The sequence below is a fragment of the Lactuca virosa genome, chromosome 9, assembly GCF_052849685.1.
Source record: "Lactuca virosa cultivar CGN04683 chromosome 9, Lactuca_virosa_CGN04683_v6, whole genome shotgun sequence".
In the NCBI taxonomy this organism is placed as follows: Eukaryota; Viridiplantae; Streptophyta; class Magnoliopsida; order Asterales; family Asteraceae; genus Lactuca; species Lactuca virosa.
In genome coordinates this window covers 160,139,111-160,200,861 of record NC_136434.1, presented here as the reverse complement: position 1 = coordinate 160,200,861, position 61,751 = coordinate 160,139,111, and the positions used below count along the sequence as shown (strand labels likewise).

The following is a 61,751-nucleotide window of genomic DNA, read 5'->3' as shown; positions in this document are numbered from 1 at the left end:
TGATGTCGTTGTCGCCAGATTTGAAGTCGTCGCCGGAATCGTCGATATACACAGTCGATGCGGAGAAACGGTTTTTGCCAAAGAGGAATTAGGGGACCAAAGAGGAGGAATCGTTTTTGTCAAAAAGAAGAGGGTGAAATTACAAAAGCATCCCTCTCCGCGGAGGATTAATGGTTCCACGGAGGTCCGCAGAGGGTCCTCCGCGGAACGCATGTCTATATCTGGAATTGTCATTTTTCATGTCTAAATTTTGAAATTACCCCCCATTTTTTGACTACAGATCCGGTAAGAAGTTTTTTTAGTAATAATGTAAGAAGTTTTTTTCTACATATTTTTTTGACGAACAAAATAAATTAATCCCTAGATGAATCAAAAATAACATGACTCGCAAAAAAAATTCTCAAAAAACATCTCGATGATTCATTTATACAATGATTTTGTTGTGATTCACTAAAATTGTAATAAAAGTGAATTTTTTCTTAATTTTACTTAAAAATAAATTATGAAGATGTTTTTTTGAGAATTTTTTATCGTGAATCATCTTACAAATGAATCATCTAATGATTCATTTTGTTTGTTCGCTAAAAAAATATGTAGAAAAAAAAACTTGTTACCATCCTACCAAAATTTTCCTTCTTATTTGATCTTGACTCTCTCTCTCTCTCTCTCTATATATATATATATATATATATATATATATATATATATATATATATAAAGCATTCATAAAAGGTCCATGAGTTTAAGGATGTGGCATGGATCATGAGGCATAGTGAGTGCTCATGTCCATGTCTAAGGTTTAAGGATGTGGCATGGATCATGAGGCATAGTGAGTGCTCATGTCCATGTCCAAGGTTTAAGGATGTGGCATGGATCATGAGGCATAGTGAGTGCTCAGGTTTAAGGATGTGGCATGGATAATGAGGCATAATGAGTGCATGTCCATGTCTAAGGTTTAAGGATATGACATGGATCATGAGGCATAGTGAGTGCTCATGTCCATGTCCAAGGCCTGTTTCATAACTCACTATTTGGCTCCACTAATTCTATAAATTTTACTTGCATTTTCATTTATAACCCTTGAATTTATATTTAAATATGCAATTTACATCTTTTTATTTAGTCCAAATATATGATAAAAATTGGATATTATTTCAAACAAACTATATCATTACAAACAAACTATATCATTAGATAGACTTGATTAATACATATGCTAAAACTAGGTATTTGGATATGCAGAACATTTTTGAAACGTATATTTATACGAAGAACATATTGTTTATCCACCAAATAAATGCTAAACTAAAATGTTGAGTTTCAAATATGTTCATGTTCGAAAGCGTAGTTTTCAAAAATAAACCGAAATAATAAGCTTTATACTGTTAAATATATGATGAAATTGCAAAAGATTTTTTTTGTTTTATTCCATTTTTTTGAACTTTTAAATTTTTTTGAACTTGATTGTCTATATTTGCTTTTTCTAAAAATGAATATATTTTTTATACCTAATAGAAAAGGTTGTTTGATTATCCCGTATTTATATTGAAAAAAATATTATTATTTGACTAATTTTGTCTTCCATATAAAAGAAAAAGTAAACGAAAGCCCAAAACCAAAAGACAGCTATGCTACGTAACGCCACATGGTGTGGTGTTCAAGTTGGAGGGGCATTTTCGGGAGTCCTGAGAATATATGAAAATGGCAACGTGTAAGATACCTATTGTGCTTTATAACACACGTGGCAATAACTTTTTTGACTAGCCTACCCCTTTTGCTGTTGCAACTAGAATACTTTAAACAAACTGCATTTTCATTCCACTCGCAGCGCTGTGACAGTGAATTTACGCGCTTGATCACATAACCTATGTTGATACTTTCATATTAAAAAAACAGATAAAACAATTTTGTAAGTTTTAGTTGCATCAACCATTAGTTAAGTAGTTAATGATAAACGTGCAGTTGCAACACCATCACTTTGGGTTTCAAAATTTTTAGAACCGTGGAAAGTTTATTAATAAAAGGGCCAAGCATCCATTTCACAAATAAACAAATAAATGATCAAGATCTTTTTTCATTGTGGAAGGGGTAAGGGGTTGAATGCATTGTAATTCGCCGAGAAGTTAGGGTGGTCGGCGTACTGATCGGAAAATGCTTCTAAAAGCAATCAACTGATTTCCCCTAAAATTCAAAAAGAACTTGTGCAATGTTTTGCACAAGAAGTACTTTTGAGTATTTGTCAATATGTATTTACTTTATTGGTTGATGAATCTAGTGATGTTCCGAAAAAAGAACAAATGACTATTGTTTTGCTATATGCTGATAGTCTTGGCTTGTGAATGAAAGATTCATTGGAGTTGTGCATTTGAATGATACATCCTCTTTGACACTTAAAAACGCCATAAATGAAATACTTACAAGTAATAAGTTGAATTTTAGTCAGATAATTTATTCTTTATCTTTTTGTTATTTCAATTTAATTTAATTCGCTTTATATATATATATATATATATATATATATATATATATATATATATATATGAGTCAAGATCAAATAAGAAGGAAATTTTTGGTAGGAAGGTAAGAAGTTTTTTTTCTACATATTTTTTTTGCGAACAAACAAAATGAATCATTAGATGATTCATTTGTAAGATGATTCACAAGAAAAAATTCTCAAAAAAACATCTTGATGATTCATTTATACAATGATTTTGTTGTTATTCACTAAAGTTGTCATAAAAATGAATTTTTTCTTAATTTACTTAAAAATGAATCATAAAGATGTTTTTTTGGGAATTTTTTCTTGTGAATCATCTTACAAATGAATCATCTAGTGATTCATTTATTTTGTTCGTCAAAAAAATATGTAGAAAAAAAACTTCTTACCTTCCTACCAAAAAAAAATTATTACCGGATATATATATATATATATATATATATATATATATATATATATAATTATTTTAATAGATAAGAGGACAATGCTACGATTGGGCTAGCAATATACGGGGGGAATTTAATGGTTTGAAAACTTTGATATTACAAGAGAATGACACAGCTTTTTATGTACATTGCTTTGCACACCAACTTCAATTAGTGGTTTGTGGCTGTAGCAAATAAGCAGGGCCGGTTCGAAGATTTTAAGGGCCATGTGCTAAAAAGAAAAATGGGGCCCTAAATAAATTAATTAAAAAGGAACATATGGAATTTTATAAAAAGTTCAAGGGTTAATTATGTAACGTCTGAAAACTGATTTGTTAAACATATTGGAAGGAGGGGTTGATTATGAAATATATAACATAAAGTAATGGCCAAAACTATAACTTGAATTCGAAACATCAAAATGTTGAACCACCTACGCTTGATTCAAAATAAAGGATGCACTTATGCCAATTGGGCTACCTAGACTTTATGCAAAACATTGAATAAATTCATATATATTTAGTTATTAAATATATAATTTAATTAAAACCCGGACCCTATTTTTTTCGAGGCCCTGTGCGGCGGCACCTCTCCCCCCCCCCCTAAAACCGGGTCTGCAAAGAAGCATGATGGTGTTAGTGATTTTTTTGAGCAAATTTCGTTGGTGGGTAATGTTGTTTGTGCCTCGTGTAAAAGAAAAGACTTACTATGGGAACAAGCATGAGAAAATGTGCAAAAAGGCTTGTATAGATGGGGTTCACATTTCAACATACTCACAAGTTTAATGAAGTTGTTTGCAGATGTTCTTGTAGTTTTAGATTTTATGAAAAATGACGGAGGTTCATTGGCAAACTGTCAACAAACGTTCGGAATCTTAGCATATTTTAAATCACTTGAGTTCGTGTTTTACTTACATGTGATGTATGACATTTTACGCCTCACAGGTACATTGTTAAAGCAACTTCAAAGAAAAGATCTAGACATTTTAGAAGCGACTTTGATGGTTAGAGGGACAATAGAGGCATTGCAATCTTTTAGAAACACGGGGTTTGCTAGCATTTTGCCAAAGGTATCATCTTTTTGTCAAACACACAATATTGATACTTTGGATATGGAGGAGTTGTATGTTGGTGCGAGAAACTTTAAGACTACAAAGACTTATAGATTTTATTTTGAAGTTGGCATCTTCAACATAGTGGTGGATATGCAACTTACAGAATATCCAGATCGATTTAGTGAAACAACCACCCAGTTACTAGAATACATCAGTGCTTTGAGCTCTTGTTATTCATTTGCACAATTTGACAAATCAAAGTTGTTGAAGTTGGCTAAGTTGTACAAGTATGACTTTGATGATTCAGATATGATAGACCTTGAAGGACAACTTGAGATATTTTTGTTGGATTAGTGTATAAGCCCATAACTATTTTGGTGTGTACTTGACCCGATTGTGAGCATGGTCCTTTTGGGTTGCCTTCACCAAAGCAACTTGATAGGATGATTTATGGAAAAAGAGAATAATTATGTTTATTTATATATTATATGAATAATATATTAAGAGAGAAATCATATTATTTAATTAATAATAGTCAAGAATTAATCAGAATTAATTTTGTGGCTAAAAGACATTAATTAAATAAAAGGGGCTAGAACTGTCAATTGTGTGATAGTTGGATATTGGGCTAATGGACTCCATAGTGGATGGAGTGGACGAAATCTATGGGGAAACCCATTAGAATTCGTCCAAGGCCTCTAAAGGAGGAGTCCATGGGCTGCTTAGGGCCTAAGCAGTCAGATTAGGGTTTCCTAGTTCAAAACCCTAATAGCCTCACATATTTAAAGACCCATAGGGCACCAAAAACGTGGCGAAGCTTTCCTTAGGGTTCTTGGACGTTTTTTGGTGCCTCCTTCTCTTCTCCTAAGTCATCCTCTTGCTCTTGATGTTTGTGAGCCATTAGAGGTGTGACACTTGTGACACTAAGCTTTCAGAAGCCAATTACAAGAAGGAATAGATTGTTATTACTACATAACAATCAAAGGTAAGATCTAAACCCTATTCTTATGTTAATGTCGATTATCACATGCTAGATTTAGGGTTTATGGCTTTGGATGATTATAGCATGTTCATTAGACAAACTATATCCAAAGCTTTAGGGTTTGCATGTACACCATAGGAATGATGTAGTGCTCAAAACCCTTCAGTGGTATCAGAGTCTAGGCTATTTGTTTGATGTATTTGATGCTTAATTGTTCATTGCCTGCTTAAAAAAATCGATTTTTTGGGTTTATGACTGGCAGACTCGCCGAGTCCATGAATGGACTCGACGAGTCCATGAATGGACTCGACGAGTAGGTCCTACTCGACGAGTTCCATTGTGGACTCGACGAGTCCAGGGCTCTGGTGCCGGGATTTTCGATTTTTCTGCCAGATTTTGTTGAGGATAATTACCAAAACTCGTTTTTCTTGCCATAATCCGAATTTTTAAGTTTGGAAGGGTTATCCTCATCAAAATTGATGGATTTGGTTAAATATGGATAATATAGGATAATTATTAGTCAAATATTTGACCTAGTAAATTTGAAAAGTTTCAATTTACACCCCTTAGGTTTATAGTTTACATTTGAACTTTAAAAGTTTTAGTTTTGAAATTTAAATAGTTAAACCCTAACATTGGAATTTAAATTTTTGATTAAAAGTTTAATTTTGAAATATTTAAATTCTAAATCCTAATGTTTTGAAATGTTTCAAAACTTGCCTTCAAGTTTTGGAATTTAAATTTTTATTAAAAGTTTAATTTTTGAAATTTTAAATTCTAAAACCCTAGTTTTGAAAAGTTCAAATTACATCCTTATGGTTTTATTAAATTAATTAAGTGTATAATTAAAGGAGAATTAATAAATCCATAATGACATGGTTTATGTTTAATTAAATTAAAAGGTATAATTTATTAAATTAACCCACATAGTATTTTAAAAGTATAAAATACACCCTTATACTATATATAAAAAATTAAAAGTCTAATATTATATATGTATAACTTAAATGCTAGTCTTACCGTTAGTAGACCTCATTCACGAAGCCGATCTATAAGGGGGTATAAGGTTATGGCCTATAAAATGGTCGTTTAATGGGTGTCCACTCTCACCCACCGCTTCCTTGATTGGTGGAGGGTCGTTAGCCAAATGGGTAGGATAGGGCAAACCCTCTCCTCATTAAAAGTATAATGAATAAATAACTAAATGTTTTTACAAAATACCCAATCTTAGTTACTTTAGGAAAAGGTGAAATCGATGCAATTCCATGGAATTACACTTTGTACCCTTGTCGAAACAATTAGTGGAGCGTGTGTGGTTAACCGGCACACTAAGTTGGGTTTGGCATTGGTAGCGAAGGGTGACTTGATGTTTGTCATAGATCGATGGAGCGTGTGTGGTTAACCGGCACGTCGATTAGGTGACTGTAACAATGAGGGCACCACGTACATTCGCATGGTTATTCACACCTTATTTGTGATCCTCGGCATCCCAATCACAAATGAAGGGCATAATCGAGATTAAACATGACATTGAAAAGTTCAATGAATCTCAAAAGATCTAGGAGTTTCAATTCATTTAAAACTTAACCTTCTTTTCGTTTTTCATGGTGGAAATTGGTAAATCGTCATTTACCTACCTTCAAATGTTCTGCGGGTTGGATTACTCTCACACCCTAAAACCGGAACGGCGAAAAAGTTCTGGGGTAGAGGACGTCATGTCAAGTATCACAACACATGCAGTATAGTAATCAAAGTACAACAACCATTGCATTAATAATATAAGTTTCTACATAGGTTACATTTAGCAACAACATCAAGAGTAGATATAGAGAATAACATAGGATGCAGCTCGGTACTAGGCTGACTTCGCAAAAGCTCCCGGAGTGTACCTGTCTACTGACGACCTGAGAATACAAGTTATTTTGAAAGAGAGGATCAGCATTTTAATGCTGGTGAGTTCATAAGTATTTTAATGACATTGATATAAATACATGTTTTTCCTCAAAATAATCTCACAAAAGTTTATAGAGTATTTGAATTCCTTCTAGAAAATCCTATATTTTCTATTAAAAGTAGTCTTCTACCAAGACTCGACTGTTTCATGTTTAAAAGAATGAGTTTCTCTACTAAAAGCAGTCTTCTACCAAGACCCGACTGTTTTGTGTTTAAAGAGCATTTTTCCCAAATGTTACTATCATTATCAAAATATAGTTTTACATTATCGTTTTATGTCATAAACGTTCTATGTTTAATGTATTAGGGAAAATATTATAGTACCGTAGTTTTATATGTAGAAACTACCGTGGTACTAATTACCTTAAGTCCATGAATTACAAGGTAAATGTGAAGATACTCGTAACCATACTGATTGACGGACGTAAACACGACGACCTGTTGGCGTCGAAATAAATGTAACATTTGTCACCCCTTGGCTTGGTCGGCCGGGACTGTAGCTAGCAGTCAGGATGTGGGATGGTATGTCCTGTATAGATCTATACACACAATGCCCGCTCTCCCTCCAGGAGACTCTGGTTACCAACTCGATAACGATGAAATCCGCGTCACGAGGATGTATCTCATGGTTTGATTTCTATATACGTTTCTTTTTACTAAAAGTACATGTTTTAGAAATATTGATATAGCTAGTTTCTCCTCATAAAAGTTATGGTTGGTTTCTAAACTATACCTACTATAGTTTACTTGAGAGGTTATCTAGGTACCTTTGCTACCCAAAGGCGCTGAACTGGAGTAAGAGTTTTAATATCTAAACAGATATACATAATATATAACTAGGACTTCAACGACACTCATAAAAGCATTTAAAATCATTTCAAAGGTTGATTAAGGGGTATGAACTCACCTGAAGTGAGTAACTCGAAAGAAAGATTGATACAGGATCGCCGGGTGTCGAATGAAGTCGTGAGCACAAACGGATCCTAGTTTACCATGTAATAACACATATATGAATACACTTAGTGTATATAATCACTAATAGACACATGGACACACCTTAGGGACATGGAGACACTTAGAATTAAGTGTTACAAACACCTATTGAAGTCCCTAAATGAGTGTAGGGCCTTAGATTTGAGTGTAAGGCCACCAAACTCGACTTTTATGTGTGTGCGGCCAGGTGTACGGCCAGGGTGTGCGGCCATGCTTGTGTGCAGTTGTACATGGGAGCGTGCGGCCGTACATAGGAGTGTGCGGTCGTACATGGGAGTGTGCGGCCGTACACTCTTCATTCATGAACAAAATGTCGATTTTCGGGTGTTTCAAAGCCAATACTAAGTCCAACTAGCAAATGAAGGCCAAACTCTTCACCTTGGAGGGTCTTTGAGGTGTGTATGGCCACCTTATGAAGGTGTGCGGCCGTACACCTTCAAGTGATGAAGAACATGAAGAACATGAAGAACATGAAGAGTTTTAAGCTTAGATCAAGGTGTTTTACCAATATAACAAGCTGAAAGATGGAGTACTTCACGTTTTTGAGGCCCTTAGAGTGTTCTTGGATGAAGTTTCTAGAGAGAGAAAGTAGAGTGCAGCCAAAATGGGAAAGGAGTGAATGAAGGGGGTCTCCTCCAATATATAGGGTTTGGTTTGCGGCTGGGAGGGTGTGCGGCTGGCTGTGTGCGGTTGGCTGGCCGCACACTAGGGTGTGCGGCCGCACACACCATGCTGGGTGTGTTTGGCCTGATTTATTGATGCTACACACATTCTAACCCTTTCTAAGACTCATATCTAGGTTGTACCAAGCCTAGAACACTCATATAGACCCACAACTTCATTACAAAATCGCAAAACGAGGCTAACTTTGATAAAAATGAAGGATGTACAAGTTAGAAATTTCGGGTTGTCACATTATCCCCCCGTTAGAGGGAATTTCGTCCTGAAATTAGAATCTTAACGAATACTCCAGGATACGTGCGAAAGATGTGGATACTTCATGCTCTAGCTGATCCGCCCGTTCCTCAGGGGAATCAGGTCCATACTGAGTTTTAGTGAATTTTTGTTACGAGGTATGGCTTCTCCTCCGATCTCTAGGCTACACGGAATAAGGTTTCATCAGTTTCCTTTACCGAGCTAGATTTCTCCTGTTTCCCTTAACGAACGTGGCTCTGGTTTCCATGGATCAAATCGAGAAAATGGTGAGAGTTTTGTCGGGTACTACCGGTTCATTCGCTGAGACGTGGACATGTTAGGGTGGAATTTATGGAATCCCAAAAGCAGTCTGGGTCTGACGGATACTGGACCAATCCTATCAAGAATCTCTGATGGTCCTCAGTTCTTTGGAATATGGAACGTTTCAGTACCCAAAACATAATGTACTTCCATGGTGAGATCATCACTTGGCGTGATCACCATTCTGAGGTTCCAAAAGTTTTCCCTTACTGGAGGTGTAGTCCTCATGATTGGTTCCTAGGAGTCTCAGGTCGTATTCGGAATCGTATTTCCTACTGTTTGGCTTTCGGAGATTTTCTGGATCATTGAAGGTGCTGACTATATGCTGGAATCTATTGGTTGAGTGGCATCTACCTCAGCCCAGTGTAGAAAGGACTTGCACTTTCGACTCATGAGGTGTTTCTAACGGAATATCTCAACGTCAGGATGATAGAGGGTTTTACCAGATGATGCTGAGATAACTCCAATTTTCATCATAGTCTAATAGATGCTTTCACAGCATAATCCCTAATCGGAAGGAATCGTTCTCTCATTCGGTTCGCTGTTTCATGGATAGCAGTCTCTGATCAGGGCTAGCTTCGCCCTTAGAGATTTTATGAAGTGATTGACTATCTTGGGAGGTGGTTCTACTACCTCTTAGAGATAATGTTCCTTGGAACACCTAGTAGTCTAACAAATCTCTAAGACATGCTCCATTAGTTTCTCCATTGTGTCTGTTTCCTCTAGTTTGTAGGAAGCGCGTGATCTTGTATAACCCGTCAACTAACACCTAGACTGGTGTCGAGTCCACAATCTCTTTATGACCTGGGTTATAAAGCTTAACGCAACTTGCTGCCTACTTTACTCAAGTATTCCTGGTCGCGGAGGTAATCATGCGGTTCTTAGCATCCTAGTATTAACTTTGGTGAATGCAGACTATCATCTATAGGGCGACGGTAACTTTCTCACATGACGAGGCACTATCACAACTCTTTGCGACCTAGGCACTTCTCTCCTGTATCTGGATGAACGAAGTGCTTGAGTAGTGCGAGCATCCCTTGCAGCTACTCTTCCAATGTTACCGAGTTTCTCTATCTAGATTAAATCTAGATGGCATAAGACTTTGCCACTCAGAACCTCTAATTTCCCCATCCATTCTTCTCAAAGTTTAACCTGTCACAACTTTCCAGGTTTATTGGCTCACTACTGAGATGCTTAATTTGTGGGATCAGGCGTGAATGGATGGTCGTAGTCAATGTTTTTGACTCTTACGACTTGAGTTACTTTTCCTAACTGAGGGTGTCAGCTACTATGTTGGCCTAACCCGGGATGACAACAAATTTCAAATTTGTAGTCATTTTAGTAGCTCAACCCACAATTGTTTTCTTGACTTCAGCTCCTTTCCTATGGGTATATGATGAAGGGTTTTATTTTAAGGTTCGTGGTAGACCTCATACTCGGCTCAATCACTATTACTCAGTGTATATAAGTTGTATATAATTGAGATTGACAGGATGTTCAGATGTGTGGCCCCACCCCAAACCCACAACCAAACAAGGAACAGTGAGTAGGGAGGAAGCACACATCTTAAATCTTATTAACCTAAATTATATACCACTCTAATGCATATACTCAGTAGTAGTGAGTTAATCCCATGAGTTCCTTCTCTTGATTCACGAACTAGATCGTGCGATGCAAGTGGCCTTTCCGGAGGGTCTATTGAGTAGGCCTCGGGCGGCTATTGTCTTCCGGAATATCTGCAGTGCCTTTTGCTTTTTAATGTCTAATGGGGTTGGTCAACAACGCGCGGTACCCCTCTCCTGGGTACTTCTGAAGGTTGGATGAAAGAGACGACCGATGGTTTGCATTAGGTTTTCTTATTAGGTTCGAAAGAACCTTTATTTGACACTTATGATAAGGTGAAAGTTCTTTTTACACAGCACTAGGAATTCTCGCATGGTCGAACCAAGTCGAACCATGACCGACGGTGGTGCCGAAATTAATAGACATCGACACGATATGGAATGAAGTTTTTTAGGACCATGTGTTGAACATGGCATACAAGTTCTTAGCGTCTCGGGTTTCGTCCATAGTATTACTACCGCGAATACTTGGACCGACATGATTGACGCTGAACGCTAGAGGTCCTGATGTTTTGGAATAATGTACTTTTCATGAACGGATTTCTCACGAGGCCTCTCTATAACCGCCTAGTATACACTAGTCATGTATAATTAAGATTAAAAGGACTGTTGACTGAGCGACTCCGCCCTAAATCCACAACCAAACAAGGAACATGAGATAAGGCCGCATCACTCACTCAAGGTCTATCAATCCTAATTATAAATGGTCTTAACGTATATACTAAGCCATCATAGCTTTACCTGATGGGCTTTTAAGTTTTACAATAGTGCTGCGACTTTTACCTTAACGAGGGAGTAATTACAATTAGAATTGATTATTTAAAGTTTTCGATTAGCTACTTAAGGTTGGGAAGCGTACCAAAATTCTACCGAGTTCCTTGATGTTCCTCTAGGTATTAGAGTTAAACTCCTCCTACGTCTTTGTCATTTCTTTCAGTTGGGCAGTCCCTCTTGAAATGCCCAATTTCACCACACAGGTGGCATATTGGACTGGTCCCAACGTTGGTGGTTGATGTGATGAACTCAACCGGACTCCTGCAGTTGCGAGCGGTATGCCCCTTCATGTTGCACCTAATGCAAAAGGGTTCTCGACAGACTCCATAATGATGGTAGTCACACTTGCTGCAGTGGGGGAAGTTTCCTAGGTATGGTCTTCTTGGTGTCGAGACAGGCGGGTTGACAGGGGTATTGACTACCTCAGCTTGCTGCCCTTCAGAAGGTCCTTGAGTCGAGGTACTCCCCTTCTCGTTCCCAAACTTTCTTTTCAGGGGATTAGGTTGGAGTTCTTGGGTGGCTTTACACACCGGTGCTGGTTGCTGCTGTCCATTGCTATGATCGGGGTTCCCGATAGTGCTCCTGCTAACATTTGCGTTGTTAGCATTCAGGTGAGCCATGACAGCTGCTACGGCTGCTGAAACTGCAGCTTGGAACGTAGCTTCATCGATCTGAAGAGTCGGTGTCTTGCTAGCGGGTTGGTTACGTTTCTTCGGAGGCATGGTTTTTCCTACACGATGAGGAACACAAGTTGATGAGGAACGATGGTTACCCCTAGGCGTATCTTTCTTTACTATAATAGGCATAAATTTTTCCCGCACTTTGAGTTAGGGTTCTCTAAGGGTCGACCTACATCCCTATGATGCAATCCTGGTAACAAGGTAGAAGTAAGTGTATCGGAAAGCCATAAATCGGGTGTCGTTCCAACTGAGTTATCTTTATACTGGAGAGGTTCACTCTCCGGCTTTGGAAAGATTTGAAAGAACTTCGGAACGAAGATTACACAAGCAAAGACTCATGAAAGTTTAGGGCTAAACACTCTCAATCGAGATTTTGTGATCCGATCTATTTATCTTAGTCGCGACAGGAAAGACGATTTGCCTAACACATAGTGTGAGTAGTGTAACCACTAACTCACTAAGTTGTATTAATTTATGGGTTATTAGTGTGACTTTATAGGGGTAGAACACTTCTCGGGTTTCATACATTGACTCCTTCTGTTCTCCGTTTACTCTTGACTGGAATAAACGTTGGTTTTCTTTGGGTACTTATATAGGTTTCTCTTCTCCTGTAGACATATTGAATTTCCGCTCCGCCTTATTCCCGATTCTGACTCTGATCGTCATCACTTCATAATGGATGACTGGAATCTCGGAAGTTCAGGCGAATTTCCCACCGATGTCCCTAAAAGGTATAGGTACATGGTGATTTCAATAGTCTCATCACTGTTCATTTATTTCCTACTTGGAAATCTTCTCAATGAACCTCTTCTGGGTCTTTATCGACTCCTCTTCCGATTACTGAAGTGGATACGGTTTTCTAAAGGGGTTTATGCGAGAATGGGAATGTCTAAATAATCTTAAGAGATTATTAAAACATTTTAATGTGTGATCCATATCGAGTCCCTCTACAATTACCTAGTGTACACAAATCATATATAACTTAGATCTAATAGGCCTTCGAATATGTGATACTACTCTATATCCACATCCAAACAAGGAAAAGGAAGTAGAGCGAAACCACACATTCTTAGCCTATGAGATCCTTACTATATATAACCTTGGGAGCATACACTCTGTAATTATAGACCTATCAATAAGGGTCTTCTTAGTTTTCACGCAAGGTTATTTATGGTTCCTAAAATACTCCTATAGTATTTTAATTACATGTTTGATTCTAGAACTTCTGAACATGCTTTTAGGTTTATTGTTAGTCTTTTAGTATCATAAAATACCCCTATAGTATTTTAAACTGTATGTTCGGCTCTAGCATTCCTATATGGTAAGTTTCAGATTCCTTGCAACACCACCATCACTCACAAACACACGTTGGTCGCATCTCAAATAAATATAGTTGATCATGCTACATTTATTCCAGCTTACGATTACATAACTGCCCAGGTTTGACGGTAATGCTCAACATCCAAAGACTTTTATTCTTGTTCTTCTTGTGATACTTGTTCGGGTTTTTATATTCTGGATGTATACTTCTGTAAAATATGGTTATATTTTAAAGTATAACTCTTGGTCAGAGTGTTTTTATCCCATTGTATTTATAGGTTGTATATCTTTTATGATTTGATATACTGAGTTCACTATAAACAATGCTCTGATACCAATCTGTCACACCCCAAAACCGGAACGGCGGAAACGTTCTGGGGTGGAGGACGTCATGTCAAGTATCACAACACATGCAGTATAGTAATCAAAGTACAACAACCATTGCATTAATAGTATAAGTTTTTACATAGGTTACATTTAGCAACAACATCAAGAGTAGATATAGAGAATAACATAGGATGCAGCTCGGTACTAGGCTGACTTCGCAAAAGCTCCCGGAGTGTATCTGTCTACTGACGACCTGAGAATACAAGTTATTTTGAAAGAGAGGATCATTATTTTAATGCTGGTGAGTTCATAAGTATTTTAATGACATTGATATAAATACATGTTTTTCCTCAAAATAATCTCACAAAAGTTTATAGAGTATTTGAATTCCTTCCAGAAAATCCTATATTTTCTATTAAAAGTAGTCTTCTACCAAGACTCGACTGTTTCATGTTTAAAAGAATGAGTTTCTCTACTAAAAGCAGTCTTCTACCAAGACCCGACTGTTTTGTGTTTAAAGAGCATTTTTCCCAAATGTTACTATCATTATCAAAATATAGTTTTACATTATCGTTTTATGTCAAAAACGTTCTAAGTTTAATGTATTAGGGAAAATATTATAGTACCGTAGTTTTATATGTAGAAACTACCGTGGTACTAATTACCTTAAGGCCATGAATTACAAGGTAAATGTGAAGATACTCGTAACCATACTGATTGACGGACGTAAACACGACGACCTGCTGGCGTCGAAATAAATGTAACATTTGTCACCCCTTGGCTTGGTCGGCCGGGACTGTAGCTAGCAGTCAGGATGTGGGATGGTCTGTCCTGTATAGATCTATACACACAATGCCCGCTCTCCCTCCAGGAGACTCTGGTTACCAACTCGATAACGATGAAATCCGCGTCACGAGGATGTATCTCATGCTTTGATTTCTATATACGTTTCTTTTTACTAAAAGTACATGTTTTAGAAATATTGATATAGCTAGTTTCTCCTCATAAAAGTTATGGTTGGTTTCTAAACTATACCTACTATAGTTTACTTGAGAGGTTATCTAGGTACCTTTGCTACCCAAAGGCGCTGAACTGGAGTAAGAGTTTTAATATCTAAACAGATATACATAATATATAACTAGGACTTCAACGACACTCGGACAAATAACCGGATACTCTAAGTCCACAACCAAACAAGGAACAGAAAATAAAGCGGGCTATCAGTCCTAAGTCCTTCAAACCCTACTTATATAACTATATCTATATAGACATGAATCTAACAAGAATATAAGTTTAAAAGACTTTGATAAAAGTTTAGTAATTTAAAAAGAGATTATATTACTTTAAAAGAGATTTGCAAGTAATATGTGAAAACCTTTAGCTGAATAAAACAGTTTAACATGCAAAAATCTATTTGATTGACAGTTATTAATCATATGTGATTGATATAATAACTTAATAGTTCAACTTGTATTCCCCCCCCCCCCCCATAAAAGCATTTAAAATCATTTCAAAGGTTGATTAAGGGGTATGAACTCACCTGAAGTGAGTAACTCGAAAGAAAGATTGATACAGGATCGTCGGGTGTCGAATGAAGTCGTGAGCACAAATGGATCCTAGTTTACCATGTAATAACTCATATATGAATACACTTAGGGTATATAATCACTAATAGACACATGGACACACCTTAGGGACATGGAAACACTTAGAATTAAGTGTTACAAACACCTATTGAAGTCCCTAAATGAGTGTAGGGCCTTATATTTGAGTGTAAGGCCACCAAACTCGACTTTTATGTATGTGCGGCCAGGTGTACTGTCAGGGTGTGCGGCCAGGCCTGTGTGCGGTCGTACATGGGAGTGTGCGGCCGTACATAGGAGTGTGCGGCCGTACATGGGAGTGTGCGGCCGTACACTCTTCATTCATGAACAAAATGTCGATTTCCGGGTGTTTCAAAGCCAATACTAAGTCCAACTAGCAAATGAAGGCCAAACTCTTCACCTTGGAGGGTCTTTGAGGTGTGTACGGCCACCTTATGAAGGTGTGCGGCCGTACACCTTCAAGTGATAAAGAACATGAAGAACATGAAGAACATGAAGAGTTTTAAGCTTAGATCATGGAGTTTTACCAATATAACAAGCTGAAAGATGGAGTACTTCATGTTTTTGAGGCCCTTAGAGTGTTCTTGGATGAAGTTTCTAGAGAGAGAAAGTAGAGTGCAGCCAAAATGGGAAAGGAGTGAATGAAGGGGGTCTCCTCCAATATATAGGGTTGGGTGTGCGGCTGGGAGGGTGTGCGGCTGGCTGTGTGTGGCTGGCTGGCCGCACACTAGGGTGTGCGGCCGCACACACCATGCTGGGTGTGTTTGGCCCAATTTATTAATGCTACACACATTCTAACCCTTTCTAAGACTCATATCTAGGTTGTACCAAGCCTAGAACACTCATATAGACCCACAACTTCATTACAAAATCGCAAAACGAGGCTAACTTTGATAAAAATGAAGGATGTACACGTTAGAAATTTCGGGTTGTCACAATTACGACATCCCTCTTCCAATTTGTAGGATATTGTGTTGTTTCATAGCCTTAATATCTCATTTGGGTGTTTTATTAAGGACTCAATCAACTAAACTTGAATTTTCTCCCGTTTCATAGATGTCAAAGTCTGACAACTATGGTCTTCCTAAATCCGTTGGAAAAGGTTTTCCACGTGAAGATGATGTTCCACGATTGTATTGTGGAAATGGAAATCATGCTTCATTTCCTCCACCTCCTCCAATAATTCTCCCTGACCCACGTGTTCGAAGACTTGAAAAGTTCAAGGTCAGTTAAGCCCTATTGGCAAAAGACACGAAAATGGAAAGTCTATATGTGCTCATGTCTTGGATAAAAGGTTACATATTGATAGATTGGGATTGTTGGGTGTCGATGTTTAAAGGAAGTTGGTTGTTGACTTGGTTCTTCAGTCACTTCCCGAATCATATGGTAAGTTCGTTAGAGAGTACTATATGATGGACCACGACATGACACTTATTGATTTGACTTATTTGCTTCTTGTTGCTGAATCAGAAATGATTTGGCGCACTGGTCGACAAATTTGTCTGGTAAATCAATATCCCAACCCTCTATGGGAAATGGTAACATTGGAAGTCCAGAAAAGTTTTCTCTACGCAAGAGAAAGGCTGAGTCTGAGATAGTCCCGTGTGCCATTCCGGAGAGTCCATATGTTTCTACTGCCAAAAGAAGGGGCATTGCTTACGAAGCTGCCCTGACTACATGAGAGATCTAAGAGATGGGAGAGTCAAGATGTATGACTCTGCTTCAGGTAAAATCCACTATCTAACTCCATTAAGTTCTTATTTGGAGATCCTTAATACATGATGTGATAAGATTACATTTTGATGTTTTGTAGGATCGAAGAAAAGGAAGGAAGCTTAAAGGAAGGAGGGAGCAGAGTCTGATCGCGAAGAAATGGATTACGATCGCATGGATTCAATGATCGGATTTTTGAGCTGCTGCTTAGAGTTATGATAGATTGCTTAGGAATACGTAATAGCATAGTTTTCGTTTGCATTTTAAGGATATATTTTTTCCGCAATAAAATAAATTTTGATTTTATCTTATTTATATTTCCTTGCAATGGCCATTGTGAAAATTGATGTCTGTGTGTTTCTATTATAAGAAATATTAAGTGGATGTGATTCTTAGTTATGTTATTTATGGTAGCGTCGTGATTTTATAAGTAAGGAAAGATTCCCATCGCCCAAGTTTCAATTGGACAGAAGCTTGGAATCATATGATTTGAATCATGTGATGTATGGAAATCTTGGTACTTCGAAATTTTAAGGCCAATTCCTTGACAAAGAGTCAAGTGAAGGACTAGGAGATCGAGTTCACAATGTTGTGCACTGGTCAAGTCCATCATAAATAACAATAAGATTATTCGTCATGATTTACTAAAAGTCTAGTAAACGTGATTATGCTTACAAGATTAAGTGTAATTCTGAATCATTGAAAAGTTTCAATGAATGGCAGAACGAATAAGAAGAAACAATTAGGCAGAAAGATAAAAGGTTCTCCAATCTAAGAAGAAGGGAGAGTACTTTTGTATCGTGTTTTATGATCGTCTTAAAGATTATAAGAACCATATTACAATTCATCCTCTAAGGACATCTTGGTGTATTAGTATGGCTAAGAAGGGGAATGGGAATTGTTGAAATGGTTAAGTCAATAAGATGAATCGTACTTCATACCAAAATCAATTCTTAGAGTCATACTCCAAGATTGTGAATTGAGTGACATAATCTTAAGTAGGAATGTTCTTACACTAGCACATTTTGGTAATTTGAAACATCCCAAATTTCGAGGTCAAAATTTTCATTTTAAAATTAAGTATTTCACAACTCAGTTTACCAAAATAGTTCCCATGCCATGTCATTGTAAAAAGAAACATAACAAAGTGTCTGAAAATCATATCGTCAAGAGTAAAATAAATCAGAGTGCATTCCCAGAAAAATCTATGCGGAAACCATGTGTGTGTGTGATGCGCTGCTACACCGTCGTCTCCTTCCCCTTGGATGAAGAAGTACCTGAAACCAAAACTGAAACTGTAAGCACAAAGCTTAGTGAGTTCCCCCATCATACCACGTACCATACAAACACATAGCATACAAACTATCGGGCAATTCTGGGGCGCCCGTCCTACCCATGTCAAGCCATTCTGGGGTGCTGACATACCCATGTCAAGCCATTCTGGGGTGCTGACCTACCCATGTCAAGCCATTCTGGGGTGCCGACCTACCCTCCGGTCTATCTCAACCGAACACGGGGACTATTTCACCCCCTACTACTAACACATAATATCATATCATAATCATGCTGTCAGACATATCTGGGGAGTCCGACCTACACATTGGCCCTAGCGACCGGATCGGGGACTAGTCCCCTACTACTGATACTATCTCACATAACGTAGCAACTAGCATACCCACATATCTAGCAATCTAGCATACTCGCATATCCAACAATAATAGACCAGACAGTTATCACAAAGATAATTATCCCAACTAACAATTACTAGTGGGCCGGCCTTAGTGCCTTAGACCCACTTCTACTGGAAGGTAACTCACCTCGATGTCGTGTAGTGTCTGAACTGTCCTCGGCGTGAAGCTCGGCTCTCCTCGACTCCTCAATCCCTACACGACAACCTTCAAGTCATCAAACAGAACATACAACCCAACCAGGGTCAATACCAAAACCAGGCAAAGTCAACATTGGTCAAAGTCAACATCCAGTTGGCCTGACTCGCCGAGTTGGTCTAACAACTCGTCGAGTCCATGCTCCACTAACCCGATCCAACCCCGACACCACTCGTCAAGCCTTGCGAGAACTCGTCGAGTTCTCCTTCATTCAAACCATCAGGACCGTCTTCATCCGACTCGCCGAGTTGTATGAACAACTCGTCGAGTTCACCTTCATCCTATGAACATGTCCAGTTTGCGACTCGCCGAGTTGTATGAACAACTCGCCGAGTCCATCCTCAAGAGTTGGGAGATTGCCTTGGACTCGCCGAGTCTGTTCATACACTCGTCGAGTCCCATGATTCCCAGGTCCCTTAACGAGTCTAAACGGTTACGGGACTTCCTTCCCGAACCACTGGTCCAACCACAGAAGGGATTTAGTGGTCATTACACACCGACTCGCCGAGTTCCAAGAACAACTCGTCGAGTCCCTTCTTGACCCTTACTATGCAGTCGATTTAAATGGGTCTTAACACGTCAAAACCATAGATCTGGCCTCCTGATGTCCATTTTATACGTAAAGTTCCAAACTTGGTGTACATGCATGGGGTTTTTGGCTCAAAAATCCATAAAAGGTGCTCTACAATGTGCATGGGGCTCTCATGGCCATAGAGTTGGCACCTTTATGCCATGAGACCCCTCCAATGACTCAGATCTGAAAGTAGAACCCCATGAATCATTTTCCAAATCCGAAAATGGCTTAGAAAGCCCTAAATGCACCCAAAATCTAAGCCCTAAAGATGAACAACCAAATGGAAGACCAAAACAGGGGCATTTACCTTGATTGAGCTCAAGATGGAATAAGATCCCTGGATCTACAAGCCCCAACTCGAATTCCCAAGCTTCTTCCTTCCTTTCAAGCTTCAAAAACCACCCAAAAGCACCAAAAATGGTCTTAGATCACTCAAAGCGGCTAGGGTTTCGATATGAGGTGTTCTAGGAGCATAAGGGACGGTGGAGGCTGCAATAAGACGTTTAAATAGGGTGCAAACCCTCAAATTTAGGGTTTCATCCAAACAACACCTACTCGCCGAGTCAGTCTACCGACTCGTCGAGTAGGTCACTTAAAATGTCCGCGGATCCCGACTCTACTCGACGAGTTGGGCCTCCAACTCGTTGAGTCCCAGAGAAAAACATAAGAATACTTGAATTAACTGCGTATCGGGAATCAGGTGTTACATAATTTGTGATAAGACAGAGACCAACTAGTACCAAATTGTGTGTAGGTTTGTCTTGATAAAGACACACACTGACTCTTGAATATTTGTTTTGTCAAGAAATGTTTCTTGATAAGAGAATATTATATGTCAAGAGGTCAGTGGGAGTCAAAAGATTCTTGAAAAGTTTCAAGAACAAATCAAGAAGTAAACCTATTAAACACTAGCACACGACTTGAGGATTGTAACCTATCGTGTTGACAAAATTTTATTTATGTGCCAATCCAGTTGAGTGATTATGCATATGAGTTCTACGAGTTCTCAATTGAATGCATAAGGGCAAACACCTTGATCAATGAAAGTACATTGACTGTCATAGGTGAGCTGCTAAATAACTTGGAAGCAATGGTGGGACCCTTGATGGCAAGAAATTAAGAATGAACAAGTTCTGTCCATAAGAGTTTGAATTTGTCACAAACATTATCTTACGATTATGCTTATGACAAATTTGCATGGATAGGAACACATGCACCATAAAATCTAAGTGTCATAAGGTTTCTCTCCTTCATGAAAATGATTGTGAGGAAACGCTTTCACTAAGAGAGATTTTAAGGAGATAGCGATTATGTAAATTGCATTCTCAAATTCGATTATGATTACGGCATCCCTCTTCATAGTTTGAATTGTGAGATTTGGCAGTTAGTCTGAACATTTAGGACTTAGTAATATAAGTTCTGAATTAGTTTAGACACACATGTGAGCTATCTAAGGAAAGGTGTGTGAATTTGAGAAGCTTAGATAAAGGCTTATCGAAGCACATCGTATTGGAAATATGAACTTTGGAAAGTCAATAAGTATTGTCTTTTAGAAGTCCAACTGTTTTCTGAATACGGGTCAAAGCTAGTGGGAGCATAAATGTTATGTTGGTATGAATATAATCATCATGTTAGTGGGAGCATGATTATTATTGCAAGTTAGCAATATTAATTATAGAAAACAAAAATTTCACTTTGCAAAGTTGCATAGGTTGAAAAGTTGTTTTGCTATAATTAAGGGAGAGAATATTATACTTTGTTTCAAATCTAAAGGTTTAGATCGATAAATTTTGATCAAATTTAGTCAAAAAAAGATATATGAATGTTATGTTGAAAGGATTCAACGTAAGAGAATTCTATATATGGAAATAATTGTTGCGTTCTCACACTCGATTATGATTACGACATCCCTCTTCATAGTTCAAATCGTGAGAACATGACAAATAGAAATAGAAATATTATAGCAAAAGACTGGTAAAGTATCATGTCGTTGTAATATTCGACCGTTCTAAAATTTTCCAAATGCCTAGGGCATTAAGAGGGAAAGAGGACTAGAATCGGATTTGACTGAATTAGTTAAACAACTGTCAAGGATAATCTAAGGTTCGCCAAGGATTGGTCACTTGTGGACACTTAGAAGTATAGTCATGGATGGACCATATTGACATTATTATGAATATATAAGATTCTATTTAAAATGAGTTGTCATATGGAAAATATGGAAATGTTTCCAAATTGGGAGTTGGACGTTAAGAGTTTATGTCTATATTAGAAACTTTTATGCAAGAAGGATGTTCAAAGGAATGAACTTTGAATGTGAGACTTCACATCTATGGAATTGTCTTGTAACAATCTCCAATAGAGCATTTTGTAATTTCATTGGCCGAGTCTTGGTGACTTTTGTGCCGTGACATTACGAAAGGACCGTTGCATAAAGTGTAAGAATTTAACATATTCTAGTAGTGGCGAGAATTTTGTAATCTTACACTAATTGATAAGGATTAGGAATTATGAAATGAGTTTTGTTGAAAATGTTCTCAATAGATCTATTTCACAAGGTAAGGACCATAGGTAAACATAGTGTGTATGCTTGGTGCATGGGACAACTATGGTTATAATTCAAGTAATAAGTTGATTACCCGAAACAACAAATAATGAGTAATCAATATGGTGATTAAATAAAAGTGTTTTATTTATACTCAAAGGTTTGAGGCCATATAGTATTAGTATTATTATTGTGTTTCACTTTGCATGTTTTGACTTCCCGAATAATAAGATTATTCAAACCCTCCACAGTCGCTCATACTTTGGAAATAGGTATGAAAGAAGACTGTCATGAATCTGACTGTAGATTGTCTAAAGTGTTTTAAACATAGCAAAAGTTTGCTGCATGGTTCATGAGTGCTCCTATAAGATTAGAGTATTGGATTAAACTCACTCTCACTTGGATCGCTTCATGGATTTTATCACGAGTGATTGGTGAGACGATAATATCTTATATTCTTGAAACCGAGATGTGTGAGTTGTATCTTGCGAATCGGTTACACATTGATAATATGTAAACACACCAGTAACTTGGTGTTATAAAACGTATTGTTGTGTGTGATTCGGTGAGTGAATACAAGCGAGCATTGAGTCGAAGTTTATCCGTTCCTTTTACCCAATGTAGGATAAAAGCGATATCTGTGGGCCCCTCGATGGTTTAGTGATGACAAACATAAGTGCTCGGCCGGGCCAGGACTGATTTGATTTGTTCAACTAGTCAGTCGTCGTAAATCGGAAATCGGGAAACAACACATAGACTGAGAGAATGATTTCAATCTATGTCTCACGTCTATACGATATCTAGAATGGAGGAATATATGATCCCTTATCTAAAGGACGCGCATATGATAAGATCAGAGTTGACAGCGGCTTTTGAAAGCTACGATTGCTGATCAGGATCTGAAGTCATACGCAAAATAGTTATTAGACTTATCCAAGTGGGAGACTGTTGGATTAGTGTCTAAGCCCATAACTATTTTGGTATGTACTTGACCCGATTGCGAGCATGGTCCTTTTGGGTTGCCTTCACCAAAGCAACTTGATAGGATGATTTATGGAAAAAGAGAATAATTATGATTTATTTATATATTATATGAATAATATATTAAAAGAGAAATCATATTATTTAATTAATAATAGTCAAGAATTAATCAGAATTAATTTTGTGGCTAAAAGACATTAATTAAATAAAAAGGGCTAGAACTGTCAATTGTGTGATAGTTGGATATTGGGCTAATGGACTCCATAGTGGATGGAGTGGACGAAATCTATGGGGAAACCCATTAGAATTCGTCCAAGGCCTCTAAAGGAGGAGTCCATGGGCTGCTTAGGGCCTAAGCAGTCAGATTAGGGTTTCCTAGTTCAAAACCCTAATAGCCTCACATATTTAAAGACCCCTAGGGCACCAAAAATGTGGCTAAGCTTTCCTTAGGGTTCTTGGACGTTTTTTGGTGCCTCATTCTCTTCTCCTAAGTCATCCTCTTGCTCTTGGTGTTTGTGAGCCATTAGAGGTGTGACACTTGTGACACTAAGCTTTCAGAAGCCAATTACAAGAAGGAATAGATTGTTATTACTACATAACAATCAAAGGTAAGATCTAAACCCTATTCTTATGTTAATGTCGATTATCACATGTTAGATTTAGGGTTTATGGCTTTGGATGATTATAGCATGTTCATTAGACAAACTAGATCCAAAGCTTTAGGGTTTGCATGTACACCATAGGAATGATGTAGTGCTCAAAACCCATCAATTTTATCACTCTTGCATCAAAGTTGAACGCTTCACTAGTTTGAAATGAATTTCCGACCTTTCTCGTTTGGTGGTTAGTATGAGGAAACATCGGTCTTATCCTTTGGTTTATAAGCTTTTAAAGTTGACTTTGATATTACCCGTAGCGACCGCAAGTGTAGAAATATATTTTTCGAAGATGAAGCTCTTGAAGACCGACTTGCACAACAAAATTGGTGATGACTTTTTGAACGACGTGTTGCTTTGTAATGTTGAGACCGAAACACTTGCGAAAGTTGCGAATGAAAAAGTAATGGAGCGGTTTCAAAAGATATTTGCATGAAGAGGACAAATTTAAATTGTAATAAATCGTTGTTATGTTTTTAACTTTTTATGTAATAGATCGCTTTTTTGTATTAGACATCATGAATGATTTTTCGGTTTTATATTATGTTTGACTGGAAAAAAAATCCGGCAACACTTATTATCAATTCTTGCATCCGCCGCTGAAGGGATTAAATGCATTGTAATTCGTCGAGAAGCTAGGGTGGTCGGCATACTGATCAGAACTGGATGGAGACCGACTGTGGGTCTTATCGGTTTCGTATGCTTTCAAGTGAGTTAGAGAGAGACAGAGTGGAGAGAGGCACGATAGATCAGTGAGAGAAGAAATAACGAGAAGGAGATTCACACCTGCGTCCTCTTCTCTTTAGGTTTTGATGACATTATAAGAAGTCGTTGTACGTTTTTTTTAATAAAAATAAAAGAAATAAACAAATAAAAGATAAAATACTAGGTTATTATAGTTATTTTTAAACCAAAACCAAAAAATAGAAATAATTCGAGTTAGAAAAATAAGTACGAACCAATTAGAAAGACTACCCCAAAAGAAGAAGGACCATTAATAATTACACGAGTAATTGATTAGTTATGATTTAAACAAAAATCATAATCAATCGTACACGCGACGGCGCGAGTAAGACACAATTTGCAGACGCCAGCGAAACACATGTCTCCTTCCCCTTTCTTCCGGAAGCCATAAAAAGCCGTTTCTTCTCTTCTCTTCCCTTCCCCTGAAAATCAAACCCTATTTCACAAAGCCATATTTCTCTCACAAAATGAACACCAGCGTCCTAAGAAACGGTAACAAAGTTCAAAACATATGGAGAAGCCACTCTGTTTCGGGTTCAATCGGTGTTCCGATTCACAGAAGCCATGTCCGACGAGAACCCCAACTTTCCAAAGCTTTTTACTCCCGATTTCCTGGTCGAAAAACCAAAGATTTGGAATTTTCTGTTCCAGTTCGTAGTATTAGTAGTAAGACCAATGGTAAAACGCTATTGGCTTCTATTACGAATAGTGCAGCAATTGGATGGTATTTGGGCATGATTAAAACCCGACCCATTCTTACTAAAAGCATCACATCCGCCCTCATTTACACTGCTGCTGATTTTACATCTCAGGTACTTCACTTATATCTAATGTTTGTATTCTGAATCTTCAGTTTGTTTGGCTATTGAGTTTGTTAATGATTTGTTCTTACAATGCATTTAATGATATTTCTTGTTAGAGCCATAGTTATATTAGAATCCAAAGATAAATTATGATGTGCTTTCAAATAGAATGCAGGGCTCAGAAAAATCTGTATAAAAAGAGTTAAGAGAGAATCATAAAGAACAAACCAAGTTTTGATTTAGTAGAAATCAAAAAATAGTTCTAGATTGAACCTTCAGGAAGCTTTTGGGTATCACGTGAATACTGCAGCTTATATTATTAATGATGTCCCATGTTAATTGCAACTTTCCAAGCTGAATTACCTTAATATAGAGGGGTATTCGTTTGTGGTTTCTCTTTCTCAAATTGGGTATAATCAATTTTCAGACAATGACAAGGTCTTCTTCAGAGGCTTATGATGTGATAAGGACTTGTCGTATGGCTGGATATGGTATGATGATATTAGGTCCATCACTACATTTCTGGTTCAATTTTGTTTCAAGGGTTCTACCAAAACAAGACCTTATCACAACATTTAAAAAGATGTTCATGGGACAGACGATATATGGACCTATAATGACTGCCACTTTCTTCTCTGTCAATGCAGCCCTGCAAGGTATTTTTTTAATCACCCTTTATCTTGTTTTTTAATATTAGCTTTGAATTTATTTTCCAAAAGAGTCCTTAAAGAGAGAAGGTAGACTCCAACATATATACAGACAGATGAGAGTGTGTCTAAATCTATCACATCTCTCAGGTGAAAAAGGCAAAGAAATTATGGCCAGATTAAAGCGAGACATGTTGCCGACAATGATCAATAACGTGTTATATTGGCCGATATGTGATTTTATCACCTTCAGATTCGTCCCCGTTCATTTGCAGGTAATAATACGATTACCATTATTAAATATTCTTTTTATTTTTTTAAAAAATTATTTAGATATGTATTTAGTTTACGTTTACATATTGGTTTTGAACAATGCAGCCACTGGTGAGCAACTCGTTTGCGTATGTATGGACGATTTACATCACATATATGGCCAGCTTAGCAAAAGCGGGCGCCAACTGATAAAGACATTTATTCAGTCAAGTTACAAGTCAGATCTATACAAATTGGTTACATGTTTACAACATATAGCATTAGCATATTTATGATCTCATTCCCAATTTGGTCATTTTAACATCTTACAAACAAGCACAAGTGTCTTCAGGCCATGTTTTGTCAAGAACATAACAAATTTGTATATATATGGCTTTTGGTGACTTTGCATTATCTAAGTTGTGAACATTTTGATCCAAAGCAATAGTTATTTTATTATTATTATTATTTTAATTTATTGTCGGAAGAGCCGATAATATCATTTTGAAACAAAAATTTATAACGTGTTATTTATGACGTTGTTTTTTTTAGACAAAATTACATAAATGGTCCTCGTGGTTGACAAAATCGACCAATTATGGTCCTTATGGCGAATTCTTTACACAGATGGTCCCTGTGGTTTTAAAATCTTGCAAAGACGGTCCTTTTGACTAACGGTGCTAACTTTTTCAGTTAAGTCCTATGCAAAATGACATATTTACCCTTCCTGCACAGGGACGATTTATGTAATTTGTTCCTACCACAGGGACCATTTATGTAATTTTCTCTACTATTTATTATTGTTTTTATTTAATTTAATTATAAATTTAAGGATTTAGATTTTTTAAAGATTTGTTTAAATATATTGTTTAATGTTATATATATATATATATATATATATATATATATATATATATATATATATATATATATATATATATTTTGCTAACATTTTTTTAACGTTTTGCTCAAATTATTTTTTCTAATCTTTTTGACGTTTTCTTCAAGTACATTTATTAATGTTTTTTTTTTGACGTTTTATTGGATTTTGTTGTCATTATGTTCGAATACATTTTTCAACATTTAGTATGTTTATATTTGTTATAGGATTGCATTGCTATTGTAATTATAATTCATAACTTAATTCACCTTCAATCATGTTTTCATTTTTCATTTTTCTTTTATCAGGTTTTATAATAATTATTTTTTAATTCAAATATTCAACTATATTGTATACTTATTATTTTTGTAAATTTTTTTTATAAATATTGTTTATAAAAAATGTATAATATTTGTTAAACGTAAATATGATTAATATACATTAGGTAGACATAGGCTAAGCTGAGACCGTCTCACAATCTTGCCGAGTACGACCAAGTCGTTTCATATTGGATTTAAACGTAATGTTTTCGAGGTTTTTTTTTTTTTTTTTTTTTTTAGACATTTTGTGCATTTTTAAGTTATACAGATTTCAATTAGCCTATGTATAACCTGACACCCGTTTCGAATTCCGATTATCATATGTATTCCAATTATCCTATCTATATTAATTCTATTCAAGTTTAACAAATCTTTTTACACTTCTTTTTAAAAAAAAACGTTCATAAAAAACTTTACAAAAGTAATACTCATACTACATTATATGTTTTACATAGCTAAATATATGAATTAAAAATAATAAGTATATAAGCTTATGTATATTTAAAAAAAAAACATGATTGTAAGTGAAGTAAGTTACGAATTATGATTAAGGTGACTATAAATTCTTCAAAAAATATTAAAAGAAACAAAACCTAATAAAAACATTAAAAAATATATTAGAACAAAAAGTAAAAGAATTAGAAAAAATTATTCCAATAGAACATCATAAAACATCAATAAATATATTTGAAAAAAACGTCAAAATAAATAAATAAATAAATAAAAATTTGAACAAAATGTTAAAAAATATTAACGAAAAAAATTTAAAAGAAAAACATTAAACAATATATTCAAACAAAACCTTCAAAATATCTAAATACTAAAATATATAAATAAATTAAGTAAGAACTAAGAACAATAATAAATAATAGAGAAAATTATATAAATGGTCATATGGCAGGAACAAATTACATAAATGGTCCCTACGCTGGTAGGACAAATATGTCATTTCACATGGAACTTAACTGAAAAACTTAACGCCGTTAGCCTAAAGGACCGTCTCTGCAAGATTTAGAAACCACAGGGACCATCTGTGTAAAGAAGTCGTCATAAGGACCATAATTGGTCCGTTTTGTCAACCGCGAGGACCATTTATGTAATTTTGTCTTTTTTTATATAATTTATTTATGTTAATATGATAATTGTAGTTATTTAATTTTTTAATATGCATTTATTTGTAGAAGATATATATTATTATGGATAAAAGTAATGATTTTTATATAATTTATTTATTTACATTAGACATATTTGTAGTTCACACGTCAAATATATGATATGTTGTTGAGTCATGTTATGTTGTGTCTAACAAACGGAACCTATATATGTTGTAAACATGTAAACAATATATATATATATATATATATATATATATATATATATATATATATATATATATATATATATATATATATATATATATATATATATATATATATAAATGAATCCTCTCTTATCTTTTTGGTACATGTTTCATTTCTACGACTAAAATTTTTATATGAGTAAGAATGTTAAAAGTGATGTATCAAATTTTTAAGTTGGAATGAACATTATTTTGTAATAACGATAGAGATCAATTAAAAAACAATAATATCCAATATAGGTATCATTTCAAATGTATTTGACATGATCTATTAATGATGTAATTTTATTTAAATTAATACATATTTTATGTTATGTATTTTTAATAATTAAATTGATATATTCAGATGATAAATATTTAAACTTAAATTAGAAGACGGGGCGAAACCAGAAGCTTTTATGTAAATTTTAAAAAAGGGTGTAAATTATAAATTATAAATTGTTTATAAAGAAAGGAATTAAAAAAGCGTAAATAAAAATAGGAATGATGTGTAAAATAAAAGAGTATAAAAGTGATAAGTAAAAGGAGTGGGTAGGAATGTCGTATGTCCAAGTTCTCTTATGGTATACTCTACTTTGAGGTTATTTAACAACATCCCCTTTCAAAGATCTAGCTTCAACAATTTAAAGTCAAACATCTTACAATCTCGTTAATCTCACAAATCATGGATGAGGCCTTTTTGGAGCAGATTCAACATCTTAAATGCTTTAACTTGAAACAGATAAAGTTAATCATGGGAAACTTTGATGACAACAAAGTTACTGGAGAAGGTGCATTTGGGAAGGTGTACTCAGGCGTACTCTTCGATTCTAAAGGGGAAACTGCGGTTGCTTTGAAGCGTCTGAGTAAAAGCTCCTGGCAAGGAAACTTCGAGTTTTTGAAAGAGATATTAATGCTTTCCCGCTACACACATACTAATCTAATATCTCTTTTGGGATTTTGCGATGAGGATGACGAAAAGATCGTTATGTACGAATATGCCAGTAATGGAAGCCTTGATTGCCATTTGAGTAGCATGACTCTCACATGGATGCAACGTCTCAAGATATGCCTTGGCACTGCAATGGGGTTATCCCACCTTCATCATCCTCATGGGACACAACAAAGAGTCATCCACAGGGATATCAAGAGTGCCAACATCCTATTAGATGAGAATTGGAACGCTAAAGTTTCTGATATGGGACTCTCTAAAATAGGACCCGCCAATCAATCACAATCCTTTCTTGCAACCAATGTTCTTGGTACCCTCTTTACGTAGATCCGATGTATGTCGAGACAGACATCCTAACAAAAGAGTCGGACGTGTACTCTTTTGGGGTGGTATTGTTTGAAGCGTTGTGTGGGACCCTATGCTATAAACAAATTACAAAAGAGCAGTGTCTTGTGCCAAGGTGGGAAAAAAGCCACCAAGAGAATAAACTAGATGACATTATCTTTCCTCATCTGAAGCAAGATATGAATATGAGGTCACGGGAAATATTTTCAGAAATCGCGTATCATTGTTTTCTTAGATCTCATTCAAAAAGCCAAAGATGTCTCATGTGGTGGAAAAACTTGAGCTTGCGCTTCAGTTTTAGCAGGGGATTTCTAATCCAGAGGAGTTTAAGGAGCTTGTTAAGCCGTCTGTGGCCAACGAAGAGGAATATGAGATGCTTCTCTCCAAAGGAATCATCTTTAATGAGGGCAACACGGTAATTGACTCTTGTTTTTAGATTATTCATTTATTCATTTTTAAGGCAAGTCTAACCTACTCTTACTCCTAAACTACTCCTTACTTCTATTTATGTCCATGATGGGACTTGAACCTTCAACTTCAATGAGTGAGGACAACATCTGATACCATTGGATTAGAAGTCCTTTAATATTTATTCATTTTATGAATAGTAAATTGTAAGATTCATAAAATTTTAATGTATAATAGAGGAATTTCTTTTGATAAAAAATAAAATAAAGCTTATTAAGTATATATACAATGAAAATTATCTACTACACCTGGGAAACCATAGCAAAACATCAAAGTCAACAACGTATCATAGATTTCTATTTATAAAATAACCACAATCATTTAACGTGAAAAAACAAAGAAAATCGTGGTTCTCCAAATCTCTACTCATACAATTTGACCTTTTTTTGATGGACAGTGGTTAGTGGTTCTCCTTAAATGAGAAAGAGGAACATTGTGAAATGATATCAGCAGAATGTTTCATTCCTACATTGACCGAACAACCTCTTGATTATGTTGCATATGATGATGAAATTAAATCAAGGTTAATTGTCCTTCTCCATTAAGGTTCTAATAAATGAAAATAATTTTGCCACTTGTCATCCTCTTTTGCATTATGTCACATGTCATTTTGTGATTCTCCAAATCTCTACTCATACAATTTGACCTTTTTTGATGGACAGTGGTTAGTGGTTCTCCTTAAATGAGAAAGAGGAACATTGTGAAATGATATCAGCAGAATGTTTCATTCCTACATTGACCGAACAACCTCTTGATTATGTTGCATATGATGATGAAATTAAATCAAGGTTAGTTGTCCTTCTCCATTAAGGTTCTAATAAATGAAAATAATTTTTCCACTTGTCATCCTCTTATGCATTATGTCACATGTCATTTTGTGGTAAATTTAGATTAAATCATATCCATATATCATTTTGTAGTTTTTTTTTCATTTTATTAAATTTCATATAATACTTAAATGTAATAAATGCATATCCAATTCATTAATACAACACTAGGTGTAAGACCCATGTATTACATGGATTAATTAAAATTAAATATAAAAGTCTAAATATTTAAGAACTTTGGATTTATAAGAAAAATAAGAAAAATAATGAAATATTAAAATTGATCTTTTTTATCTTTTAAATTTAAATAAATAAACAAAATAAATTAATGAACTTTAATTTGGTTATTTTGAAATAAGAAGGTAAGTTCATTAATGCAATTGATATTAATTTATTACTACATTTATTGTAATTATTACATAAATTATTATGTGGATTTATTAAAATAAAAAACCATAAAATGACATGTGGAAAAGAAATTAATTTAAAATAACCACAAAATGACATTTGACTAATTGAATGAAAGTATGACATGTGACAAAAAAACTTTCATTTATTAGAGTAGATTCCTTATAATTTATAAATTTCTAAATTAAACATAAATAAGCACTTCAATTTTAAAAATTAATATTTTTTTTTCTTGTAAATTTAAATTTTCTAAATTGTTAGATATTGTTTATTTTTTAAATAAACTCATGTAATACATGAATCTCACAACTAGTAACGAGAATATAAGAAGAATTCTGGAACGTCTGATGAAAGAATCTAACGGTTGTGATTAGAATAGTAATTAATTCTTATCCATTATCAAATCTCTTTAATTTAGAAAGCATTAACTATTCCATAATTTCATCACAACCGTAGATTTTTTCATCAACGTTATTGTTTTTACATTCTCACAATACCTATGATTCATATTAAAGTCGCATTTTCATGCAGAATTGAAGTACGCAACCAAAGAGATTTATATGTCAAATTCAACGCACATATAAGAACACAATTTTTGACACCAAATATCACATACAAAGTAAATCTTGTGTTTATAAAAATAAACGCAAAAGGTTGGACCATTTAGGCATCAAGTACAAGTCCCCTAGTGAGACAAACTATTCAATTTTGTTTGTATCTCATGAGAGAGAAGATTGATGGTTGATGGCTGATTCGTATCGGTTTATCAACAATACGAGTAATATTGACTTTGAAATTGAGTTCGATTGCGCATATGGGATTGAAGTATAAGGCATTGAGTTTGTGCCCCTTGAGGAAGTAAGTTGAAAAATACCGGTTTCATTATGTTTATGTTTTCTTTAGTGTCTCAAATATTCTTGAAAATTAATCCTTTGCAACAAAATTTCAAGGTAAAAAAACCATTTTTTGGGGAAAAAAAATACCACACATCTTAGGAGTTTTCTTCAAGTTGATAAAATTAAGTCTAATGTATATGCTTTAATTTAATTGTGCAGGATGAATTATCATCACAGGATGAGGATGAGAATGAGGAAACATACTGGGAACGAAAATTGCCAAGTGGTTATAAAAAAATAATCTTGTGGGGAGAAGAGAGTTTGCATCAAGCAACAAAGAAGGAACTCTACTCTCTTTTTTGCAAAGGGTTACCATTCTACTATAGTGGTGAACAGGAAGTCTTTATGCTATCTGCAAGACGGGCTTTGGGAGGTCCAGATTGCCCATGGGAATGGAAGTCTTTACTGAAGTCAAGGTTCTTTCTCTATCTTAGACCCATAATTTGGTTAATTTACAGTAGTACCCTTTGTGTTTCTCTATTTAAGAAAATTATACAACTCTTGTCTTGATAAAACATTAACATGAGATAGCTTCTAGTACAAGTGCAAGTATATATATGCATGTTGTGGTATCCTCTCTAATAAATGAATGTTTTTTTTTTGTCACTTGTCACACTCCCATTCAATTTGTTAAATGTCATTTTGTGGTTATTTGGAATTAATTTTTTTTCCACATGTCATTTTATGAGTTTTTCTATTTTATTAAATTCCATATAATATTTTAATATAATAATTGCAATAAATATAGTAATAAATGGATATCAATTTCATTAATGAACTTACCTTTTAATTTTAAAATTCTTAAATTTAAAGCTTATTAGTTTCTTTTATTTATTTAAATTTAAAAGATAAAAAACATTTCTATTATAATAATTTATTATTTTTCTTATTTTCTTATAAATTCAAATTTCTTAAATATTGACATTTATATTTAACTTTTTTTTTTAAATTAACTCATGTAATACATGAGTTTCACAACTAGTTCTATTAATAAATGCAATATTTCCTTTTGTAGATTCAGAGAAGTGGCTTTTGATCCTGTTCGCAAGTTCACGATATATTGCAGCTCTGATTATTTGTCACCTGAAACAACATATGCAACTTACCTTGTTTATAAATTACAAGAAAACCATTCTTGGTTTGAGCTTCCTGTTATGTGTGAACGTATGTTTTATGGTTTTCCTGATCCGGATCCCTGTCCATGGGTTATCTATTTACTTAGTCCTGAAGCCCCAGTTACTACAGGAAAGTTTTATCAAAAGAAAGGACTTCCACAACAAAGAAATGATGGTTGGATGGAGGTACAAGTATATGAATTTAAAACCAAAACCCCAAGGATTTCGATAGAATTTGATTTGAAGATTTTCGATTTTGAGTCGCTTAAAGGGCTTATTGTGCAAGTCATCGAGTTTAAACCCATATAGTTTGGATTGGGACTGAATTATATTGTAATATAGATGGATTTGTTTTAATTTTTGTTGATCATTGATATCTCCACCTTTTCCACATTTTCTTTTTCATATTTACCATGTACGAGACCATATGTATAGTCATGTAAAAGAGTGATAGGAATTAGATAGTTAAATACTTAAAAGGGGTAAAAGGGTAATTTCTAAAAGAGTTTGTTAGAGGGTAGGATTGCATTGTTAGAGGGAGAGAAATATTGTTAGATTTGTGTTGGTCTCTAGACGCTCATTGGTTACGCCTTTGAGAGAATGGCAATCTTCCTATCAGGAGATTGTATTTCCTATTTTGTTTCATCCAATCTTCAATATCAGTTCTAGTTTTTTCTATATCCATTCATCTATTGATATACATGTGACTCATGTATAGACTAATTGACACACATCTAATCTCGAGTACCAAAAATCCATAAAATTTTGGTTATCAATGTAAAATATCTGCTATAATTTTATGTGCGAATCACATAAACTTTGGTTTAAATACAATAGTAAGGTTTGCATTAAGATTGTGTTAATTGTTGGTCACATGTAAAAAAAATGATATAATTAATTAGTGCAAGTCAACATGCACGTTTGATAGTGGTGTTTGATGTTTCACCAATTGTGATTCGTTTAAGTTGTAAAAGTTATGACCCAAAACGATTGTTATTTTTGTTATTTATCGACATCAATATGTTTTATAAAAACAAAATTTATAAAGTCTTGTATTATAAACATATTTATTTTTTAAAAAATTACTTACGATACATGAATATGTATAGTTATTTATTTGTTTAATGTGCATTTATCCCAAAATAGAAAATATAAATTTACTGGATATATAGTTTATTTTATTTATCTACAGTACAAGTTTGTCAAACACCTAACAAACAAAGCTTGCTTTAATGCTTTTACTAATTTGCGAATTAAGTCACTAATGAAACACTTGGTAGTTGGTACTAAACATGTAAACATTTGTTAGATTTGGCATGTAAACAATAGTGTGCAAATTAAGTATATGCCCTTCTTTTTCTCAACATAAAGCATTATAAGTGAACTCAGAGAGAATATACTCAAACTTGGAGGTATATCCCCATACGCTATACAACACTAAGACAACTAATAAAGATGCTGGTGAACTCATTGAAACTTGAAAGCCCCCATAAACAATTTAGAGACAAGTTATCAAGAAGCATACACCTCCAAGAATCAAAATTCTACCACAAAGAATCACAAAAACTAATTTTATTCTTCAAAAGTACTTAACCGTAATTTCTCCATTTGCGTTGACCAGTCAACTCCAAGTCTACGTGGATCACACTCCATCGCAACACTAAGATCCAAAACAGACGAAACTACCCTCGGCCCATTTAAAACAGAGGCAGTTTGACTTTGACTTTGACTTTGACCGAGCCTTGACCGGGCTTGACTGATACAAGGCTCGATCAATCTTTTCAAATAAGCATCCAAACCAACATTTAACAAATTTGCACAATCTTCCGAAACACTTATCCCCTCAACTTCCAACTTTTGTCGCAAACACCCCCTCAAGTATCGACTATCGGGCAATTCAAAATTGTTCTGACACATATGGGCCCGCGAAGCGTTTGCGGGCCCATGGACAGAAGCCCGGTACAAGCTCTTTCGGGTTTTGCTTAATGAAATACCGAGAGGAGCTGTGACCGGGCTTCTGCTCTGAATCCCTGGGCTCCCGGAAACAACCTCTTCGCCGTCTTCAACCGATAAAACTTCAATTGGCGGTCGGCTACCGAGAGAATGAAGTTCGGTTGGACTTTGGTGGAAATCGGATTTACCGTTTGGCCCGAGAGGGCTAAAACGGTCTTTTAACTTCCGGTCCCGTGGGGACCGGCTCTTGCGAGGGGACGAAGAAACATATGACTGCAGACTGTTCCTTTGTCCCCTCGCAATCTTCACATTGAGGGATTTTGTGAACTTTTTGAATGTTGGTGGTGGGGTTTTGGATAGAGTGGCGTTTTTTACGATTGAAGTGATTAATCGGTTGTGAAGAGGGAGATTTTCTCTACCGATTGTTAGGATCAAGAATTTGAGGAAGTTGTTCTTTGCAAGCTGGCAATTGAGGTATTTGTAGAGTAGAATGAAGTATTTATCGGCTCTTTGTTGTCCGAGTTTTTTATGGAAAAGAGCTTTCAGCTCTAATGTATCAATTCGTGTATACTGATTCGCGCCCATTTATTCTTGAATACCTAAAATCCACAATGTTTTGATTGTCAATGTAAGATGCTTGTTATGATTGTAATGGAAATCAATGCAGGATCATATGAATTTTGGGTTTAAAGTAAGGGAAATGCATCGCAATCCAAAAAGGGGCATATGTTTCATTATTTCAAGAAAGTAAACTCTACAAAGAGGCTAATAAGTAATAACCTAGATATTTATGTAATCATCTAACACAGTTTTAAATTGCTATCCCCAGTTTGACGATTAGAATGAGGGTAAAGAATGTTAATTTGCCAATTAGAAAATCTTATTACGAACTTGAACTTATCCATTCCAGCTATATTGACCATCCTTTCGACTCTGGTAATAAAATTAAAAAAACTACTTGTAACAATCGAAGCTTTTCAATGCTCTAATGAAATTCTCAATTTGTGTAAAAATTGATCGATAACGAAAACATGAACTTAGAAGAACTCGATAGCATTTGTTAAATGCGAACAAATCGTTGAATAATCGAAGTGATTGCGATCTAGTGTGACACTTTAGTTAAATAATTCAGCAACAAAAATAGCAATCGGATGAGAGAAAATCGACCTGAATTGAATCGCGCTTGCTGATTTCAGCAATTGAATTGTTGCTCCGAGGTTCTTCGATGGTTTCGTTCGAATCGACGGGTCAATTTGGGTTTATCTTGCGATCGTAAGTTGGATTTTTGAGTAAGATCGAAACCCTAGAATTTGGATTTAGGAATTGGAAAACCCTTTCGTGAAAACGTTGATATAAATCGCTACTTATGCAAGAACAAAGACGACCCGCTTGACGATATATTGAGTAACTTCATAAATAACCCCCTAACTTAACATGGATTGCAATATCAACCCTTCACGTCTATATACTATTTTCCTCATTGTTTTGACACTAACTAGCTATTTTATTTGTTATAATGTAAAATTAGGATAGAATAAATAAATGTTTTAATCATCATACATATAATTTTGTTCCAAATTATTACACCCACTGAAGTGACAATTTAATCGTAAATGAAATCATTGAATTTCTTTTGTTCATTTATCTTGTTTTTTTTGTCGTGTCATAAAACTTTTAGTTACATTAATTTATAAAGAGCTATATATTCAATAGAACCTCAAATTTAAACAAAAACTTATAAAGATTTTTCTGTATCAAACAAATCATAAATCCAATAGAACCTTAAATCACAGTATATCATTGTCTTCAGCAGGGACGACTTAATCAGTTTGAGAGCTCTAAACGAATCAAAAAGTTAGGGACATTTGGCATTTCCTTTCAAACATGATTATTGATTATCTGATTAATAATAACAATCACAAAGACAACTACAAATGAACAAACAATAAACTGGAAGTAAATTAATGGATTATGGATTAGAAATACTTGTTGCTTGATAATAGAATATAATAGAAAACATGAAAACTTATCAGATTCTTAATCTACCTCGAGTCTCTAAAATAAATAGATAATGATATCATTCGATATTAGGATCAATAAATAAGTCAATAACACTTATCAGATTCTTAATCTACAACAAATCCACAATCACAAATGATGAGATATATGGATAATGGAAAACAGGAAACTCAAAACTAGAACTAGAAGATAATCAGAATATCAGATAATGGGAATTGGGAACACATATTGTTTCAGACTTTCAGTTCATCAGTTGAAGTCTTGCATTGCCGCCCCTGATTTGAAATTGACTGATCGAGAATCACTGAATCGAATCATCGTTGGCTGCTGCCATTGGCTGCGTTTTTGCGTTTCAGACTAGAATAGAAATTGGAGGACAGGAGGAGAAGCTGACAAGAAGGAATAAGAACTAGAATAGATGAGTTTTTGTGGAAATTGAATCGTCGCTTCGATTGTTGATTGTGGCGTCAAGTCAGACGTGCGTAACAATCAAATGATCGATTCTCAGTTTTATGGACTACAATTAGTGAATAAGGTTTAAAATTTGGGGCCCTTTAGAATTGGGGACCCTAAGTCCTTGCTTATTTTGGCAAAAGATAGAGTCGGCCCAGGTCCTCGGTCCTCGATGTGTTGATCAATAATCATGAAAGTTGGTTCGGTTTCATTAAAAACGAAGTTCTCTCTTGTATGTGTGTGAATATTGTCTTTTTGGTGTGACTTGGTCTAAATGCATAAAGTGATTTATCCATCCCCAACTCTCGTATTTATAACCAAGATTATGGTTCATAAGCTCACTTTTAACCTCCATATCTAGGTACAATGACCAAAGTGTCCTTCCACCTTCTCTTTATTATATGTATTGGGATCTTGTGGTATAACAACATAAATAATTATAAACATAATTCATAATTGGAATAAATAAATTTATTAATTAAAATTCGAGTAAATTATATTTTGGTCCCCTAATGTAGTTTATTTTTGGGCTTTTGACATAAAAGTCCTTAAGTTTGTCAGATTTTGTTGATTTTGTCTCTGTGACGATTTTTTGTTCGTTAATGTTCAAAATTTGCCAAGTTTTTATTTTTATTTTTGTCCTTGCTACCTATAATAGTTGGTGTCCAGAGACAAAACCGACAAATTTAACAAACTTAAGGACTTTCATGTCAAATTTGGAAAACATAATTAGGATAAAACCATATAAGATTTGTAAACTTAAGGCTTTTTTACAAATTTGAAAAACATACTTAGGGTAAAAACATAAAAAATTTGTAGAAATGACAAAAATGAAAAAAAAAACTTGGCAAATCTTGGACATTAACGAATAAAAAATCGTCACATGGACAAAACCAACAAAACCTGACAAACGTAAGGACTTTTATGTCAAAAGCCCTTTATTTTTTTCCAACTTGGTTGCAAAAACTTTTCTTTTGCAATTCTGGTTCTTATTTTAGATTTTTGTAACATTTTGGTTTGCATTCCAAATAAATATGACGATAACTTATCGATCAAAATCACACAAATCAAATATATTCAGATAAAAGAAATACTCGTTTATTATTTTACTTGGAACGGAGATCAAAAACATTACAAAAACATCAAATAAAAACTTAAATTGCAAAAGGGACTTTTGAAAACCAAATAATTGCAAAAATCAACTATACTTGTAAACCAAAAATATAATTTACTCTTAGATTTATCATCAAATTAATAGAACTTGTAAAATCAACCTTCAAAATCATAACGTTATTTCATGTAGAAACAAATGAAACGAAAAATCATGAAACGGAAAATAATAAAAATTGTAAAAACAAATGAAACAGAAAAAGAATATAACACAAAGGTTAGTTATGTTGCCAAATAAACTCAAGGGGCGTAAAACGCAATATGCAAAAAGCGTGTTTCCATACATCAATGATCAAACTTCATAGTATCACAACATTGGTCAATCATATAGGACAAGTGCATTATGCATCCTAGCCCTGCTTTTATTTCAACATTCTCACTTTACTATTAACAATCAATAACAATTAACAAAAACACTATTCATTTAAATAATAGTTATATCATGTAAAAAAATAAGTTTTATAACATATCATATAATCTTTTCTTTAAGTACAACAAAAATAGGTTCAAAGAATTGTTTTACAACATATCACAATCTTTCTTTAAATACAACAAGAATAAGGGTACACGCACCCCAAGGTGTCCCCCTACTAACATGTCCCACAATCAATACCGAATAAATGAATCACATCATTCGAACTTAACCTCATTTATAGATTTTCACCTCCTTCTGTATTTCAGATACTTTTTCCATACTAGAAGATGACGAAGAATCCGATAGTAAACGGACCCCGGCTTCATCCGCCATGTGGCGCATTACGTTTTCATCATCTTCAACATCACAATCATTTAATTTTATATCATCAATGGAAACAAAGTGGGCCCAATTTTTATTTTTCGCATGAATGATAAAAGGGTACAAGAAAAACCCTAGAACAATAACACCACCGGTCACCAAGAACGTTCTTAAGGAAGCCAAACACATCACGAGTACAAGTAAAGTAGCAGGAGGTACACACAACATTGTTGCACCAAATGTTTTTAAAGGAACTTTATAAGGTCTATGAAGATCCGGTTTCTTTAATCTTAGTTTTATAAAAGCTGCGAATTCGAATAGCATTCCAATTGCGTATAAAAAGTTGAGAAATTCCAAGATTTCTTGAAAACTCATCCATGATAGAAAGATGACACCCGTTGCTGAGCATAATATGCTGATTGTTGGTGTCCCGTATTTTGACCTATGAACGTATGCAAAAGAATAAAGAAATAGCAACATATTTTCATATATTTGTGTAATACAAAATCCTACTTTCATTTCTTTCTATTACAACATTGTACTTTCAAAACATTTCTTATTAAGTATATAACACATTACACTATTTGTTGCACCAAAATGATGTTTTTTTTTATGTAAAACGTTATTCATTTTCAATCCATTACACAAATTTTAAAACCAAAAAGAATATTATAATATATTCGTTTTTCTAACTTATATGGATTTTTAAAATACCCTTGTATGTCTTAGCTTTTTACATTGTGATTCACATCTTTATAATTACAATAACTTTATAAATTATATATTACTAGTCAATTATAACCCACAAAACTCCCGTTTCCCACAACATCGAATCCAATGTCTTTTTGGTACAAAATGGACAAAAAGTTGACTTTTTCCCAACTTATACAACAAAATGTTTTTTTTTTTATACAAAATATGCAACGATCGTTTCATTGTTAGGACCAAAATATGTAATATTTTTACCTGGAAGCAAATATAGAAGGAAGCATTCCGATTTCACTCATGCCAAGAAGTTGAAAAGCATCACTACTCATTTCAGCTTCAAACAACCCCAAATTCGACATAGCAGCAGCAGCTTGAATCCACCATTTTAGCCAAGAACCTCCAATCAAAAACCCAACTTCAGCAAAATACCCATCACTCCATTCACTGGAATCCGATTCCAATGACCCAGTTCCCGCCAAAAGTGGAATCAGATAAGAACAAACCACCACAATAACTGCACCATAAAGAGCTTTCGGAAACGTCCTACTTGGATCTTCAACTTCACCAGCTAATGTACTTGCTTTATCCCAATAATTCAAGTTCCAAAACATGCTATTGAAGTAACCCCTCCATTGAACCTTCTTGAAATCCAAAGTTACCCATCTTTTAGGCCGGATTTTGGGGATTGAAAGAATACCCATGACTGCAAATGGAAGGAGAGAGAAAGAAGCAAGAAGAACAGCAGAAAATCCGACGATATGAAGACCTCTGTAGTTCAGATAAGTTAATAAGATAGTAATTGCTAAAAGGGTTGGAATTCTAGCGTATAATTGATCGAAGATTGGGAGTGATTGCTTTAAGTAATCGAGAAATAATACAGGGTAAAGTGCGTTATCCATAACTCCACTAAACCATTTCCAAAACCCTTCTTGGAAACCCCAAAAAGGGCCGAACGCCGATGATATCCAGATGACATAACCGCCGTTTTCCGGGAAGCTTGTAGCGAGTTCGGCTGTGATTAATGCTTCTGGGATGCTCCAGAAAATGGGGAAAATTAAGAACCCTAGTAATGAAAGTAGAGCTCCGCCTCCGGATTTGACTGAATCTTCTACACCAAATGGACCCCCGGAAACTTCGTAGAAAATTAGGGCGATTAGAGGTAGTAACGTTAGTTTAGGGTTTGATTTCTTTTCTGTAGTGTTCTTCTGATCATTGCTCAAGGTCGTCTGTTTGTTTCCCTCCAAACCCATGAAGTTTGACGATCGAAAGCTTGATCTTATGGCGTATTAAGTTATCACCATGGTCATGATCGAGAAGTCGATGGAATAATTGGGATTAGTATGAAAGATTTTATGAATTGGGTTTTGATTGTTCGAGGAAGCAAGTGAAGATGCGAATGGAATCAAAGATGAATCTGTTTAGAGAATAATCAAATATGAGATATCTTTCTTGCGGTTTTTTAATTGAAGCTCGTGAAGTATGGGGAGATTGTTTGTTTGACTTTTTGGAGAGCAAGTTGTGAGACGCAATCTGTTTTCCCATGTCTTTGCAGCCACGAATTGCTTCGGGGGAATTATCCATCTCGCAAAACGATAGATCTTTGCCCACTATTATTTGCTTGGTATTTGTTTTTTAAAAAAACTAGTTATTATTTGCTTGGTATTTGTTTTTTAAAAAAACTAGGTGTGAGACTATGTATTACATGAGTTTATTTAAAAAAAATTAAATATAAAATTTTAACAATTTGAAAAGTTTGAATTTATAAGAAAAATTAGAAATTTTTGAGACTTTAATGTATTGAATACATTACATATATAAACCATTTCTAATAAATACCTTACATATATATTACCTTACATACTAAATGTGGAATTTTAATTTAATAAAATGAAAAATATAATAAAATGACAAGTGGAAAATAGAAAATTTAAAAATTTTAGAAAATGACATGTGTCCAAATGAAGGAGAAGAGGACATGTGACAAAAAACCTTCATTTATTAGAGTAGATTCTCTTTAGATTATTCATATCCATTAAGCATGCCTAGTCTTATCATATAAAGGAGAGTAAATAGCATAAAAAACATTCCGTTTACACCAAAATTCTAATTTGACACCGTGTTTTTTTTTTGTCTCAAATTTGACACTGTGTTTTCCAATTTGTTACAATTCTGACCACTTGACCGGTTAACCAGGTTACATGCTGACGTGGCATGATGACGTGTCAGTTTTGATGATGTGGCATGCTGACATGATATGCTGACGTGTCAAAATTGAATTTTTTTTCCACAAAAAACACTAAGTTTTTATTTTTTTTCGATTTTGACACTAAGTTTAATTTTTTCTTTCAATTTTGACACTATGTTTTTTTGTTCCAAATCGAACATCATTTATCAATTTTTGTTCAATTTTGACCATTTCCATTTCAATTAAAAACCATAGTTTTGTATAAATACAAGGTTTTTTTTTTTTTTTTTTTTTTTTTTTTTTTACATTCAAACCATAATTTTATGTATAAATATGTATTAGTTATATAAAAACCGTATTTTATATTAAATACGCAACTTTAAAATGAGTTTGTAGGTTTGGAGGCGTGTAGTCGATTAAAACTCGGATGTCAAGTTTGCAACCCCTGAAATTTTCACATCTTATTAGAAGCTTATGGTTAGTTTGATTCTCATAATATAACTAATGCATATTTATACATTATACTTTGAATGTAAAAAAAAAAAAAAAAAAAAAAAAAAAAAAAAAAAAAAACCTTGTATTTAAATAAAAATGTGGTTTTTAAACAAAAAAAATATATTTATATGGTTTAAAATGTAATATAAAATATATTTATACGGTTTCAAATGGAAAATGGTCAAAATTGAATAAAATTGGAAAAAATGATGTTCGATTTGGAACAAAAAAACATAGTGTCAAAATTGAAAGAAAAAATTAAACTTAGTGTCAAAATCGAAAAAAGTGAAAACTTAGTGTTTTTTGTGGAAAAAAAATTCAATTTTGACACGTCAGCATATCATGTCAGCATGCCACATCATCAAAACTGACACGTCATCATGCCACGTCAGCATGTAACCTGGTTAACCGGTCAAGTGGTCAGAATTGTAACAAATTGGAAAACACAGTGTCAAATTTGAGACAAAAAAAAACACGGTGTCAAATTAGAATTTTGGTGTAAACGGAGTGTTTTTTATGCTATTTACCCTATAAAGGAAGCTATGGGTTTTAGTTTGACTTACCTCTTCTTTATAATTGTTAAACTTAGGCTGAGTTTTAGTACTAGCGTCAATGTGGGATGGATGCTACATACAGGAAAAGTAAAAACAACAAAGAGATTTAGGCTATATTTGGGGTACTAGCAAAAGCTACCTGATAGCTGAAAAACTAGCTGTTAAATAAAAGCTAGCTGATAAAAAATAACGTTTTGTAAAACTAGCTGAAAAATAAGAAATGACATAAAAAGACATTTAAAAAAATGTGTTTTTCTAATTAATTAAGGGGTATATTTAGAAAATTTTAAAAAAACTCCTAAAAAGCTAGTCTAAGTAGTTTTTTAAAAAGCTACCTTCTAAGTTAGCTTATAAGCTACTTTTTGGCTTGCCAAACACGACAACTTAACAAAACTCGAAAAATAAGCTAGCTGTGGCGCGCCAAACACAACCTTAATAATGCGACCTCAAGTATAATAGCCGAACACCTTGACCAGCAAACCAAACTACATTATATGTTATAAGGGAGGAGGGAGTCATTCCCTCCCAATCCACTGAACCCACTGTCACATCAATTTTTGTTTCTTCTTTTTCTTCATCTTTCCCAACCCACAACACACGGAAATCATATTTTTCTCAACCCACTCAATTAAAAAAAATACAAAACAACTAAGGTACAAGTTTTAAAACACATGGTACAAGAGAAAATGAGAGAGAGAAAGTAGAGACAGATGATGAAGTGTGTTAGTAAAACCAATTAAACAACCCGTTGAAGCGGAAGTGGTACCGGCGGTAACTCTATTGCTAATTAAGATTTTACCTTGATTGTTTTGTATTTTTTTAATTGAATGTGTTAAAAAGATAGGGTTTCCGTGTGTTGTGGGTTGAGAAAGATGAAAAAAAATAAAAGAGAAAAAGTGATGTGGCAGTAGGTTCAGTAGGTTGGAGGGAATGACTCCCTCCTCCCTAAGTCACGTAATTAATAAATATATTTACAAAATATTCACAGAATAAATATATTTTGTATAAATCGGTTCGGGTTCGGTTTTTATCGGTTTCTAGATTTTCTAAAACCTAAACCGAAACCATATTACGCTTTCTAAAAATCTCAAACCCAAACCGCCTGTTTCTATTTGGTTTCGGTTTTACAGTATTCAGGTTCGGTTTTGCTCAACCCTACTGATTATAACAACATACTTTCACTTTTTTACTAGCCTACTTCAATTTCTTTACACAAAATAGCAATGTACTACATGGATACATATAAAGCACAAAGAACAAATTGTCGGTATTGTTAGCAATCTTTAAAAAGTAAAAAATATATATATGTTCAAAAACCGACTTTTAAAGTGGTTGGACCAGCTTGTTTGGGCTTTTTTTTGTACTGCTTTTGGGCATCAAAAAACTGGTAACTTGATAGGTTTCCGGTTCAACCTGTTCAATCGGACGGTCTGGTTGGGCTTTCAAAACCATGCCTTTTATATCATTATATCCTATAAATATTTCGTTGTAAAGAACCTTTGAGAGTCGAGCTTGATTATTTGTTATAAGTTCTTACAGTGTTATAATCATAATACAAAATTAAACCCTTAATTAATTTTGTTGCCAGAGGGAGTTTGACAGGGGTAGTTTTAGGGTGGGTCACTAGTGGCATCGGCAACCCTGATTTTTCTCGGACACAGTGAAAATTTTTTCGAAAATTTTATTTTTTCTACTATCGTGCAACCCTTGACTTTCCTGTGACATCCCTACTATGAAATATTGCATCCGCCCCTGGAGTTTGACTTTTAATAATATTAAGTCGACCTTTTATTAAGAGCTTAATTCAGATGCAAATAGAGCACCACCGTCTCGAATGTTGTGAACAATGTTACTGAAGCATAAGCTATAAGATTAATGAGATAGAAGTTTAAGACTACGAGTAAAAATTATAAAAATAAAGGTTTCATGTATAATAATGTTGTCCACGTGCCATGATTTCAAAGCTATATCTTACAAGTCCTGAATGTCAGAAAAGTTATTGTAATCATCATCTAATTTCAGTATCTCCTACATGCTATGGCATATTTCCATAATATATGGAGATCCTTCGATAGACTCGTGGCAGTTTTACACATTTAATCTTTTCTAAATTTTTTTCCCAACCTCTCCCTTGGAGTGACAATGACGCAAGTCGAGTAGTTCAAGGTGCCGACATCCGTCCATAATGGCTTGCAACCTGGTATTTGACATGAATTGTCCAATGAGTTCAAGGTGCTTTAACTCGGGTAAGTTTTGTCCAATAGCAAAAGCTATGCCATTACTGAAACGCCTGCCCCGTTCATAATTTATTTTCAGTGTTGACAGCCTGGGGCAACAACGTCCGACACTTATAATAGCTCCATGTGAGATGTTTGTTAGTGTAACGCCCAGGTTTCGGGGCTAAGCATTTTTAGACGATGTAATAGTCTAGGTCAACTATTGTAACTCTTTTTGATGTAATAAAGATGAAATATTTGAGTATTATATGAATTATGTGAATTTATATGCTTATTATTTATTTATAAATGTATAATAAATAAGGAATAAAAATAAGCGTCAAAATTAAAGTGTGAGATAAACCCGATATCTTTACATAAAGTGATAGTGGTCGAAACAAGGATTCCGGAGATATAAAGAACACCGAAATCCGAGTTATAACGAAGAAGTTATGACCCGTTGAAGTTTCACGACGGAACCGACACGATACCGGGAAGCGTAAATAGTGAATTTATGATAGAGCAAGTTTTAGCCTTAGCGACCTAAACGAAAGTCGTAGAATACGTTAAACCGATAGCGACCATAAAAAGAACGCCCAAATCTGACTTCGTATGAAGAAGTTATGATTTTTCGAAGTTTCGACTTAGCAGTGTACAACCCGAAGTTCGAATATTAAATCGAGTGGTATTTAGCCAACACAACCTAAACGAGAACCGAAGATCTCGTTAATAGTAGCGTTACGATAAAAAGACAGACGAAAACGGACGTCGGATGAAGAAGTTATGAATTTTTAACGGACCAATCCTGTCCCGGCCTGTTAAAAATATAAATTTAAAATAAAGTCAAAATTAGCCGACGGAGTCTAAACGAAAGTTGTAGAGTACGTTCCCGCCTACGCGTGGATATAAAGAACGTCGAAAACGGAGCTCGTTGTAGTAGAAGTTGCACCCGAGCCAATCACCATGGCTGGAGTACAAGCCATGATTCGGGCTATGTTAGCGGAACAAAGAGAAGAAATGAGGCAGATGTTGAATAGGGACGAACCTACCATGCCCGTTGAGCAACCCGAGCTGACTCTCGAGCAATCTGAGGAAGGGAACTATAGCCGCCATGTGAGTCAAGTTGGGAGTCAAGGAGAACGAAGGAATGACCCAGAGAGGGGAAACGACAAGGATGGACGGATGTATAAGAATTTCTTGGGTGCCAAGCCACCAAGTCTCTCAGGAAGCCCAAAGCCTGTTGAGATTATGGATTGGATCTCCGAAATGGAGATGGTGTTCGAGAGCTGCAACTGTAGCGAGAAACAGAAGACTGTCTTCGCAGTTAGGCAACTGAAAACTAGAGTCTTGAGCTGGTGGAAGCTATTGGCGGATACAATGCGGCGAGGAGAAGCCCTGAAAATGTCATGGGAAGAGTTCTTGGAACAACTGAAGATGCAGTACTGTTCAGAGATAGATCTGATTGATTTGAACAGTGAGTTCCAAAACTTGAAGAAGGGAAGGATGAGCGTTGACGACTACGCTACTGCATTCACGGAGAAGATGAAGTTGTTTCCATACCTAGTGCCAACCGAACTCTCCAAAATTGAGAGGTTCACAAATGGACTGCCAGCCGACTTTGGCCCAACAGTCAAGATGGCAACCACTCTGAAATCAGTTGTTTGAGCAGCTAAGAATGTGGAAACCTAGCAGAAGGAAAGGGGTCTGGAAAGGGCCGAGGTTGGTGAGAAAAGGAAATTTGACGGATCCTCGAGGTCTAGTAAGAAAAGTAAATTCTCGAAGTCTGGTTCGAGAGGAGGAGGAGCCGAAGCAAAATGGTGCGACAAGTGCAAGAAGAAGCACCAGGGGAAATGTGACGGAGGAATCACTTGTTTCAAATGTGGAAAGCCTGGGCACTATGCCAACGAATGCACGTTCACTAAGAAGGTCTGTTATGAGTGTAACGAGGAGGGGCGCATTTCGAGGGACTGCCCAAAGAAGAAGGAGGCAGGAAGACCCAACATTCCACCGAAGCCGAAGGCGAGAGCCTTCCAGATGACGCTCGAGGCTGCGAAGGAGGCAGCAGACGTCGCTTCAGGTACCTTTCTTGTAAATGGATTGTCTGCCAATATACTATTTGATTTCGGAGCCAACTACTCCTTTGTGCCGCATAAATTTGGTGGGAAATTAGCATTGCCTGTAGAAAAACTTGATAATGCCCTGATTGTAGAAGTTGCCAGTGGCAAATTCGTACCTGTTAGTGATCGTATTAGGAACATCGTCATCGACCTAAATGGAAACGAATTCCACGAAGAGCTGTTGCCCATAGAGTTGAACGATTTTGATATCGTTTTGGGAATGGATTGGCTTAGCGCCAACGATGCTGAGATTCTTTGCAGAAAGAAGATAGTGTCATAACTGACATTTTTGCTAGGAAGTTCTATTCTCATGAAACCATCATCTATTGTAAGGCTTGTACTCTATGTGAATACTACACTCTATGCTCGTTCAAATACATCTCATATGGGCAAGTAAGGGTTGGAAACCCTAGAAATCCCGGATCAAGTTCAATATGGCCTAGGATTTTTTTATTGGGCCTAAGGGACCAATAAATCACCAATTCATCAAATCTATAACATTTTGGACCATTTGGGCCTAGAATGATTCATTCTAACCCTAATGGGCCTTATTGGGCTGTAACAACTCAAATTAACCTTAATGGACGTTAGAATCCATTCTTTATACTATTGGGCCGTGCGATACACTTAAGGGCCCAATGGGCCGAAACATATTTATTGGGCTTCACCAAAATCGAGCAAAGCCAAGAGTGGGCCAAAATAATTCAATTTAATCCATCTTAAGCCCAATTATCGGCCCAATGAGGAAAAGAAAAGAGATTAATGAAGGATTCTCTTAAACATGACACCTAAGTATTATATGAAGGTAATCTATGCATTACCTCTCATATCTCCATGCCAAACCCTTCATGTAATGACCAATGATCCTACTTCTCCCATTCTCCTTAAATCTCGGCTATGAGATCCAAAAATCATCACCACACTCATCCTTGTATACAAAAATCTATTAAAGAAGCTCCCAAGAACTCCTACATTTTCCTCTAAATTTTCGAGCTTTGTGGGTGCTTTCAAGAGGATTCTTCATCAATATCACCATCTTTGGTAAGTTTTTGCTTAGATCTATGATTTAACTTCTTGATCTCTTCAAAAAAAAATCCCTTCTTAACTCATGCCATTTCGTGATCTTGCTTCTTAGAACCCTCTAAGTTCGAAAACTTCTTCAAGGGACTTGCTAGGGCCGAGATCTTCACCTTATTCTTCATCAAAACCGAAAACTTCAAAGCCAAGTGAGTTCATACCCCCTTGTTTTCGGTTTTTACTTTGTTTTGGGGGAGAATACAAGTTGTGTTGTGTAGATCTATGTGTGTATGTATGAATATGTGTGTTTTTCATGATTTATTTGGTGGTTATGTGTTATTTACTTCATAAATCTAAAAATATGTTAAGAATATTAAGTTTATCACTTGGATCTATATGAAAACCTTGAGAAAAGTATGTGTTATCACATATAATACATGTAAACTAGTAGATCTGGGATTTATACACTCAAAATAGTAAAAATGAGTGTTGTGTTCCAAGATCTATAAACTTAACTAAAAAATTCACCCTTTCACAGGAAAATTTTGGCCCAATCTCGAACTGTTTTGACCACCTAAATGATAATAATTTTCAAAACTGTTTTACATGCAAAAAGTTCAGGTTTCTACCTTTAAAATTACTACTCTCACATTTTCATACGATTTTTCTACAATTTTTGGCGAATTTTACAAAACTTCCTATCAGATTTGAAATAATTTTGGACCAGCCTGTGAACGTGAGCAATTTCACACTTGTTAGAAGCCATTAAAAATTATGAGAAAAATGGTGAACAAAGTAGACAAAATTTCCAAGCTTCCAGAATTTACGGATCCAAATTTCGACTTACGATGATTTTTCTACAAATTTTCCAACAACTAGGTCAGAAAAGCCCAAAACCAGAAAAATGTGTGTTTTCACAAAAATCAAGCCAAAAATGATATTTTTAACAGAAATGGGTTTAAAACGTTATTTTTACCACAAACTAGTCATCAACACAAGTTTTGAACAAAATGGAGACTATAGTGTTATTCTTACAAAAATTGGGCTTTAATTGTAAATTTTTGGCTTATTGGGCCAAGAACGTCATTTTTACAAAAAGTGGGCTTTTATGCTATTTTAGTGAATACTTGAACCAAAACCAATGATAAACTAACAAACAGATTAATTTGATCATTTTCTAGGTTATTGGGCCTTAGTGGCCCATTTTTATGTGTGATAGGTCTTGTATACTATTTATATGTTTATTGGGCCTCATTGACCCATTAACATGTGCGACGGACCTTGGATACTATTTGTGTGCTATTTGGGCCTGTAAATACCTTAAATGTGAAATGAGCCTTAGTTGTCATTTCATATATATTTCGGGCCCATGTTATATATGTTGGATTAGTGTCTAAGTCCATAACTATATTTGGTATGTACTTGACCCGATTGGCATGGTCCATTTGGGTTGCATGACATCATGCATTTGGATAGACTAAAATGAGAGAAATAACACTTAAGGTTTACTAATATATTATAAGTTCTAATATATTAATAAGATTATTTAATTATTATTGATCAAGAATTAATTTGGAATTAATTAAGTGATCAAAAGGACACTAATTAAATATATGGGTTGATTGTGTAAATCATCCATACTTGTATAGTGGGCTAATTCTCCATGGATTATCAAGTTGGGTTAAAACCCATAGGATGCTCCATGGATGCTCCATGGTGTTTTTGTACCCATGGATCATGGAAATGAAAGGCCATGACAATTAGGGTTTACATGGTGTAACCCTAATTGTGACAAACTATATAAGCATCTTATTCTTGTCAAAATCGGCCACCATGAGAGAACTATGTGTGTATGGTGAGGGCTAGCCGATTTCATGAAGTGGTTCATATTTCTCTAAGTTATTCCAAGTGTATTTGATGTTGTGTGAACCATTTGAGGTGTCACACTTGGGGCACTCGGCTCTTAAGCATCAAGGAATCAAGCTACATAAAAAGGTATGTCTTCAAACTTGTTTTTATTACCCAAGTATCATAGATTGTATGTTAGATAGGGTAATACCTTGGAATATTCATATTTGCATGTATAATAGAGAAAACATAGATCCAAGGTATTTAGGGTTGCATGTACACTTAGGAGTGTTAGAATGCTCAAAACCCAACAGTGGTATCAGAGCCTAGGCTTGTTTTCAATTATACTTGATGCAAAGTGCTGAAAAATGCTGAAAAAATCGATTTTCGGGCTGTCTGGGCACTGGACTCGCCGAGTCCATGAGGAAACTCATCCTACTCGTCGAGTAGGTTCATACACTCGACGAGTAGGACCCCCTGACAACATATTTTCGACTTTTAAGGCAGAAATTGGACTAGAATCATTACCCTAAGCTGTTTTTGAACCTATAAACCTGTTTTTGACGTTGTAATGCTCATTCTAATCCAATTTCAAAGATAATTATCAATAGACTCATGTTTTGTATTAGTATAATGGTTAGGCTAATTTCATGAAAAAATTTGATTTGAATTATCTTGTTCTTATGAGTTGCTTAGATTAATAGGAAAGTTATGTGAAATTGTTGTTTTCAATCCATTTTAATCTAAGAGTTGATTCTAAAATGTGTTTTTGTAACTTGTCCTCAAGTTACATGAAAAGTCACATTTAAGAATCATAAAACTCATAAATATTTCATAAGTTATGAATAAAGGAAAAGTCACATTCTTTTAATGGTTTAAAGTCTTCCATAACTTGTCCTCAAGTTATGGAACTTGAAGAGTTTTTTAATTAAAACTACTTTAAACTCATAAGTTATGGAATTGAATAGTTTTTGAATTGTTTCAAAACTTGCCCTCAAGTTTTGGAATTCGTAAAGTTTTCCCATGAATACTTTAATTCCAAGTTAAGCCCTTAGAATTTGAAAAGTTAAAATTCAACCCTTATACTTTATAATATTATAAGTTAATAATATTTATATATATGTATAAGAGCAAGTCAGTTTTACCGTTAGTAGGCCTCATTCACAAAGCCGGTCTATAAGGGGGGTATAAGGTTGTTGCCTATAAAATGGTAGCTTAATGGGTGTCCACTCTCACCCACCGTTTTCTTGACTGGTGGAGGGTCGTTAGCCGAACGGGTAGGACAAGGACTATAATTCTCCCTTCATTATAAGTATAATGATAAATACTAAGTAACTAAACACTTATAAATTCCTAATCTTAGTTACTTAGGAAAATGTGAATAAGGTGCTAATCCATGAAATTACACTTTGCACTTTGTTTGAGCTGTTAGTGGAGCGTGTGTGGTTAACCAGCACACTAACTGGTTTTAACAAAGTAGACAAAGGGTTTCTTAAAGTTTATCATAGGCCGGTGGAGCGTGTGTGGTTAACCGGCACATCGGTTGAGTGATAAACATTTAAGAGTACCAAGTAATTTGCATGGTTACTTCACACCTTGTTTTGTGATCCTCGACATCCCAGTCACAAAACCTGAAGGGCACAATTGAGATTGAAACATGGCATTGAAAAGTTCAATGAATCTCAAAAGAATCTAGGAGTTTCAAAACTAATTAAAACCTAATAATACATTTCGTTTATCTTGGTGAAAATTGGTGAATCGTCATTCACCTACCTTCAAATATTTTATAGCATGGATTACAGCATCCCTCTTCCAAGTTATAAAATAGTTTGTTGGGTCCTAGCCTTAGTATTTCATATTGGGTGTTATATTAAGGATTTAAATCAACTATCTTGAATATCTCCCAAAAGATGTCTAGTTCAGACATTTATGATCTTCCCAAATCTCTTGGAACTTCACTTCCTCCACCTCCTCCAATTATTTTTCCTAACCCACAAGTTCAAGGTCACCTAAGCCCTATTGGCAAGAAAGGTCTATGTGTGATCACATCTTGGAGATGAAGTCACATATAGACAAGCCGGGAGAGTTAGGTGTCAAAGTCTTAAGAAAGTTGGATGTTCAATCACTTTCTAAGTCACATAGTGAGTTCCTTTGGGACTACTATGAAACGGACTATGACATGACCCTTAATGATCTTATCTATTTGCTTGGTGCTGCTGAATCAACAATGGTTTGAGGACTAGTAAAGCAAATTTGATTATGAGATCAACTTCCCAATGGACATTTACAATGGTAACATTGGATATCTAGAAAAGGCTTTCTCTTCCCAATGGAAAGGGATCGGCCATAGTCAACTCGGTTGACCAAATGGTAAAGAGAAAGTCTAAGTCTGTAATAGTCCCGTGTACCATTTCCATAGAGTCCATATGTTTATATTGCCAAAAGAAGGGGCATTGGTTACAAAACTGCCTATTTACCTGAAGGATCATAGGGTTGATCAAGTCAAGATGTTTGATTCTACTTCAGGTGAAGTCCCCTATCTAACTCTGTTAAGTTTCTATTCTGAGATTCTCATTACATGATGTGACTGGGTCACATATTGTTGTTTTAAGAATCAAAGAAAAAAATGAAGAAACTTAAAAGAAGTATATGCTGATTCTGATTGCGAAGATGGATTTCCATCGCATGGTTCGGTGATCAGAAGTTTTGAGCTGTTGCTTAGGAGTTATGCTATATTGCCTAGGAATAGATAACAACAAGTTTTTCATATGCATTTGCACTGTAAGGATAAGTTTTTCCGCAAAGTTTTAGAATAAAAATAGAAAGGTTTTAATTTTATATTTATTTTAAATATCCTTACAGTGGCATTTGTGAAAAATGGTTGTTTATATGATTCCATTGATAGCAATATTTAAAAAATAGACTTGATTCTTTCGTTTGTGGTAGGGTCATAATTTACCAAATAAGGAAAGATTCTCATCACCCAAGGTTTCAGTTGGATAGAAACTTGGAAATCATACAAGTTGTATAGTATGATGAATGAGAATTTTCATGTTTGGAAAATTAAGATTAATTCCTTGTTCACATGTATATGTGAGTCAAGTGAAGGACTAAGGGATCGAGTACACATTCTGGTGCACTGATCAAGTCCACCACAAAAGATCGATAAGACTATTCGTCATGATTTACTAAAGTTTAGTAAATATGGTTATACTTACCAGTTTAAGTATAATTCTGGAACATTGGAAAACTTTCAATATATGGCAGAACGAATGAGAAGAATCAAATTAGGCAGAAGGATAAAAGTTTCTCAAATCTAAAAAGATGGGAGAGTACTTTAGTATCATGTTATATGATCATCTTAATGATTAAGAGACCTTATCACAATTCATCCTCTAAGTGGATTCTGATAGCTAAGAAGAGGAGTTATGAATTGTTGAAGTGGTTAAATCAAGAAGATGATTCATACTTCGTTCCAAAACAAATCTTAGAATCATACTCCAAGATTGTAACTTGAGTGATACATCTTAAAGAAGGTTTATAACACTTGTCAAATGTAAGAGTAAAATGTTTTCTACTCTTGTACATTTGAAATTGGTAAGTTGTGATGTTTTGGATAAAACAAAGACCAGCTAAGGCCAATTGTGTGAAGTGTGTGTCCTGATAAAGAATCCGCACTATCTCTTGAATATTTGGCAAGATAGTCTTATATGTCAAGAGGACAGTGGGAGTCGTAAAGATCCTGAAAGAATTTCAAGATCTAATCAAGAATAAAAACCTGTAGTTTGACACTAGCACACGACGTGAGGTTTATAACCTATCGTGTTGACATATTTCCATTTCTGTGCCCATTCCAATTAAAGTTGGCTTTGCATATGAGTTCTGAGAGTTCTCAATTGTTTACATAACAACATGGAAGCAATGGCAGGCCCTTGTGCTGCCAGGTGGCAAGAAATTAAGATTGAGTTCAGTCCATATGAGTTTGGATTTGCCAGTATCCTAGTCTTGTGATTATGGTTTTGACAAATTCATGTGGATAAGAACACATACACTATAAAATCTAAGGGTCATAAGGTTTCTTTCCGATTTATGAAAATGATGGTGAGGAAACACTTTCACTAAGTAGATTTTAGGTAGATAGCACTCTCAAAGTCGTTAGTGGAGCATGTATGGATAACCTGCACACTAACATGAACTTTTGAGAAATGGAAAAAAGTCTAAACAATCGAGACTATGATTACGACATCCCTTTTCATAGTTCTAAAATTGTTTAGACACACTTGTGAGCTATCTAAGATAAGGTGTATGATTTTGATAAAGTCTTATCAAAGCAATCTCGTATCGGAAATCTGAACTTTGGTAAGAAAGTAAATAAAGTAATATTTTCTAGAAGTCCAGCTGATTTCTGAGTACATGTTAAAGCTAGTGGGAGCATAAGTGTTATGCTAATAATTTTCATGTTAGTGGGAGCACGATAATTATGATAAGTATGACAAGTTAGCAATGTTAATTATAGAAAACAAAAGTTTCAATTCATGAAGTTGCCGGGGTTGAAAAAGTTGTTTTGCTATAATTAAGGGAGAGGAAATTATACTTCATTTCAATTCTAAAAGCTTAGACTGAGGTTTTAATCATCTTTAGTCAAGGGTATATATGAATTTTGTGTTGGAATGGCTCAACATAAGGAAATTCTATATAAAGGCCCATTATTTGCATTCTAAAATTCGATTATGATTACGACATCCCTTTTCATAATCTGAATTATGAGAACTTGGCAAATAGAAATAGAGATATTATAGCAAAAAGACTGACCTAGAATCATGTCTTTATGTGAAACATCATGAATCGTGTCCCATTTGCTTTGGGTACAGGATCGATTGCATGTGCTATAATATTTATCTTTCTAAATTTTCCAAATGCCTGAGGCATTAAGAAGGGGAAAAGGTCTAGAATTGGATACGACTAAAATGATTAAGCAATTGTCGAGGACAATCTAAGGTTTACCAAAGATTGGTTGCTCAGGGACAGTTGGAAGTATAGTGTTTCTGGAAGGACCATATTGACGTGTTCTGAAAAGAGGCAACTCTTGTTCAGAAATGATAGTCAAAATGGGAATATGGAGTTGTCTCCATAGGTGGATTCAATCTGTGTAAGATTAGAAAAAACTTAATGCAAGAAGGATATTTCCATGGAGTTAATCTCCATTGGAATACTCTGTAATGTCTGTTGACAAGTCTTTGTGACTTTGTGCATAATCATTACAAGAGGATCAGTGCATATAAGTTTAGAATCTTACAGATTTAGGTAAATGGCAGGACTTGGAATTCTTGCATTTGCGGTAAGGAATTGGGATTGTGAAATGAGAATCATTGGAATTATGTTCAAACGATCTATTTCACAGAGTAAAGATCATAGACAAACTTAGTGTGCATACTTGATGTATGGCATAACTAATGTTTAGACAAACATAGTGTGCATACTTGGTGTATGGCATGACTAGTGTTTAGAAAACATAGTGTACATGCTTGGAGCATGGGACAACTATTGTTTTTTAATTCAAGTATAAAGTTAATAGTTTGAAACAGTATGCAATGAATAATGTGTGATCAATATGGTGATAAATAAAAGGTGTTCTATTTATATTCATAAGTTCTGAGACCATATTAGATTCGATTATTCTTGTGTTTCACCTTGCATGTTTTGACTTCCAGAATAACTAGGTCGTTCTTCCTGAATGACTAAGTTATTCAAACCATCCACAGTCGTTCATATGTTGGAAGTAGATATGAATCAAGACTGTCATGGGTTGGCTTGTAGAGGTCTAAGATGTTGGACAAAGTGGCGCTACAAAACTCATGAGTGCTCATAAGTTCTGAGTATTGGATTCAACCCGCGCTCATTTGAATCACTTCATGGATTTTATCACGAGTGATCATGAGACGATAATATCTTATATTATTCAAACCTAGAGATATGAGTTGTTGACTATGAGTTGGTTATACATTGATTGCACGAAAAACGCATTGGTAACTCGATGTTATAAAACGTGCCTTTGTGTATGATTCAACAAGTAGTTAGTACAAGCATATGAGTCAAAGTTTATCCATTCCTTTTACCCTTAAAGGGATAAAAGCGATATCTGTGGGCCCCTCGGTGATTTAGTGATGACACCCTAAGTGCTTAGCCAAGCCTGGACTGATTTGATTTGTTCAATTAGTCGGTCATCATGAATCGGAAATCGGGAAACAACAAATGGACAGAGAGAATGATTTATAATCCATGTCTCAGTCCATATGATATCTAGAATGGAGGAATATATGATCACTTATCTAATGGACAAGTCATTAACAAAGGTCAGAGTTCAGTTACAATGTCAGAGTTCGACAGCGGCTTAAAGAGCTACGATTGTCAGTCGGTTCTTGAAGTCATACTCAATAATAGTTTTAGACTTATCCAAGTGGGAGACTGTTGGATTAGTGTCTAAGTCCATAATTATATTTGGTATGTACTTGACCCGATTGGCATGGTCCATTTGGGTTGCATGGCATCATGTATTTGGATAGACTAAAATGAGAGAAATAACACTTAAGGTTTACTAATATATTATAAGTTCTAATATATCACTAAGATTATTTAATTAGTATTGATCAAGAATTAATTTGGAATTAATTAAGTGATCAAAAGGAGACTAATTAAATATATGGGTTGATTGTGTAAATCATCCATACTTGTATAGTGGGCTAATGCTCCATGGATTATCAAGTTGGGTTAAAACCCATAGGATGCTCCACGGATGCTCCATGGTGTTTTTGTACCCATGGATCATGGAAATGAAAGGCCATGACAATTAGGGTTTACATGGTGTAACCCTAATTATGACAAACTATATAAGCATCTTATTCTTGTCAAAATCGGCCACCATGAGAGAACTATGTGTGTATGGTGAGGGCTAGCCGATTTCATGAAGTGGTTCATTTCTCTCCAAGTTATTCCAAGTGTATTTGATGTTGTGTGAACCATTTGAGGTGTCACACTTGGGGCACTCGACTCTTAAGCATCAAGGAATCAAGATACATAAAAAGGTATGTCTTCAAACTTGTTTTTATTACCCAAGTATCATAGATTGTATGCTAGATAGGGTAATACCTTGGAATATTCATATTTGCATGTATAATAGAGAAAACATAGATCCAAGGTATTTAGGGTTGCATGTACACTTAGGAGTGTTATAATGCTCAAAACCCAACAATATAATCTCATTCCAATTGGGCCTTGAAATGATTTACATGTTTAGCGATGCCTTAGTGGTTCACTTACATGGTTCATTGGGCCTGGAATGAGTTTATACTTTTCTTCGTGGAAATTCGATTAAGGATCTAGTGAGTTTTGTCGGTTGGCACCTATTAAGTGTACGATCGTAGCCTGTAGTTATAACCAGAGTCTTTTGGAGGGAGAGCAGGGATTTGTGTATAGATCTATACGGGGATGACACCCCACACCTGAGCTGTTCACTACAGTTAGACTAACTCAGTCTAGGGTGACGAAAACCTTATAATCAAAACTGGCGTCCAACAACGCCAAGACAGGCGAAATTGTCTTTATTTAGTATGGTTATGACGGTTCACTTAGAGGAATTAACGTTATGAAGTTTACGGAAGACCATTCTCTTTTCTTTTGGATTACTCGGAAACATACTCTCACTGGTACTCAACCTCGGGGGTTGGTATGGCAGCTTTCTCTTTTACAGACAACATCGGGTTGTCTGGGAACATTCTCTATACATGCTCTTTACATTCTCTCTACATTCTCTTTACCCTTTTAGTCAAATAAACAATAACATACATGCATTAATACAAGATCTGACACAAACATACTAAACAGTTTTCAGAAAATATAGGATTTTCTGGTGGTTTCAAAGTTATACAAATCATTTTCACAAACATGCTTATGAACTCACCAACATTTTTATGTTGACCTTTTTAAATTAACTTGTATTCTCAGGAAACCGTTGAAGCAGGATGAACGAAACAAACTAATGAATATTGTGTTATATTTTGTTTCATCATACTCTGACTATTTTGGCATGTAATATTCAAATACAATACTCGATGTAAACAATGAATGTTGTTATATTACATGTGTGATGATGATGATGTTATGTTTCAATTATATACTCTGTAATGATACTACAATGTTGAAAGTCACATCAAGCCCCCGGACGTTTCCGCCGTCTGGTTCGGGGGTGTGACAGATAGTAAGGGTGAACCCACCTGGAAAAGATTCATTTATGGTGTACGGGGACAAACGCAAATTAAATTCTGGAATCATCTCCCTGATGAAAGCCAGAAAATGTTTGTCCAAGGGATGTGCATCATACTTGGCATTCGTAATCGATGCTAAGAAGGAAAAGAAAGAGGTGCAGAATATACCGGTTGTGTGTGATTATCCATAAGTCTTTCCCGAAGATCTTCCCGGATTACCACCTGATAGACAAGTGGAGTTTCGGATAGACTTGTTACCAGGTACAACACCGATAGCAAAGGCACCTTACCGATTAGCACCGACGGAGATGAAGGAACTTATGACGCAACTTCAGGAGCTGTTGGACAATGGTTTCATTCGACCTAGTTCATCACCCTGGGGAGCTCCGGTGTTATTCGTGAAGAAGAAGGACGGAAGCATGAGAATGTATATAGACTACCGAGAGCTGAACAAGGCAACAGTGAAGAACAAGTATCCATTGCCGAGTATTGATGACCTATTCGACCAGCTGCAAGGTTCGAGCTATTTCTCAAAGATCAATCTTAGGTCAGGATATCATCAGCTGAAAGTGAGAGAGCAGGATATCGAGAAGACTGCATTCAGAACAAGATATGGACACTATGAGTTCTTGGTTATGTCGTTTGGACTAACCAATGCTCCAGTAGCATTCATGGATTTGATGAACAGGGTTTGTAAACAATTCCTCGATAAATCCGTGATAGTGTTCATCGACGACATTCTGATTTACTCAAGAAGCCAGGAGGAGCATGGCAAGCATCTACGAGAAGTTTTGGAAGTGTTAAAGAAGGAGAAGCTTTACGCTAAGTTCTCCAAGTGTGATTTTTGGATTCGAGAAGTCCAATTCTTGGGTCATGTGGTTAACCAGGAGGGAATAATGGTTGACCCAGCAAAAATCGAAGCTGTAATGAAGTGGGAACGTCCAAAGAGTCTCACAGAGATTCGAAGCTTTCTTGTATTAGCTGGATATTACCGACGATTTATCCAAGGATTTTCTTCGATAGCTGCTCCATTGACAGCGTTGACCCACAAAGGAGCTACATATTCATGGAGTGAGAAACACGATGAGGCATTCGAGAAGCTAAAGAAGAAGTTATGTGAAGCACCGATTCTTTCTCTACCCGATGGAGTCGAAGACTTCGCAGTCTACAGTGACGCATCTGGAGTCGGGTTGGGTTGTGTTTTGACCCAAAGAGAAAAAGGTGATAGCATATGCCTCTCGACAATTGAAAGAGCATGAAAAGAACTACCCCACTCATGATTTGGAGTTGGCAGCGGTAGTATTTGCCTTGAAGATATGGAGGCATTACCTCTATGGCACGAAGTGCAAACTTGTCACTGATCTTAAGAGTCTCCAGTATCTCTTTAATCAGAATGAGTTGAATATGAGGCAACGACGTTGGCTGGAATTACTCAAGGACTATGACTGTGAGATACTTTACCACCCTGGTAAAGCAAATGTTGTCACTGACGCTCTCAGTCGAAAAGTCAATATTGAAAGGAAAAGGCCAAGATCATTGAGAATTGAAGTCGTCTCGACGATTGTGGAAAGTATCAAGAAAGCTCAAAAAGAAGCTTCAGAAAAGAATGACCAAAAAGAAGAACGTTTGGGAAAGACGTTGGTATTCGGTACAAACCGTCAAGGACTGAAGGTATTCCAAGATCGGATTTGGGTACCGAAGACGGGAGGAATAAGAGATCTTCTGATGGAAGAAGCTCACAAGACCATGTACTCGATTCATCCCGGTAGCACTAAAATGTATAGGGACCTAAAACCCTACTACTGGTGGCCGACGATGAAGCTCGATGTTGCGAAGTATGTGGCCGAGTGTGTGACATGTGCAAGAGTTAAGGCACAACATCAGAAACTGTATGGGAGTTTAGAACCTTTACCTGTACCCAAGGGTAAATGGGAAGACATCACCATGGATTTTGTGACTAAACTACCCAGGACGAAGAACGGTCACGACATGATTTGGGTAGTCGTGGATCGTTTCACAAAGAGTGCACACTTCATAGCTGCCAACGAAAGGTGGTCTATGGATAAGCTTGAAAATGCTTACGTGAAGAAAATTATGAGACGTCACGGTGTTCCTCTAACGATTGTATCCGATCGTGATAGTCGTTTCACGTCACGATTTTGGAGGAGTCTACAAGAGGAACTGGGTACGAAGTTGTGTCT

General features: G+C 35.4%; 4 protein-coding genes, 1 long non-coding RNA gene and 1 pseudogene across 5 annotated transcripts; 4 read left to right on the top strand and 2 right to left on the bottom strand.

The window, feature by feature from the left end:
• The first annotated feature begins 3,706 nt into the window (after window positions 1-3,706).
• Window positions 3,707-4,330, top strand: LOC145139955 (uncharacterized). The gene has a single exon (XM_079073600.1). It carries the CDS (start codon window positions 3,707-3,709, stop codon window positions 4,328-4,330), a length of 624 nt encoding a protein of 207 aa, XP_078929726.1.
• Window positions 4,331-24,876: 20,546 nt separating this feature from the next.
• Window positions 24,877-26,742, top strand: LOC145137900 (uncharacterized). Its single transcript, XM_079072041.1, has 4 exons — window positions 24,877-25,378; window positions 25,797-26,025; window positions 26,167-26,291; window positions 26,395-26,742. Exons 1-4 carry the CDS (start codon window positions 25,034-25,036, stop codon window positions 26,476-26,478), a joined length of 783 nt encoding a protein of 260 aa, XP_078928167.1. The 5' UTR covers window positions 24,877-25,033; the 3' UTR covers window positions 26,479-26,742.
• A 2,750-nt stretch (window positions 26,743-29,492) lies between these two features.
• LOC145139954 (putative serine/threonine-protein kinase PBL17 pseudogene) lies at window positions 29,493-30,086 on the top strand (annotated as a pseudogene).
• Window positions 30,087-32,460: 2,374 nt separating this feature from the next.
• LOC145135720 (uncharacterized) lies at window positions 32,461-34,114 on the top strand. Its single transcript, XR_013719994.1, has 3 exons — window positions 32,461-32,665; window positions 32,863-33,119; window positions 33,719-34,114. It is a non-coding gene; the product is annotated as an uncharacterized LOC145135720 (long non-coding RNA).
• Window positions 34,115-35,215: 1,101 nt separating this feature from the next.
• On the bottom strand, window positions 35,216-37,124 carry LOC145141459 (transcriptional regulator of RNA polII, SAGA, subunit). The gene is made up of 2 exons (XM_079074745.1): window positions 36,939-37,124; window positions 35,216-36,370 (listed from the first exon to the last, which is right to left on the bottom strand). Exon 2 carries the CDS (start codon window positions 36,354-36,356, stop codon window positions 35,391-35,393), a length of 966 nt encoding a protein of 321 aa, XP_078930871.1. The 5' UTR covers window positions 36,357-36,370; window positions 36,939-37,124; the 3' UTR covers window positions 35,216-35,390.
• Window positions 37,125-39,858: 2,734 nt separating this feature from the next.
• On the bottom strand, window positions 39,859-42,409 carry PUT5 (Amino acid permease family protein). The gene is made up of 2 exons (XM_079071468.1): window positions 41,116-42,409; window positions 39,859-40,591 (listed from the first exon to the last, which is right to left on the bottom strand). Exons 1-2 carry the CDS (start codon window positions 42,105-42,107, stop codon window positions 40,060-40,062), a joined length of 1,524 nt encoding a protein of 507 aa, XP_078927594.1. The 5' UTR covers window positions 42,108-42,409; the 3' UTR covers window positions 39,859-40,059.
• Window positions 42,410-61,751: the final 19,342 nt, after the last annotated feature.

Excerpts from the sequence above, each read along its gene's own strand:
- LOC145139955 (XM_079073600.1), top strand. The coding sequence starts at position 3,707 with ATGAAGTTGTTTGCAGATGTTCTTGTAGTTTTAGATTTTATGAAAAAT.
- LOC145141459 (XM_079074745.1), bottom strand. The coding sequence starts at position 36,356 with ATGGGCGCGAATCAGTATACACGAATTGATACATTAGAGCTGAAAGCT.
- PUT5 (XM_079071468.1), bottom strand. The coding sequence starts at position 42,107 with ATGGGTTTGGAGGGAAACAAACAGACGACCTTGAGCAATGATCAGAAG. Across the intron at positions 40,592-41,115 it reads CCTTCTATATTTGCTTCCAG|GTCAAAATACGGGACACCAA; the intron begins GTAAAAATATTA and ends ATACGTTCATAG.
- LOC145137900 (XM_079072041.1), top strand. The coding sequence starts at position 25,034 with ATGAACACCAGCGTCCTAAGAAACGGTAACAAAGTTCAAAACATATGG. Across the intron at positions 25,379-25,796 it reads CTGCTGATTTTACATCTCAG|ACAATGACAAGGTCTTCTTC; the intron begins GTACTTCACTTA and ends ATCAATTTTCAG. Across the intron at positions 26,026-26,166 it reads TGTCAATGCAGCCCTGCAAG|GTGAAAAAGGCAAAGAAATT; the intron begins GTATTTTTTTAA and ends CACATCTCTCAG.